Source organism: Lactuca virosa, chromosome 8 (genome assembly GCF_052849685.1).
Source record: "Lactuca virosa cultivar CGN04683 chromosome 8, Lactuca_virosa_CGN04683_v6, whole genome shotgun sequence".
Classification (NCBI taxonomy): Eukaryota; Viridiplantae; Streptophyta; class Magnoliopsida; order Asterales; family Asteraceae; genus Lactuca; species Lactuca virosa.
The window spans coordinates 119,166,661-119,238,749 of NC_136433.1; the positions used below are offsets into that span (position 1 = coordinate 119,166,661).

At 36.9% G+C, this 72,089-nt stretch overlaps 5 protein-coding genes across 9 annotated transcripts in view; 1 reads left to right on the forward strand and 4 right to left on the reverse strand.

Moving 5' to 3' along the window:
• Positions 1-12,567: 12,567 nt before the first annotated feature.
• LOC145133360 (endonuclease III homolog 1, chloroplastic-like) lies at positions 12,568-14,711 on the reverse strand. Of its 3 annotated transcripts, none has more exons than XM_079068308.1 (2): positions 14,584-14,711; positions 12,568-13,843 (listed from the first exon to the last, which is right to left on the reverse strand). In XM_079068308.1, exon 2 carries the CDS (start codon positions 13,809-13,811, stop codon positions 12,849-12,851), a length of 963 nt encoding a protein of 320 aa, XP_078924434.1. In that variant the 5' UTR covers positions 13,812-13,843; positions 14,584-14,711; the 3' UTR covers positions 12,568-12,848. The 3 variants fall into 3 exon arrangements, with proteins under 3 accessions (XP_078924434.1, XP_078924432.1, XP_078924433.1); XM_079068306.1 differs by having other exon boundaries at positions 12,568-13,866; positions 14,584-14,709; XM_079068307.1 differs by lacking the exon at positions 14,584-14,711 and adding an exon at positions 13,965-14,549 and having other exon boundaries at positions 12,568-13,866.
• A 25,068-nt stretch (positions 14,712-39,779) lies between these two features.
• LOC145133048 (uncharacterized) lies at positions 39,780-42,028 on the reverse strand. Its single transcript, XM_079067992.1, has 2 exons — positions 41,146-42,028; positions 39,780-41,011 (listed from the first exon to the last, which is right to left on the reverse strand). The coding sequence occupies exons 1-2, from the start codon at positions 42,014-42,016 to the stop codon at positions 39,858-39,860; spliced, it is 2,025 nt and encodes a 674-aa protein (XP_078924118.1). The 5' UTR covers positions 42,017-42,028; the 3' UTR covers positions 39,780-39,857.
• Positions 42,029-47,694: 5,666 nt separating this feature from the next.
• Positions 47,695-49,930, reverse strand: LOC145133122 (uncharacterized). Its single transcript, XM_079068058.1, has 2 exons — positions 49,078-49,930; positions 47,695-48,943 (listed from the first exon to the last, which is right to left on the reverse strand). The coding sequence occupies exons 1-2, from the start codon at positions 49,928-49,930 to the stop codon at positions 47,793-47,795; spliced, it is 2,004 nt and encodes a 667-aa protein (XP_078924184.1). The 3' UTR covers positions 47,695-47,792.
• A 13,627-nt stretch (positions 49,931-63,557) lies between these two features.
• LOC145132812 (DNA-directed RNA polymerase) lies at positions 63,558-65,352 on the reverse strand. The gene is made up of 6 exons (XM_079067727.1): positions 65,177-65,352; positions 64,726-64,877; positions 64,513-64,622; positions 64,302-64,387; positions 63,949-64,050; positions 63,558-63,861 (listed from the first exon to the last, which is right to left on the reverse strand). The coding sequence occupies exons 1-6, from the start codon at positions 65,284-65,286 to the stop codon at positions 63,741-63,743; spliced, it is 681 nt and encodes a 226-aa protein (XP_078923853.1). The 5' UTR covers positions 65,287-65,352; the 3' UTR covers positions 63,558-63,740.
• A 1,843-nt stretch (positions 65,353-67,195) lies between these two features.
• The window catches only part of LOC145133671 (WAT1-related protein At5g40230-like), a 6,504-nt gene continuing 1,610 nt past the window's right edge, over positions 67,196-72,089 (forward strand). For 2 of the 3 annotated variants that reach the window (XR_013718676.1, XR_013718675.1), the window contains exons 1-7: positions 67,196-67,616; positions 67,702-67,767; positions 68,285-68,398; positions 68,519-68,723; positions 68,807-68,965; positions 69,042-69,193; positions 69,284-69,497. Coding sequence is in view for 1 of the 3 variants with exons in the window: in XM_079068609.1 (XP_078924735.1) it covers positions 67,429-67,616; positions 67,702-67,767; positions 68,285-68,398; positions 68,519-68,723; positions 68,807-68,965; positions 69,042-69,193; positions 69,284-69,434 (1,035 nt within the window). In the remaining 2 variants the exon portion in view is untranslated. Of the gene's footprint in view, positions 67,617-67,701; positions 67,768-68,284; positions 68,399-68,518; positions 68,724-68,806; positions 68,966-69,041; positions 69,194-69,283; positions 69,661-72,089 lie in introns of those variants that run through there. The other variant, XM_079068609.1, reaches the window with a different exon arrangement.

The window sequence follows — 72,089 nt, forward strand, 5'->3', positions numbered from 1 at the left end:
TATGTGTTTCAGGTTTTATCAGTATCTCGGGACGACACCGGTTTGATTGTACACACCAGAGGAAGAATTATGTTTTCAAGGATCCTGGATTATTTAATTAACATGGAGTTATGTTTAGTAATTTAACAAATGGGATTTTACGAATTGTGTTACAAGAGTTAAGTGATTTTAAATGCATTTTTTTTTGTTTTGAAAAATTACGGTGTTACACGTCGAGTCCTTCCTGAACTTCGAGAAGTCGTGAAATCCTTGGTTGACTCGTCGAGTTTCCCTATAACTCGCAGAGTTCATGCGTGTCCAAAAGTTGGGAAAAACCCTAGCTGACTCGCCGAACCCAAGATAATCTTCATCGGACTCGCCGAGTTGTTCATCAACTCGTCAAGTTCATGACCATCTTCATATGACTCGCCGAGTCGACCTTGCGACTCGCCGGGTTTCTTCAATCCTTCATCCATACATATGCTTTTTAAGCCATGCTAAGGCCCCATATTGTAGATCCAGCTTCCCAAGGCATGTTTATCACGTAAAGTTGCAAAGTTTACGTGCATGCAAGGTGATAATGACCTAAAACAAGCTAAAGAAGGGGTTCCAGGAAAGAGCTTCACCAACATGCTAAAGACTGAGACTTTATGATGATAAGGGCCAAGATGAGCCTAGATCTGAAGTTGCAACTTCAGATCTTGGTTCATCACTCGAAATGCAACACCAAATGCCCAAAATGGTCCCAAAACTCAATATAGAAAGGGGGTTTAACTAGAAGAAGCTCAAGGTGATGACTTGATACCTCCAAATGGTGATAAACTGAGGTAGACTTCAGATCCCCAGCTGATCCTTGTTCAAAGCTTCTTGGTCTTCAAACCTTTCCTCACCAAAGTCCCTCTTCCAAGCTAAGAAGCACACCAATATAGAGAACAACAAGAACTAGGGTTTCTGAATTCGAGGGGAGCAGTAAGAGAGGCTAAGGGGGGATAAGTGATCCTTAAATAGGGTGCAAAACCCCGAAATTTAGGGTTTCATTTGCCAGCTCCTACTCGTCGAGTCCCTTATTGGACTCGGCGAGTAGGTCACTAAAACACACGGACCAACCCGCTGCTACTCGACGAGTAGGGCAACCAACTCGTCGAGTAGACGTTGAAAACAAGAAAATTCTTATATTAATTTAATACCTGAGAATCGGGGCGTTACATAGGATTTGTTTGGAAATTTTTTTTTGTGCCACCACTACTCAAACATTCTACGTTTGTTACTGTTACTAGGGGATATCCTAATGGAAAGTGATTCATACACAACAGTTTTTTTGTCATATACAACAATTTATGCATTATATAGTTATACAATACAATATTTTAAAGCACCATGGTGTAACATGTATCCTCCCGTGTTTCGGTCATGGAATAGATGAAATAAATCAAAAAATGGATTTTTGTTCAAAAATGAATCTTGTTGCAACTGTCCATACCCGGTTCATCCTTCGGAACCATGGGAGAAAATTGAGTTATTTGGGCCCGAAAAGATTGACTACGCGAACTGCTACTTTTCCAATACGATATTTATTCTAGTCACTATGGGCGTATTTGCCCAATTGACACATCTAAAGGAATAAAACATCCTGTGGATAAGCTTCATGCCCAAGCGGTCTTCGTAATAGAAGAGACATTTGGCGATAAGCTTGGGCTTGTTTAGAGGGATTATCATAAATGATTGAAGTGTGTCGTTCACGGATAGGACATATATGAAAAATATGTGTAAGCAATAATTCTAAATTTTTGCAAAAGCACGAAGGCATTGTAATAATAATTGAGATAAGATAAAAAAGGAACAAGATCTTTTCTAATTAAACTAAGATTTTTAATTCACAAGCTATGATAATACGTTGAAAAAGTTCGTTGATATGGTGGCCCCAAAGGTTTGTCACGTGCACGACGGGCCTTTTGGGTCTAAAAAGGAAAAGAGAAAATGATGTTTCCGATAACTTACAGATTAATCAAAAGTCAAGGAATAATGTGCAAGTGCTTTTACTTCTTGGAGGATAAATACGTCAAGTTTATCAAATTTATTACTATTAAACACCACAGTATAAAAAAATATAAATAAAACTCATCATCGTATTATATTTAATGTGAAATTACTTTAAATGAGTATTTTGACAGATAAGTTGAACCCTTCACGTTTAATTTGTAAAATAAAATAAAGAGATAAACGAAAAAGTCCCAACTACATAGATTCCATTCCAAGGGGCAGGTGGGGAATGTCGGGGGATGCAGATCAATTTCTTTTAATAACCCTATAATTATTATTTATTACAACATTACCTTGCCCTTCCTTGAGTGTAACAACTATGACTTTTAACTTAAATGACCGTTTAAATTAAATAAATATACTAAGGGGCTGTTTTGTTTCGCCTCTTAATGATCCCATTAAGAGGCTGACGCTGGATCATTCAGATTTAAAGTGTTTGGTTGAAACATTTTTATTAGGGGTGACAATTGATGACACGACACAATAAAAATACACGACACGAAACGAAATTGGGACGAAACTGAAATTCGAATTCGTGTTCGTGTCGTGTTCGTGTCAAGTATAAAAAACACGACGTTGTGTCATGTCGTGTTCGTGTTCAAAATATGACACGAAATTGACACGATTTAGCATTTGTCTTTCGTGTTTGTCGTATTTTTCGTGTTTGTCGTGTTATGTATGATTAAGTATTAATTAAACTAATTAATTTTTATATTATGTCATCTTTGCCGTGTCGTGTTTGTTGTTTTTTAATCGGTTCGTTTTCGTGTTAGTTGAAAAAAACATGACATAGTGTCGTGTCGTGTTCGTGTTACAAAAAACTTTGTCGTGTCGTGTCGTGTCAAACAGAAACACGACACGATGACCCGATTTGCCACCCCTAATTTTTATCCTCTTAATCAGGGCTAAAACTGATCTGATTCCGTAAGATATGAGGAGAAGTCTGAATAAAAAAATTTCTATCTTCTACCCTTTCTCCAACAACAAACAGCGCCCGACTCCTTTTTTCTTCTCCTTCTTTCTAGAGATCGAACTTTCATCCCTCATTCTCCATCTTCTTCAATCGTTGACAACTTCCAATTTTTGGTTTCGTCGCCACCTCCCCTTGCCTGCCTTCGACAACGCTCCTCCTTCTCCGCCTCCCCGTTGCCGGTAAGTTTTCAGGTTTGTTTTTTTGCTCGAATCTGGTGCTTCAATCGTGTTATTGTTGCTCGATTTTGTATGAAATTGGTGTCAATCGTGTCTTGCTTCTCGATTTTGTGTGAAATTGATTTTTGTGCTTTGTTCTTCTTGCTCTATCTATGTGTTCTGTTGATGTTGTTTTTATAAGAAAATAAGAGTTTGATATGAATTTCTCAATTTTTGTGTATCATTGAAAGTTACATAGAGAATATTTATACAGAGAATTTTACACCTGAACTCCTAATTACATGGCGTGATACTTGCACAACACAGAGACTGTGACTACTTCTATTTCACACGTGTGCTGACTTGACTTTTATATCGTTATTACCCCCCTGCAAGCTGATGTGCTGGTTGTACTCGAAGCTTGTGACATAACTGATGAAATCTGTCCTTGTGCAATGGTTTTGTGAATATATCCGCCAACTGGTCAACTGATGAAACGTGTGTAATGTGAAGCTGTTGAGAGTCAACCTGTTCACGAATGAAGTGAAAATCCAATGCAATATGTTTAGACCTGGTGCGGATGACTGGATTTTTAGTCATGAAGATGGAACCAACATTGTCACAGAGAAGTAGAGGAGGGCCGGTAATGGGAAAATGCAGCTCATGTAGTAGTTGTTTGATCCAGATCAATTCTGCAGCAGTGTATGCTAATGCTCGATATTCGGACTCGGTGCTTGATCTTGCAACTACCTTCTATTTGCGAGAGGTCCAACTAATGAGATTGGATCCATGATAAATGGCAAAACCATATTGAGAGCGACTGTCGTCTTTGTCTGAAACCCAACTGGCATCAGAGTAAGCTAAGAGAGAGGTTTTGGTGGTTGGTGAGAAGTGTAAGCAATGATCAACCGTCCCATTTAGATACCGGAGTATCCGTTTGACTGCTTGCCAATGAAGATTAGTAGGATAATGCATATATTGACAAACACGGTTTACCGCAAATGTAATATCGGGACGGGTTATGGTTGCATACTGAAGGGACCCAACAACTTGCCGGTACAATTTTGGATCATGAAATGGCTCACCATCAAGAACAAGAGTGGAGGAAGGATCTGCTGGAGTGGAAACAGGAGTAGCAGCAGACATGTTGGTGCGATCCAGTAATTCACGAATGTATCCTTCTTGTCGAAGGGCGATGCCAGCAGCATGTCGTGTAATTTGAATGCCAAGGAAGTAATGCAACTTGCCTAAATCTTTCAGTGCAAACACGTGATTCAACCGGTTTATGAACCGTTGAATGAGATCTTCATTAGTGCCTGTGATGATTAAGTCGTCGACATAGACAAGAATATAAATCACAGCAGATGAAGAAGCATGAACAAACAGCGATGTGTCAGAGTGGCATGCTGAAAAACCCTGTGTAACCAAGTAGGATTTTAGTCGATTAAACCAAGCTCTTGGAGCTTGCTTTAAACCATATAAGGCTTTATGCAATTTGCAGACATGAGAAGGTTTGGTGGCATCTTCAAAACCACGGGGTTGACGCATGTATACGGCTTCCTTTAATTCGCCATTGAGGAAGGCGTTGTTGATATCTAATTGACGGATACACCAACCCTTTGAGATTGCAATAGAGAATACAAGGCGAATTGTGGTAGGCTTAATAACTGGGCTGAAGGTCTCGAAGTAGTCGACACCTTCTTCTTGACTGTATCCTTGAGCAACTAATCTCGCCTTATACCGTTCAACAGTGCCGTCGGAGTTGCGTTTGACCCTGTAAATCCACTTACAACCCACAAGATTGACATTAGTAGGACAAGGGACAAAGGACCAGGTTCTATTTTTCATAAGGGCATCATGTTCACTTTGCATAGCCTCTTGCCAAACTGTGTGTTTAACTGCTTGTTTGTATGTGCGTGGTTCAGGAACCAAAGCAGTGGAAACAGTGGAGAGAAAGGTTTTTGGTTTCAATGAGTTGGTATGTGCACGAGTTAGCATAGGGTGTCTAGTGTTGGAGGCTGGTCTGTAATAAGAGGGGACAGAGGTTGCACGAGCTCTAGAGCTAAAGGTGGAGTTCTGATAATGAGGACTAGATGATGGAGATGGTGGGGTTGGTTGAGGTGTAGGCTGAGGGAATCGATGAGTGGGGGAGGAGGGTGTACCAGGAGAAGTATGGGGGGGCGATGGTGTAGGTGGAGGTGCACATGCAGCTACCTGTTCTAAAAATATGGGGGATGATATATCCACTAGTGGAGAAGGATTAGTTAGGGAGGGAGAAACGGGGTAGATAGCATAGGGGAATTCTTCCTCATTAAAGACAACATGTCTTGAGATGTATATACGTTCAGAAGGAGTGTGGTAACATAAATAGCCTTTGTGGGAGGCACTATATCCAATAAAAACACACGGAAGTGACCGATAATCAATTTTGTGTGGATTATAAGGTCGAAGGAATGGGTAGCATAAGCATCCAAAAGTTTTAAGGAATTGATAATTTGGAGTTTTGGAGTATAGTTTTTGATATGGTGATGAGTAATTTAGAACAGGGGTGATGGTACGATTGTGAAGGTAGGTGGCGGTTTTGAAGGCGTGTTCCCAGAAGATATGAGGGAGAGAGGATTGAGCGAGTAATGTAAGCCCTTTTTTGATAATAACACGATTACGACGTTCCACCGCCCCATTTTGTTCGTGGGTATGAGGGCATGAGATGCGGTGGTGGATTCCATGTTTGTGAAGATAGGTGGACACAGGGCGGTATTCTCCTCCCCAATCGGTTTGGAGAGTCTTGATTTCACAGTTAAATTGAGTGTGAACCATTTGTTTAAAGTGTACAAAGGTATCAAACACTTGGGATTTGTGGGATAAAAAATAAATCCAAACAAATTTTGTGCAATCATCAACGAATAACAGAAAATAACGACTTCCATTTATTGAGAATAAAGGGGATGGTCCCCAAACATCAGAGTAAATTAAATCAAAAGGTTTAGAGGAACTAGTGTGTGTGAGAGTGAATGGTAGGCGGTGGCTTTTGCCCAATTGACATGCATCACAGACAGCTGGGAAGTAGGTTGAAGATGTAGGCAACTTGAACATAGAGAGGAGTCGCCGAAGAAGTGGAGGATTGGGATGAGCCAGGCGTTTGTGCCATCCATGGAGGGTGGTGTGAACACTGGAGAAGGCTTGCTTATTGTGGAAAGAGGAAACTTTATTGTTCTGGCTTGGAAGTCGATACAGACCTTGCTTAATGTCCCCGCTGAGAAGCGGTTTGCCCTGAAAAGATTTGACATGACAACGAGAAGGCCAAAATTCCACGAATACATTATTGTCAGTAGTGAGTTTAGAAACACTTAAAAGATTTTTGGTTATGTCAGGGACAACAAGAACTGAGGGTAACTTGAGATTTTGCAAAGTTGATGAGCCAATATGAGAAATAGAGAGGTTCTTACCATTGCCGACTTGAAGTCGATCAGGGCCTTTGTACTCCTCAGCATGGTGAAGGTTAGTAGAATCGGAGGTAACATGGTCAGTAGCCCCTATATCAAAGTACCACGATGGATCATAGGTAGTAGAAGGGCTGTGATGATTTGCGAGATTGACTTGTCGTTGAGAATGACGTGGATTTGGTCGGCGTGGGGGATAGTCGGTGTGGTTGTCGCGTTGCCAGCAATCAACCGCCTCATGACATGGTTTATTACAGAGCTAGCATTGAGGTCGTCGTCTCCTGTTGTCATTTGATCGAGAGCCTGAGGTCTGAGTCATGGAGAAACCAGATCCAGACGAATTGGAATTGCGAGTGGAGGGCCGATGGACATGGAGGGCCATAGTGGTAGAAGCAGATGTAGGTGATGGAGCAGGGATGGACTGTCGAAGGTGGTCTTGCTTTAAGCGGGCTTCTTCCTGAAGTAACATGCCAATAAGGTCATCAACTGAACTTTGATCATCTTTGACCATATAGGCCGTGATAAATGGCCCATAGGAAGAGTCAAGGCCCATAAGGATATAGTGAATTAGGTCTTCAGTAGAAATAGGTTTGAGATTCTCAGCTAGTGAGTCGGCAATCACACGTTTCCGTTCAATGTACTCCAACATCGACAAAGACCCCGTGATCAGTGATTGAAGTTCCGCTTTCATAGCCATCCTTCTTGCCCTAGTCTGAGCCTGGTAGGTTTTCTCAATCGCAACCCATGCCTGGTGCGATGAAGTTGATCTAGCTACAACGGCTAGAGAGCTCTCCGATAGTGTAGACCTGATCCAAAGGAGCACAAATCTGTCGCGTTTCTTCCACAGAGTAAAATCAGGGTTTGTTGTAGTAGTGGTGACACCCGCTTCATTAGTTGTGGAAACAGTTTCAGTGGGGGAATCAGGCGAAAGAACAAAGGAATCAAGGTCAAAGGTTTCTAGAGCCGTTTTGATGGTGGTTCGCCACAGACAGTAATTGTTGCGATCTAATTTAATGCTAATCGGAGGAATCTGAAAGTTTAGAGCAGAGGAATTGGCAGCAAGGCCAAGGAGAGAGGGATTGGAAGCCATACAGGAAAAAAAAATCACTGTGGCTCTGATACCATATAAGTAAATAAGAGTTTGATATGAATTTCTCAATTTTTGTGTATCATTGAAAGTTACATAGAGAATATTTATACAGAGAATTTTACACCTGAACTCCTAATTACATGGCGTGATACTTGCACAACACAGAGACTGTGACTACTTCTATTTCACACGTGTGCTGACTTGACTTTTATATCGTTATTAGTTTTTGTCCTCTGGAAATCTGAAATAACAATTGTTTTGTGTTTACTTGAAAATATGTGTTTGTGATTGCTTGAAATTCTTGAAATGTTCTTTCTGAAAACATATGTGATCCAGGAGCTGAAGATGAAGTTGTTAGTGATGAAGAAACACATGAATCCGAATATCATAAGCCAATTTGTTTTAACTGATTTATTGGATATTGTATGATGTCTGTTTTGTATTCAGAATGTAATTTAGAGGGCTAAAATGGTCATTTTCCTCATTAAGAGGCACATATTCAGATGCCTAACCAAACATCATTTTATTGTTCAGATACATATTCCTAAAGAGCCTCTAGATCATCCAGGCATCTATATCATTCAAATATGATTCATCCAGATGCTACCAAACAGTCCCTAAGTCGTGAAACTTTTTTTTTCTCCCAGTTTTTCTGTCAATCTACTTACATAGAGCCTATGTGAGATTGATGTGTCATATTGATTGAAATTTAAAAACAACGAATCATTTAAGTAGACTAAAACTGTCATTTATTTCTTTGGAAACCAACATTTTTTGTCTAGTCGCAGTTACCTCCATTCTCAAGCATACCTACAATTACTTTTTGAAATGTTTGTACTTGAAATCAGAGGTATGCTAATGATCTTCTAAAACATAGCAAATCGGCAAATCCTAGTAACTGTAGACCGTTTTTCTGTTAATAAGACTAAGGTGTTGTTTGTTTTTTTTAAAACCACTTCTGACCACTTATTGCTGCGCCACACAGCACACACGCAAACACATGACCTTTCGCAACTGTTTGTTTTTCAGAAGACTTCTGACTTAAAAACTGTTGCGTGTGTGCTGCGTGACGCATCACTGGACCATTTGCTTCAAACCTCTTCACACCTTACTTTAACTTATTGCAGCAGTCTGCAGAGGTTAAAAAACAAACAAACTTTTTATTACATGCTACAGCCGTTTGGTCCCCCTCTTCTGCTACAGAGGGTTGTAGAGGTAGTCCGCAGACTTTAGGCATTTTCGCTTTGAAAAAACAAATAGCACCTAAATGACAGTGGAAATCAGATTTTTCCATTGATATCCATTATCATGGTGTGTTCGTACCCAATCCTATACGTTACAAAGAAGGCACGATATATACAATTCCAAATTCCGACTACAAAACTTTGTTATTTGAAGGATGGGCTCAAGAAGATGATTGAGGATCGACGTAATTCTTATATTATTGTGTTTCCGAGTCACTATCTCATGGGTTATGAAAGCTTCAAGATGAAGTTGACTACATCAAATTTGTTGATTACATGTATACAAGTGGTAATACGATATCTATTTACATTGATCAATTTAAAGAGCTTTTGTTTGAAGAAAGACGAGGTAAATCCTACTTTTAACAACACTATAAATGATAAGTTTTGGATGCGGACTACATCAAATTTCCATACAAGCATGTTTGGGAAGATGAGGCAAATCCCATTTTTAATAACACAATAAATGACAAGTTTTTAAGTAAACCGTGTGTAATTGGCGATGCAAAGAAATAGACAGATAAATCTCAAAATATAAGTCAATGTGATAATACCGTGAAGCCATATAATCCTATCATTGTCACTAAGGTGCTGTTTGTTTTTTCGAAGCGAAAATGTCTGAAGTTTGCGAACCACCTCTGCAACCATCTGTAGCAGAAAAGGGGACCAAACGGCTGTAGCATGTAATAAAAAGTCTGTTTGTTTTTTAACCTCTGTAGACTGCTACAATAAGTTAAAGTAAAGTGTGAAGAGGTTTGAAGCAGATGGTCAAGTGATGCGCCACGCAGCACACACGCAGTAGTTTTTAAGTCAGAAGTCTTCTGAAAAACAAACAGCTGTGAAGGGCCAAGTGTTGCACGTGTGCTGCGAGACGCAACAATAAGTGGTCAGAAATGGTTTTTTAGAAAACACAAACAATACCTAAGGCAACTTAAATGACATGACCTAGTTAATAGGTGGTGGCGATATGACATTCAGCCAACACAAGTTTTTAAATTGTGTTTTCTTTATCTTTTTATTTTGTATGACCGATGTATTTTAAATAGATGAATAGTTTTTACATAGAGGCCATTAGGTATTTAAGAGCATAGACAATCCATCAAAAAAAATAGTGAAACTTAACCCATCAAACAAAGAAGTGTAAGTTAATCCGTCATCCAAATTAGGCCAAAGTCTAAGAGGATAACAAATCCAAGATGAAGATAAGGAGAGGTGGATTAGGTTAATTAATTTCAAAACCAATTGTATTGAGTAGTTGATGCAAGGTGTCGGGATGGGGCCATATATTTTTTTTGCTTGACAAAACATAAATGTCAAAAGCTTAAGGGTAGTGGAAGATTTAAGATTTTTTTTTTGTCGGAGGCACTTGCGATCATCTATATAACTGGCCAGTAAAATGGTCAAAATAACTAGTCTGGTCTCATGTTTTTTAGACCCTTTATTCGGTTCGGATTCTAGTTCTTTTGGTTCAGTTTTGTTTTTTACGGTTCGTTTTCATAACTATAGTGCTAAAGTATTTTGGTTTAACATAGCACATACAAAGCATCCAAACTTGTGACTATATTGCTAAACTAGTTTGCATTATATATATATATATATATATATATATATATATATATATATATATATATATATATATATATATATATATATAATTAGCTAAGTACTTAAAAGTAAATAAATATTTTTATAGTTTGCTTTATATCGATTGGTAGTTAAGTAGTTAAAGTACTTGAGATAACTAATGTATAAAAATACCATTTGATGCGTATGGGGTTGATAATTGATTAATAATTTGATATAACAACATATAATACCTTATCAAATGAAAACGAGTAAACTGAATTTAAAATTGGAAAATATGTATAAGTTAGTTAAAAGTTAAAGTAGGAAAAAGAAATGACTTACCAAAGACAAAGAAGATATAAGAAATAAGTGTTTGTTTACCAAAGAACCATCCCACATCCAGTTGGGTGAAAAAATAGAGATGTGATCAATTATAAAAAAAGGGGAATATGGATACTGCCAAAGAGATATTCTACTGACTTTTAAGTTTAATTTCTTTTTCCCAAATTGGGTCGGGGGCATCCATAATAATAATGTTTTTAAGGCCATCTTTTCTAGTACAAAATATGAGGTAATTGAATTGGCATGGGGGCATGTGCACCCATATCTTAAAGGGTGCATCCGCCCCTACTGAAGGGTTGTATTTTTGCAAATTTGGGTTGTATTTAGGGGTATGTTTAGCCATAAACACTTAAATTTGCAGTGTTTAATCTTAAACAATGCATTTTGAATGCAATGATAAATTCTTGCCTTTTGGATGTTTATGATATGCAAGTTTCCAATTTCGTAAACCTAATATAATAATATAGTATGCAACTGTCCAGGTTTTAAACATGTCATAACAACTAATATAACAATATAGTATGCAACTTTCCAGGTTTTTAAACATGTCATAACAACATCCTCAGATAACAAGTTGACCATTTGCTCATGCACATTAATCATTAAAAATTGTCAACTGATTTACATAGAAATGTTAGTGATCATATTGCAATGTCAAACCTAATAAACTTAGTACAACACTCACGAACACCATACAATATAACAGAGAAACGTCATTTCCAAAAAAACAGAGCTAGATTACAATGATCACTACAAAAAGTACATTCAAAAGCTTGTTATGATTTAACATTTTAACTTGTCTTTTAGTGCATCCATTTCCTTATGTTTCTCTTTTAAACGTTGGAACGTCTCTGCAATTACTGATAACTTCTCCTCAAGAGTCAATATATGCTTCCATCTCCTCATAATTAAAACTCATTGTGGGGACTAATAATGAGGGTAGGTGGTTGCATTATCTTGAACAAGGTAACAGTGGTAATATTAAGGGTAATTCAGTTTCTATTGTTAAGTGTTGTGTGTTAAGGAAACTTGACACAGTAGACTAGGACACCCATTTGAAGCAGTCTTGGCCATTTTAAAGAACTCTCTTCATTTAGGATAAAAAGTGTTGCCTCGTTGTGATATATGTAGAGATCCTTCTCCTCTTAGTGAACTCATTCATATTGATGTATATATGACCCCACAGGTGACAAGTTTAGGTTTATAAAAAAACCATTATTGATGACTTTACTAAGCTTGTTTGGATTATTTTGTTAAGAAATAAAAGTGAATATTTTGACAATGTTGGAACTTTTTTTTACTATTTTTGTAAATTAACTTTAATTAGAGAGTCAAAATACACAAAACTGTGAAAACATATAATGTTACTGAATGTCTGAATCTATCAATAAGAAGATGAATAAGTTTGTTAAGGATAAGGGCATTATTCGTCAACTATGTCTGTACTCCTCATCAAAATAGTGTTGTTGAATGAAAGCATATACATGACATCTTTTAAATATTGTTCGATCCTTTTTGTTTCGAAGTGCTATTCCACAAAAACAATGGGGTGATATCGTTCTTACTACTTTTTATCTTATTAATATTACCCATTCATCCGTTTTAAAGGGAAAGAATCCTTATGAAATGATTTATTACAACAAGGCACGATCTCCTAGTCCACCAAGGGTTTATGTTTGGCTATGTTGCGCACAAGATTAAATGCATGTGACAAGTTTAAGCCCATGACAGAAAAATGTGATTTTAATGGGTATTCATTCCATTTAAAAAAAAAAAAGTTACAAATTATATGGGCAACACAAAAAGGGTAGCCAGGTATGTGACCTTGGTTGCCAAACTTTGAGTTTAAATGGGCATAATCTGGTCAATAAAACCTACAATGCTGCTATTGCTACCTAACACTTAAGCAACCACACAAAAACACCCATATTGTTTTGGCCTTGGATTAAAACCAAGAGCCTATCACAAAAGCTTATAATTACATAACAAACTTCAAAAGTCTACTGACCCAATACTTACTTACAATTCCTCAGGCTTTGTTTTTCTGGGCAGCTTCTTCTTGGGCGTGGTGGCTGCCCGAAATGCAGACGGGCAGAGCTCATTAACGCTACACAAACTACAAGAAGGCCGAAGAGGAGTACAAACCGTCTGCCCGAATCCCACCAAAAGAGGATTTATCGGGACCCACTCCTCCTTCGGAAGCCACATCTGCAACGCCTCTCGTGTCTCCTCTGGTGTCTTTGTCCCCATAACCCAACCAAGCCGATTACAAATCCTATGCACATGTGTATCCACACATATCCCTTGCACATTATCCCACCCCACATTCATAACCAAATGACCCATTTTAGGACCAATACCCGGAAGTGACAACAATCCCTCGAGTGTATTCGGAATGTCCCCGTTATATTTCATCAAACATATTTTCGCTATTTTCTTCATGTTAGTGGCTTTTCTCGTGTAAAATCCAACGGGGTAAATCAAGTTTTTTAAGGTTGTTTCATCGGCTTTCTCGATTGTTTCTGGTTTTAGAAGGTTGCTGTCTTGGAGACGTTGTATGGCTCCATGGGTGACGTGGTCTTTTGTTTGGCTTGAGAGAAGTGAAGATATCAAAACTGCAAATCTTCTTTCTTTTGGAGGGAGAGAAGTACCCGCTTTTTCACATCCCATGGAGTCTACCGGGGCATCATTTAAAGATCTCATTTTGTGAATTTGTTCGAGAACTTTTTCCCAGTTTAAAGGTGGGTTGACTGATTTGACCTGGGTTTTGAGTCTGGATTTTGTTAGAGGTAGGTTAACATTTGGTTTTCCGTATGCGAATTCTTCGATGTCGGGTAGGATACTAGTGAATTTCTGGTCCTGAGGCTCTGTTTTTGTGACTAATTCGGGGTTTCTTGATCTCTTTCTTCTGACAAAAACACGGTGTTCTGATGCAGAAGTGGACTCAGGCTCTGATTTGATAGATGTTATTTTGGTATGCATTCTGTTGTAGGTGAAGTTGGTTTGTGCCAAAGCTGCAGGAAGAATCATGTGGGTTCTGTGAAGAATGATATGCAATCAAGATAGATGTAGGGGTAAAGAAATTTAAAAAGAAAAAAAGGGACAATGTGAAGAGTTATGGTGATAAGAAAATACTGTAGATGGATGAGCATAGGAAGCACTTGTTGATGCAGCAGACACATGATAAACTAGTAGACCACCATATTCAGATAGAAGTAACCTCTGACCTATACATACTGCTCAAGGGTTTTACAAATATCTTGTATGCTACAGAAGTTTATCCTCATTATTCAAGCAGCTGACATTGTCTTTCTAAAAGTCCATATAGGCATATGGATTATCCTTACAACCACAACAATTCAAGGCTTTACATAACCTACTCTATTTAAAACTTAACATAATACACAACTTCAGGTTTTAATAAGAACAGCTTCCTCACAAGATTATATGAAAAATTGGGAAGTTAATTATCTTAATACTCGATTATCCGGATATTAATGTGCATCCGATTTTGTAATCACTATGTCCATTTTTCCTTCACGACAACTCAAGCTAATCAATAGCTTATTATCAAGTTATAAGGGCGTAGCTTACACAAGTTAAATTGCATATTTAACACATTTATGTACTAAAGGATGAACATATTACATATATCTGTACAAAGTGTTCTTGTTTCGCACAGAGGGAAGATTATCCAATTCTATACGAGAGAGAGGAGGGGGGGGGGGGGGGGGGGGAAGTGACGTGTACTTACGATCGCTTGACCGATCGGAGAATATGTCGCCGGAAGATCGCTGCTTGTCTCTTCGGTAACCCTAACCTTTTTTTAAGTTTGGTTTTGTGATTAAGATTTCGAAATTTGAGGATCACATCCATTCTGTTAGGGTAGCCGTGCGTAGGGCCGTACATTATTGGGATAAAACGATATTTGGTTGGACTATTTGGTGAGGATATTTGAATTTTTGGATTGGTTTTCGTAAAAACCAGAATTATTATTTTGGATTTTTGTATTAGTTATGGTTTATAAAATAAAAATCGAATAGTCCAAAAAAACTGAATAATAGTTTATTATTTTTTTATTTTTAATATATATCTATAATTATTTATTAATTTTGTAATTTATTTTTTGAAATAGGTTCAAAAATTTTCACCTAATAAAAAATATTAATATGTATTTTCTCTTAAAAGATTTTTATCTATAAAATATTAAAATATAATATACCTTCTTAATAGTTGTTTATAAATTTCCAAATCGTAACTAAATAATTTGTTTTTGCTTTATGTGTAAAATTCAGTAATATTATAATTATATGTCGTTTTAAAATGTTTTAGTTTTTAAAAACCGAATTATAAAAACCGATCCAACCGAATTGTAATTGGATCGGATCAGATTGGATTTGAATTTAGTTTGGACTATTCGGATTCATGTTTTGAAAACCGAAATCAATTTGGATTCACTTGATTGGATTGGATGAAACCGATCCATCCAAACGAATAGCCCTAGCCGTGCTCATTTCATTTAGACAAAATTACATAAATGGTCCTCATGGTTGACAAAATTGACCAATTATGGTCCTTATGACGAATTCATAACATAGATGGTCATTGTGGTTTCAAAATCTTGTAAAGATAGTCCTTTTGACTAACGAGGTTAACTTTTTCAGTTAAGTCCTATATGAAATGACGTATTTATCCTTCCTGCATAGGGACCATTTATGTAATTTGTTCCTGCCAGGGACCATTTATGCAATTTTCTCTATTATTTATTATTGTTTCTATTTAATTTAATTATATATTTAAGGATTTAGATTTTTTTAAAGATTTGTTTAAATATATTGTTTAATGTTATATATATATATATATATATATATATATATATATATATATATATATATATATATATATATATATATTCGCTAACATATTTTGATGTTTTGCTCAAATATTTTTTTCTAATTTTTTTTTTTGACGAAATGTTCGAATATATTATTTTAACAATTAGTATGTTTATATTTGTTAAAGGATTCCATGACTACTGTAATTATAATTCGTGATTTAATTCACTTTCAATGACGTTTTCATTTTTCATTTTTCTTTTATCAGGTTATATAATAATTACTTTTTGATTCAAATATTTAACTATATAAGGTTATATAATTATTATTTTCGTAAACTTTTTTATAAACAATTTTTATAAAAAAGAAGTGTAAAAAGTTTGTTAAAGGTGAATACGATTAATATAGATTAGGTAGACATAGGCTAAGCTGAGACCGCCTCACAACCTTGCCGAAAGTGACCAGGTCATTTCACATTGAATTTAAATGTAATGTTTTCGAGTTATTTTTTTTGTTTTTAGACATTTTGTGTATTTTTAAGCTATACAAATTTCAATTAGCCTATGATTAACACGACATCCGTTTCGAATTCCAGTTATCATATATATTCCAATTAGCCTATCTATATTAATCCTATTCAAGTTTAACAAACATTTTTACACTTTTTTTTTACAAAAAATGTTTATAAAAAACTTTACAAAAATAATACTCATACAACATTATATGTTTTATATAGTTAAATCTATGAATTAAAAACTAATAATTATATAATCTTATTTATATTAAAATAAAAAAAGAAAGAAAGAAAAACATGATTGTAAGTGAATTATGTTACGAATTATGATTACGGTAACTATAAATTCTTAAAAAAAAAACTTAATAAAAACATTAAAAATGTATTAGAAAAAAACGTAAAAGAATTAGAAGAAGTTATTCCAATAGAAACATCAATAAATGTATTTAGAAAAGTATCAAAAAAATAAGAAAAAAATATTTGAACAAAACAATAAAAAAATATTAACAAAAAAATATAAAAGAAAAATATTAAACTAACATATTCAAACAAAACCTTAAAAACATCTAAATCCTAAAATATATAAATAAATTAAGTAAAAACAATAATAATTAATAGAGAAAATTACATAAATGGTCCCTGTGGCAGGAACAAATTACATAAATGGTCCCTATACAGGAAGGACAAATATGTCATTTCATAAAGAACTTAACTGAAAAGTTAACACCGTTAGCCCAAAGGACCGTCTCTGCAAGATTTTGAAACCATATGGACCATCTATGTAAAGAATTCGTAATAATTGGTCGATTTTGTTAACCATTAGGACCATTTATGTAATTTTGTCTTTCATTTAAGTTTAATGTTAATTATATAAATTCTGGATAACTTTTTTTATTTATTTAAATTTAAATTTCATTAATTTACTTTAAATAACAAAAAATAAAAAAAACCTAATTAGTTATATCCAAACTTTTAAATCATTAGTTTTATAGCACATATTTTTTCTTTGATAGTCTAATCTTAAATTATTTCTAATGCCAAACTTTAATCTCAAGAAATAAGCACAACACTTGATACTGTTAGGCCTAACCGGTAGTTTTAAAGAACATTCTAGCACATTTAAAGAGACTTTTATTAATATATGAGTATATGACTAACGATTCGAACCTAGGGAGTCTTAGAGGATGTATAAGGTGGACGACCACACACGGTCCATGACGGAGTCCAATTTTACATATGATTTAATCCACCGTCTAGCAAAAGTAATCCAAAAGATAAAAGCTCATGTTGTGTTCTAAATCCAAGAACTCAAGCTACACTGATAAATTGCAACAACTCACGTTTTAAAAAAAAATTGGCTTAAAATTAAAAACTGTATTTGTGTTAATAATATGCTAATGTAGATTTGCGGCAAACAAGATCTCACTTTTTATTCCAATTACAAAATTCCAAATTTGTGGAAATTGCAACAAAGTTGAAGCAACGTTTCTTGTTTTTTTGTTTTTTGATTAATTCAATGGACTCCGCTTCTCATTTTTTATTGTACTCCCGCTCTTCTTTTGTATTGTCGACTGAAATCAAACATGTAACTATTTTATTATTCATAATCAGTGGCGGACCTTAGTGGTGCCCGGGGGGTCCCGGGTCACTGTTCCGATTCCGGCACGTAGTGTAAATTTTTTTTATGTTTTTTCTATTAGGTGTACCGGCTTAAAATACGAGTACCACTACTAATTTAAATTTTTTCGAAATTTTTTTTAGTGCCACCCCTACTAAAACCTTCTACGTCCGCCACTATTCATAATTTCTAAATCGGATGGCCTCTTGGTTTTATATTTTAATTGGTGTTGCTGATTAACGAACATAACACACTAATACACATATTATGAATGACTGGATCAATGCATTACAAAATTTAATTTATGTTTTGAGTATTTTTCTAATTGCTAGTTCTCTCTGGTTTCTATAATTTTGATACTGTTTTATGTCATCCGGTTAGTTGATTAGAACAATGTTTATGACTTTCACATTGTTGTTAATGAGGGGAGTAAATTACACAGTTCGTCCTTGGTAGAAGTGGCAAATTACACATTTAGTCTTTATTTTAAAATTTTAATTCGAAATGTCCCTTATATCGTTAAAAACTGCACTGTCCCTTATATTGTTAAAAACTGCACACTTCGTCCCTAAAATCATTTACACATAAAATGTCTATTTTGCGCTTATGCATTTATTTTTTATTATTTATTTTTAGGCTGTTATTATTATAATTATAATTAAAAAAAATCATTAACTAATTGACCCACCCTTGTCTCTTTCCAATCACCCACCCACTCCCTCACAAGCTTCCAAGTATTATTATCACTCTCATTTTGCTATTCTCTATCTCAGATGAGATTAAGTCGTCGTCACCACTGATTAACGTCGCCATCCACCACCACGATATTGCCGGTGCTCTGCCGCTGCCGCTACCATCACCGATCGGACCTCCACAAATGCACTGGTCATTTGCCTTCTCCACCATCACCATCCTTGAACTTTTCAGTCTCCTTCTCCAACAATGCCTCTGGTCAAAAGGATTCTGGTGAACATAAACGCATCTGGTAAAACACTTGTCGGAAAACAGATCTTGTGAAACCCTTGTTGCCGGAAAAATGAATCTAGAACCCCGGTGAACATAAACCCTTGACATGATCGGTAGAATAACATTTGAGGAGGATCATCGAACTCCAAGTTCAAGAAACCGACCGAAGTTGCAGGTTTCGAAGTGGAAGAGTCACTGACGATTCGCCTGGGAATGTTTATCGGGGGTGCAACGATAGTGGTGGACAGCTATCGATGACATATCTGCAACAGTGGTCGGAGTTGACTGGATCGGTGGTGGTGTGTGGTTTGGGAAGGCAGAAGGAAAAAGGAAAGGGAACGAGAATGTGTGGTTTGGGTGCGTTGCGTAGGTGACTGAGATTTAGTAGTCGGAGGTGAGAGCAGTGGGTTGTGGTGTGCCGGAAAAGGTGGGTAATGGTGGAAAACGAGTAGAATGAACAAGGGGATGGAGGGGAGCCTATAGAGGTGGCCGGTGGCTGCTGACCGCAGGTGCATAGTTGAAGTGAAGTGATGCTCTTCTTTTTCTCTCTCCTAGCAGCTCCGGCGACGACGATGATATCCCCGCGACCCATCTTTCTCTAGCTCCGACAACTCAAATAGAAGATACACCGATGATGAAAGGATAGAGGGTTGCGGGTGGGGTTAGGGTAGAGATTGAGGGTTTGTGGTGGTGGGCATTATTTTTTATTTTTCTTTTTAATTGTTAATAATAAACAAATCAAAAAATATATCTAAAAAGAAATAAAAAAGGTAAAATACTCAATTTTTTTTTTTTGGAAAGGGAACTTCCCTAACGAGGGTTTCCGGGCCAGCTTTCACGCACCGACTAATCCCCCGCTGCAAACATGAGGCTTTGCCTCATGTCCTGGAGTCACTGCAGGCGAACCTCCATGGCCACAAGGGCTGAGTGGTGCCAGGATTTGAAGGATGGTCTGAGTGAGAAACAAATATTACAGGGACGGTCCGAGTTAATTTTTAAACGTGCAATTTGACACTTGAGCGATGGATGAATCGTATAATTTAGTCTAATATGGGGTTCTTGATAGGTTTATCTAAAAAAAATCTCAAGTTTCTTCTTAGAATCAAAACAATTATGATATTACTATTGATGATGTGTGTTGATAGAGATCAAAACTAAAGTTGTACAATTCTACTTGTGGTTTACAATATCACACGAAAAACTTAATGGATTGGAAATGATAAATATTGAAAACTGAAAACGGTATATTGGAAAATACCGATTATGAAGAGTTGATGACAAACTTTGCTTTCAAGAATGCGATAAGAGCATCACGATTCATGTAACTATGTAGTACTATATATCGTATCATTATTCTATTGTTTTGATTGTTTTTATAACGTTTATCGAGTTATCGTAGTATGTGGCCATAATATGCTTTCTTGTTTTTGTTCCATCAAAAGAATGAGTTCTAACATTAACATATTAGGAGCCAACCTGTTACCGGACACATATCTAGAATTGTTTAGGTAAGTTCCTATTACAATTGAGAGTCAATTTTATAAGGATGTCAAAACTAACCATCTATATCATCAGGAGAGAGTGAAGTTGTAAATATATTGACAACATTTTACTTCCTTTTTGCACTAGATGAAGTAGTTTTGTTTGTGTTTTAATTTTACCAATCCTTTCTTAATTCGTATTCTAGTCAAAGGTAGCATGGACATGTTAAATTAGTTACTTTATTGTATCATCATACACATGAAATAAAACAAAGGGGATATAATACAAGAAAGAGTAATGACAATTACAAGAAAGAGTTCTTACAACAACGGTAACCAATTGCAAACTTACAATCGAAACATTTAAATATCATTTTATATTGTAATTTCCCACTACACCTGCTACATTCACCATCCAACACGATACCTTGAGCAAATGAGAGAGGGTGTGAGTGACCAAGAGTGTTATGAATGCCTCCAAACTTTATATTCACGTAATAATAAATGCTTCTTTGCTCCCATGTATATGTATTTGTCTCGCACTGAAGTATTAATGGAGCACAAACGGTATGTATAGACAGAGCAGAATGTTGACAATGATAGAAAGATGCATTAGGGTTCAAATCCTCCTCACAAATTTCACAGAAGTATTCGCTCTTATGGTTCTCAATCGGGAGGTAACTTAGGTGCATGGGAAGCTTGTTGTACTTGTGCTTGATCGTCTCGGCTAATAACAAAGCACATCCAGGATGTATATAGATATCACACATGTTGCAATGGAATGAAACCTGACCTCGAGTAGAATCTCTAAGACACATACAACAAGTATACCAATCTTTAACTTTAACTAGTAAAAGAAGGTGATTCGGGTGAGCTTTGTGCATGTGTGATTTCTTTGGGTATAAACCCACAGGTAATATCAACATAGTATCCACATTTGACACAACCAAATGCAAATCCGTTGCAAGCCAAATCACAAACAACACAATCAAACACACCAAAACAATTATAATAATAAGGGATGTTTGAGTAAATGAGAACAAGGGTATGTTCTGGGTGGGCTGGATGGTTTTCTATTATTGGGGGGAGTCGAGTGCACCACTCATGGAGAGCAAAGTTATTGCAAAACCCCTGAATCTGAATCTCATCATCATTAGCATTAGCATTAGCACAAATGTAAAAAGGCATGGTGGACATGATTGGTCTGAGACATCCATTGCATAGCAATTGAGTCTTTTTCATTGGGTTATGACACTTTAATAACAAACAAGAAGAATTAATATATGAGGAGTTGCTTAGTGTCAAATCAACTAGAATTAGAGGGTGTGGATGACTGTCATGTGTTAGGTGATCATGTACTTTATGATGATGATGATCAGTCGTGGTTTGTTGGAAAAACAAGTAGTGTTTGGGTAGGCTGTATGTCTCATCAGGGAATGGGAGATGAAGAAGACCAGGATGGTCAACATCTTTATAGTTTTTGTTGGTTCTGCCAACACCTGATAAATTAATTGAAAATGGAATAAAAAGGGAGGTTGGTTAGTTGGTATATCTCAAATAACGCGTAATTAAATCGGTCATGAAATTTGTAATAACTATACTAGTGAATGATGATGAAAAGAAAAGATTAATAAATTACCAGGAGACAAGAAGATGGACATGAATGGCTCTCTTCTTGATGTTGCGCAATCCAAATGGGCATAATACATACATTTATCGCATTTGTAAATCCAAAGATCCACCGTACGATAAAAATCACCACCACATACTCTGCATCTAGGCCAATGTTTAGCTCGTTGATCTTCTCTGGGGAAGGAATATGAAATGGTGAGGGGATGAGTATAATGAAAAGCACCATCTATTTTCTCTTGGATTAACAATTTTTCTGGTAGGAAAGCACATTCAGTGTGTATGGTGAAGTTGGTACAAGTGGTACTACATTAATAGAAGATCCCTTCATGTCTTCTCCTACAAGCCTTGCAATTGCACAAAATGGGTTGGGAGATAACACAAATTAATGAGTGTGGGTGGCAGCGATGATGGATGATATTTTTTCCTACTTCAACAACACAATTTACATCAATGTAAAAATAACATTCATCACATCTATAACACATTTCACTTGTCAATGCATCATAAGCATGTTAGGAGGATGTGGGTGACATGCGCTCTCCAAATTTGTCAATGGGAGCTCACCACAGAATTTGTGATGTGAGAAATCATCAAAATGGTACATTTGTAGTAGTATGATGTAACCAGTTTAGAGGAGGTCAGCCTCCCAGGAAGTAAGAGAAAGAACACAGAACTTGGAGCAATTTTCTGAATGATCATTAAACAAAAATTACAACTATTAAATACTAACGAGAAAACATGAAATGTGCAACTAAACTCTAGGAACATGGAGAAGTGGGAAACTGATAATGTGTGCAAAATAACAGGAAAGAAGGAATCCAAAGATGGAGCTTGACTTGCTAAAAGTCACATGTTTTATTCTTGGAATCGAGCCAGTTTCTTAATAACTCTATTAGGCCGAGTTGCTGCTTCTGGTTCTGTCTGTTGGGATGTCATCTGGCTTGGGGAGTGTTGGGATGTATCAACTCCCTCCCTCTCGAAAAGTGACTCGTCCGCGAGTCCACTGTGGAAGTCAGGGAAGTGTATTTTTATTTCTTCAGCATCTTCACATGTGGCTGCAGAAGTATCTTGGTTGGCCCATTTGATTAGTAGTTTGGGAGTGTTGTCAGCTGTCAGCTTGTGTTTGAGAGCAAGTTCTAGGTAATAAGTTTGGTCTGCTGCATCTATGACCCAGTCTGTAACGCCCGCAAATTCGGGTTAGTCAATTTAGAGACAATGAGCATCAAAAATGAGCTTTTGATGGAAGATTATTTAGAAGGAGTAATCTTAACAAAGTTGTAGAATATGTCACAAGTGTTCCGTACATATAAAGAACGCCGAAATCCGAGTTATAACGAAGAAGTTATGGCCCGTCGAAATTTCGCGACAAAACCGACACGACACTACATGGCGTAAATAGTGAATTTACGATAGAGTGCTTTTTAGCCTTAGTAATCTAAACGAAAGTTGTATACGTTAAACCGAGAGCGTGCATAAAAAGAATGCCCAAATCTGACTTCGTATGAGGAAGTTATGATTTTTCTAAGATTTGGCCTAGCAGTGCACGACCCGAAACTCGAATTTTAGATCGAACGGTTTTTGGCCAACGCGACCTAAATAAGAATTGAAGATCTCATTAATAGGAGCTCAACAATAAAAAGACAGACAAAAACGGAGTCCTTATGTAGAAGTTACGAATTTTTCGCAGTCGTTTAACAGTATAATATCCTCATACTCTTAAATTTAAAACCGGTCGAGAATTAGCCGACGGAGTCAGAAGGAAAGTTGCTGATCTTATTTTTACCTACGCATGGATATAAAGAACGTCAAAAACGGAGCTCGTATGCGAAAGTTATGAATTTTTGAAAATCGGCTGTTTTACCCCTGTGTTCGGCGCCACGTGTCAGCACCAGGCGAAGCCTTGGAGCTTACGCAAGAACATGACGTGGAGAGAGGCACCACGACGTGGTGACGCTCTAGGCGGCCTATAAATAGAGGTGTCGGGGCTGCTTCCAAACTCACACCTTTACCCACTTCTTTCTATCTCTAAACACTCTCTAACACCCCCCAAACCCCCCCCCCCCCCAAAGCCTAGGGTAACTCCCTAGCACGAGAAGGAAGCCCCAGAGCTCCCGAAGGCTCCGAAAAGAAGAGCTTTCGGCTTGGAAACGCTGCTCTAGCGAAACTCGATTTTTAATAAAAATCCGCTGTAAGTGAGATACGCCTACCATACTTTAAATATAGCTTATATATAAATATAATATCATTATTATGAACCTATAAATAAGATTTATAAGTGATTCTAAGTTGTTATAATGATTGATCTACTTACGGAGATGATTTCTAGGCTGTGATTTAGTGAGGTGTTTAAAGTGGGATTTCCAAATAGTATACTTCGTATACCAAATGGACCCTACCTCCGATATGATCCTACCTGGTTGTTCCTTACTTGATAGATCATGAAGTAGACTTTGAGTTAATGATGAATCTAGACTAATAATTAGTCGCAATAAAGATTAGACTAAAACTTAGCAAAAATAATGCTAGGTTTCGTCGAAGGAAAATAAAATCGTTAGAAGCAAAGCGCTGCTCAAGTTTGGAATCATCACTTTAACAAGTGAGTGCATAGTCCCTTTCATGAACATGATTTTAATACAAGTATTGTTTGAAGTATTAAATATATGTTTATGTGCGAGTTATTTGATGCTGCCTGGAATACGTGTTAAAGAACATACCTGATTATATATGATGATTTAGGATAAATAGTAAACCTAAATTAATTATGAGGAATATTGGGTAGTATCTTCTTACGAGTACGAGTGAGTTATACTCAAAGAATAGAACTTTAATATATGTCATTGATCCGAGAGCATGGATTAGACATAGTCATTGTACCTAGTCCAAGAGTATGGATAACATAGTCAAATGTCATTAATCCGGGAGTATAGATCAAGACATAGTCAGTTGTCCTTAGTCCGAGAGTATGGACAAGACATAGTTATCCGTCATTAATCCGGGAGTATGGATTTAGACGTAGAAACTTGTCCCTAATCCGAGAGTATGAAACGGGAACAATTATTGATCCGAGAACATGGATTAGATCTGGGAGTAAGAGGTAAAATTTAAGGTCCGAGAGTATGGATAGTCTCGTTGTGAGGATTAACGGGGTGGGGTAAAAGTTGATTATAAATATGGGGAAATTGTATATTTTGTGAGTTCTAAATTATATATATGATATAACATTTTGGAATTGAAATCCCTATGTACTCACCAGGTTTCCCAACCTGACTCACTCAAGCTTATTTGTATCACAGGTGTCGATATGAAGTTACATTACAATGAAAGATTAAAGAGATGTAGATCACTAGTGTAAATAAATGTAAGTTCTGTTTATGCTTATGATTCTGTATTGACGATGACATCCCAAATGTTTTAAAACGAATAAAATACATTTCTTAGGAAATGCTTTGATAACGTATTTATCATGTTTTTCTTGGAACAAATTCCGCAACACTTTTATTAAAAGAGGTACTATGATTTTTATAAAGCATAAACAAAATCGGTTTTTTCTGGCCGTGAAAATGGGGATGTCACACAGTCGGTTGGAAAATCTTCTGAAACCGGTTGATCATGACTTTGTTTTAGTAATGAGACGTGAAATACTGGGTGAACACGGGATGTGGTTTTTAACTGTAATCGGTATGCGACGTGGCCAATGCATTCCAAGATCTTGTAAGGACCCAAGAATCGTTTGGAAATTTTTTGATTGTCGCAGGAAACCACTGAATGCTGACGGTAGTTGCGTAATCTTAGATAGACCAAATCACCTACTTCAAATTGCTTATATTGGCGTTTCTTATTGGCTTGCTTGAGCATCCGTTCTCGGGCTTGATTGAGTAATGATTTGAATAGTTCAATTAATCGTTGATGTTCCACTAGTGACTCATCAATGTGTAACAACTGTTCCAGGTATTATTTAATTTATCTAATTTTTAGGGTTTTGTGCATGGACTCAGCGAGTTGGGGTGCTCCAACTCGTCGAGTAGAGACTATTATGAGGATGCGAGATTTGGGTGCTACTCGATGAGTCGGAAGGCCCCGACTCGATGAGTAGGCGCTGTAGAGAGAAACCCTAATTTTTAGGGGTTTGCACCCTATTTAAAGAACTTATGGCTCATTTGTAGCCTTCCTCATCGTCCTTGCAACTCAGAAAGAAACCCTAGCCGCATAGTTGAGCTTCCTTGACTGTGTGTGAGCCTTAGAGAGTGAAACTTGTGCCTTTTTGAAGGATTTTAGAGCTTGAAGAGGAAGGAGCACGGAAAGAAAAAGTAGATCCGACATCTACTCTGTATTGGCCATCATCTTGAGGTATAAAGTCGTTACCTTGATCTCTAGTTACTTAGACCCCTTTTCTTGGAAGTAAATGACCATTTTTGGTGCAAAATGGAGTCAAACTCGGATATGGACTTATCACAAGGATATGGTTCCAGATCTGGACCTCTCTAGGTCCCCAATGACATAAAGTTGCTCACTTTATATAGCTTAGCCCCTTTCCATGCACTAAAACCTTGTAGGAAGCTTAGTTTGGATGTTATAGCCTTGGAGGGCCTTGCATGCACGTAAAGTTTGCAACTTTACGTGGTATCTGCACTAGGGGAGGTTGGATATGAAGTTTGGGACCTTAGATCCCACTGAAAAGGGCTGAACATGAAAGGGACTGAAGGAACTCGTCGAGTCCCTTAGCTGACTCGACGAGTCGGGGTAGGGTTTGCCCATTTCTGAGTTTCAGAATGAGTACAGAGAAGGATTATGGTTTTGGTCTAAACTGAATTCCATTTTATGGACATTTGATGAACTCGACGAGTCACTAGGGTGACTCTGCGAGTTGATGCGGGATTCAGAGAAATGGACCCGGGAGGAACTTGATGAGTTGTTGGATGCACTCGACGAGTTGAGGTCAACATGGACTGTTGACCTTGACTTTGAACAGGGTTGACCAGGGTTGACTTTGAGGGTATTTATGGTATTCCGGGATCGTGACAAGTTAATTACATGATGATTATAGGCAGTTGAGTTGGAGCAGCAGGTGGGATATATTTAATCTTAGCTTGTCAGTTCAGCATCCGAGAGGTGAGTCTTCTCACCATACCAATGGGTCTACGGCACCAAGGCCGACCCATTTTATGATATGTGGTACACTAGCTGTAGTAGAGATATGTGGTATGATAGTTAGCTATATCCTAAGTGGTATGCTAGTGATTATATGATATTTGCATGGAATACCCCGGGGGTAGCCCGTGGCAGTCGGATATAAGACCATGTGGGGGAGCCAATGACACATTTGAGTAAGACCCTAGAGGGAGTCCACATCATCCTTATATGTTTATGTATGAGTTATGTAGTATGATAGATACTTCTGTGATATATGATATGCTATTTGATTATTATGTTATTGCATGGAAGACCCCGGGGGGAGCCCGTGGCAGTTGGATATTGTTGGATTAATGTCTAAGTCCATAACTATATTTGGTATGTACTTGACCCGACCCGGCATGGTCCATTTGGGTTGCACTTCACCGACACAATTTATATGGATAGTCTTTTGAGAATAGTATATTTATGATTTATATTAATATATTATAAGTTCTAGTATATTAATATGGAATCATATTATTTAATTAGTATTGATCAAGAATTAATTTAGAATTAATTAAGTGATCAAAAAGAACTAATTAAATATGGACTCTTATATATATGGAATGGGCCAAGTTCATTTAGGTTGGGCTAAGCTTTCATGGATGGTCCATGGAGATTTTAACCCATGGATCCTATGTAAATGAAAGGTCATGGGTATTAGGGTTTACATGGATGTAACCCTAATCCTCCATAATATATAAAGGGGTCCTTGGCTCACAAAATAGGCACAAGTGTGTGAAAATAAGAGTGGGCCGATTTTAGTGTGCATACATATTCTCTCAAGTTCTTCCAAGGTGTTTTGGTGATTTGTGATTCCATTTGAGGCTTCCACACTATTGGGGCTAAGCTCTTAAAGCTTGAAGACATCAAGCTACATAAAAGGTATGTCATCTAACTAGAACTTTGTAGTATATGTGCTTCATAATATGCTAGTTAGGATGAAACCTTGGAATAGTTAATATTTGCATGTATAATAGAGAAAACATAGATCCAAGGTTTATAGGGTTACATGTACACCATAGGAGTGTTAGAATGCTCAAATCCCAACAGTGGTATCAGAGCCATAGGTTGTTTTCTGTTATATTGATGCAAATGTTTTATTTTCAAGTTGGAAAAAAAAGGAAAAAAAAAACATGACGTTTGTCAAATTTTAAGATAATTACTTGTTTTTGTGAAAAACTAATTATTTGTAAAATTTGAATCATTTGCTATATGAGTTGAATTAGGTCAAATTTAGTAAAAGATAAAATGATATGATTATTTTATTAGTTTTAAAAGTTTGATCTAAAGAGTTTTTTGAAACCTCCATAAGTTATGGATATGAAAAGGTTTTTAAAAAAAATTTGATTCAAAGTTTTTTATGGAGTTACAAAACTTAGTCTTAATGTTTTAAAGAATTCCATAACTTGTTCTTAAGTTATGGAACATGAAAAGTTTCATCATAAAACAAGTATTTAACTCCATAAGCTATGGAATCCAAAAGTTTTCAAGAGTTACAAAACTTGTCCAAAGTTTTGGAATTTGGAAAAAGTTTTTTTTATGATAAAAAAAAAGAATTGAATTCTAAAACTCTTGGGTTCATAACTTAAACAATTAATTAAATGGTTTTAATTTTGAATTTAATAATTGGAATTATGATGTTTTTATTGAATAATTCAATTAACTCTTATGGACTTTATTAATAGATAATTAAAGTGTTTAATTAAAAGAGAATTAATAATTCCATAATGACATGGTTTAAATTTAATTAAATTAAGAGTATAGTTTAATTAATAGATTAAACCACCAAGTATTTTAAATGTCTAAAATACACCCTTATACTATTATAATATTAAAAGTTTAATATATTATATGTATAAGAGCAAGTCGTCTTACCATTAGTAGGCCTCATTCACGAAGCCGGTCTATAAGGGGGGTATAAGGTTGTTGCCTATAAAATGACAGCTTAATGGGTGTCCACTCTCACCCACCGCTTCCTTGACTGGTGGAGGGTCGTTAGCCGAACAGGTAGGACAAGGACTATAATTCTCCCTTCATTAAAAGTATTAATGATAAATACTAAGTAACTAAACCTTTTATTAATTCCCAATCTTAGTTACTTAGGAAAATGTGAATAAGGTGCTAATCCATGAAATTACACTTTGCACTTTGTTTAAGCTGTTAGTGGAGCGTGTGTGGTTAACCGGCACACTAACCTGGACTTAACAAGGTAGGTAAAGAGTAACTTAATGTTTATCATAGTATCGTTGGAGCGTGTGTGGTTAACCGGCACATCGATTGAGGGGTAAATATTAAGGGTACTAAGTATATTTGCATGGTTACTTCACACCTTGTTTTGTGATCCTCGGCATCCCAGTCACAAAACCTGAAGGGCACACTCGAGATTGAAACATGCCATTAAAAAGTTCAATGAATCTCAAAAGAATCTAAGAGTTTCAAAACCAATTAAAACCTAATAATACATTTCGTTTATCTTGGTGGAAATTGGTGAATCGTCATTCACCTACCTTCAAATATTTTGTAGCTTGGATTACGGCATCCCTCTTCCAAGTTATAAAATAGTTTGTTGAGTCCTAGCCTTAATATATCATATTGGGTGTTATATTAAGGACTTAAATCAACTTTACGTGAATTTCTCCCATTGTTGATGTCTGGTTTAGACAACAATGATCTTCCCAAACCAAGCTTTCCTAATGAATATGACTTCCCGAGTTTGGCTCATGGAAGTCATACTTCTCTTCCTCCACCTCCTCCAATTATTCTCCCTAACCCACAAGATCAAGGTCACTCAAGCCCTAATGGCAAGCAAGGTCTATGTGTGATCACATCTTAGAGATGAAGTCACATATTGACAAGCCGGGAGAGTTGGGTGTCAAAGTCTTGAGAAAGTTGGATGTTCAATCACTTTCTAAGTCACATAGTGAGTTCCTTTGGGACTACTATGAAACAGACTATGACATGAACCTTAATGATCATATCTATTTGCTTGGTGCTGCTGAATCAGCAATGATTTGGAACGATAGTAAAGCAAATTTGATTAGAAGATCAACTTCCCAAAAACTTTATGGACAGTGACAATGGTGACACTGGAAATCCAGAAAAAGCATTCTCTTCCCAATGGAAAGGGATTGGCCATAGTCAACCCGGTTGACCAAATGGTAAAGAGAAAGGCTAAGTCTGAGATAGTCCCATTACCAAAGGGTCCATATGTTTATTTTGCCAAAGGAAGGGTCGTTGATTGCAAAGCTGCCAAATTTACCTAAGGATGTTAAAGTCAATAAGTTTGACTCTACATCAGGTAGAGCCCATTATCTAACTCTGTTAAGTTCTATTCTGAGATCCTCATTACATGATGTGACTGGGTCACATGTTGATGTTTTAAGAATCAAAGAATAGAGAGAAATCTTAAAGGAAGTATATGCTGATTCTGATCGCGAAGGTGGATTTCGATCGCATCAGAATTTTGAGCAGTTGCTTAAGAAGTTATGATATATTGCTAAGGAATAGATAACAACAATTTTCCATGTGGATTGTAAGGATAAGTTTTTCCGCAAAGTTTTAAAATAAAAGAAAATTGTTTAATTTTATTTATTTGAAGTATCCTTACAATGGCATTTGTGGAAAATTGTTGCTTATATGATTCCACTGACAGCAATATTGGAAAATGGATTTGATTCTTTCATTTGTGGTAGTGTCTAAATTTACCAAATCAGGAAAGTTCCTCATCACCCAAGTTTCAATTGGACCGAAACTTGGAATCATGCAAGTTGAATAGTATGATGAATGAGAACTTTCAAGCATTGGAAAATCAAGACTAATTACTTGTTCACATGGATGTGTGAGTCAAGTGAAGGACTAAAGGGATCGAGTTCACATTCTTGTGCACTGGTCATGTCCACCACAAAGCTCGTTAAGACTATTTAATTTACTAAAGTTTAGTAAATATGGTTATACTTACAAGTTTAAGTATAATTCTGAAACATTGGAAAAGTCTCAATGTATGGCAGAACGAATGGGAAGAATCAAATTAGGCAGAAAGATAAAAGTTTCTCAAATCTGAAAAGATGGGAGAGTACTTTAGTATCATGTTTGTGATCATCTTAATGATTTAGAAATCATATCACAATTAGTCCTCTAAAGGTCATCTTAGTGCATTCTTATGACTAAGAAGAGGAGTCATGAATTGTTGAAATGGTTAGATCAGGAAGATGAGTCATACTTCGTTCCAAAACAATTCTTAGAGTCATACTCCAAGATTGTAACTTGAGTGACATATCTTAAAGAAAGGTTTAAAACACTTTTCAAATGTAAGAGTAAAAGTGTCCTACTCTTGTACATTTAAAATTGGTAAGTTGTGATGTTTTGGATAAAACAAAGACCAACTAAGGCCAATTGTGTGAAGTGTTTGTCCTGATAAAGAATCCGCACTATCTCTTGAATATTTGGCAAGATAGTCTTATATGTCAAGAGGATAGTGGGAGTCTTAAAGATCCTAAAAAGAATTTCAAGAACTAATCAAGAATAAAACCTGAGGTTCTTCACTAGCACACGACTTGAGGTTTATAACCTATCGTGTTGACATATTCTATGCCCATTCCAGTTAAAGTTGGCTTTGCATAGGAGTTCTGAAAGTTCTCAATTGGTTGCATAACAACTTGGAAGCAATGACAGGCCCTGTACTGCCAGGTGGCAAGAAGTTAAGATTGCATAAGTTTAGTCCATATGAGTTTGGGTTTGTCATTATCCTTGTCTTGTGACTATGGTTTTGACGATTCACATGGATAAGAACACATACACCATAAAATCTAAGGGTCATAAGGTTTCTCTCCGATTCATGAAAATGATGGTGAGGAAACACTTCCACCAAGTAGATTTGAAGCAGATGGCAAAAGGTCTAACCAATTGAGACTATGATTACGGCATCCCTTTTCATAGTTCTGAAATTGTTTAGACACACATGCATGCTATCTAAGGAAAGGTGTATGATTTTGATAAAGTTTTATCAAAGCATCTCGTATCAGAAATCTGAACTTTGGTAAGAAAGTCAATAAAGTATTGATTTCTAGAAGTCCAGCTGATTTCTGAGTACATGTCAAAGCTAGTGGGAGCATAAGTGTTATGCTAATAATCATCATGTTAGTGGGAGCATGATAATTATTTTTAGTGTTGCAAGTTAGCAATGTTAATTATAGAAAACAAAAGTTTCAATTCGTGAGGCTGCAGGGATTGAAAAAGTTATTTTGCTATAATTAAGGGAGAGGATATACTTCATTTCAGTTCTAAAGGCTTAGATTGAGACCTTAATCATCTTAGTCAAGAATATATATATGAATTTCATGTTGGATTGGTTCAACTTAAGGAAATTCTATATATTGCGTTCTCAAAATTCGATTATGATTACGACATCCCTCTTCATAGTCAAATTTTGAAAACATGGCAAATAAAAATATTGTAGCACAAGACTGGTCTAGAACCATGTCTTTATGTGAGACATCATGAATCGTGTCCCATTTACTTTGGGTACAAGATCGATTACATATGCTATAATATTTACCCTTTCTGAATTCTACAAATGCCTTGGGGAATTAAGGGGAACAATGTCTAGAATTAGATATGACTAAAGTGATTAAGCAATTGTCGAGGACAATCTAAGGTTTACCAAAGATTGGTTGCTCAAGGACAGTTGGAAGTATACTGTTTAATATTGGAAGGACCATATTGACATAGTCTGAAAAGAGGCAACTCTTGTTCAGAAGCGGTAGTCAAAATAGGAATATTGAGTTGTCTTCATAGGTGGAAGCAATCTGTGTAAGGTTAAAGAAACTTAATGCAAGAAGCATGTTCAAAGCAATGCGCTTTGAGTTTGAGACATCGTTTCCATGGAATTGATCTCCATTGGGATACTTTGTAATGATTGTTGCCAAGCCTTTGTGGCTTTGTGCATAATCATTACAAGAGGAACATTGCATATAAGTTTAAAATCTAAACAGATTTCGATAAATGATAGGAATTTGGAATTCTTACATTTAAGACAAGGATTTGGGAGTGTGAAAAGGAATCATTGAAATTATGTTCAATTGATCTAGTTCACAAAGAAAAGGATCATAGACAAACATAGAGTTCATACTTGGTGTATGGCAAAGCTATTGTTTGAGAAAAACATAGTGTACATGTTTGGTGCATGGGACAACTAGTGTTTTTAATTCAAGTATAAAGTTGATAAAACCGAAACAATGAATAATGAGTAATCAGTATGGTGATAAATAAAAGTGTTTATTTATATTCATAGGGTTTGATACCATATTTGATTCATTTATTCTTGTGTTTCACTTTGCATGTTTTTGACTTCCAGAATAACTAAGTCGCTCTTCCTGAATGATTAAGTTATTCAAACCATCCACAGTCGGTCATATGTTGGAAGTAGATATGAATCAAGACTGTCATGGGTTGGTTTGTAGAGGTCCAAGTTGGTGGACAAAGTGGTGCTACAACACTCATGAGTGCTCATAAGTTCTGAGTATTGGATTCAACCCACGCTCATTTGAATCACTTCATGGATTTTATCACGAGTGATCATGAGACGATAATATCTTATATTCTTCAAACCTAGAGATATGAGTTGTTACTATGAGTTGGTTATACATTGATTGCACGAAAACGCATTTGGTAACTCGATGTTATAAAATGTGCCTTTGTGTATGATTGAACAAGTAGTAGAACAAGCCATATGAGTCGGAGTTTATCCATTCCTTTTACCTTCGGGATAAAAGCGATATCTGTGGGCCCCTCGATGATTTAGCGATGACACATGAGAGTGCTTGGCCAAGCCAGGACTGATTTGATTTGTTCAATCAGTCAGTCATCATAAATCGAAAATCGGGAAACAACAAATGGACAGAGAGAATGATTATAATCCATGTCTCAGTCCATATGATATCTAGAATGGAGGAATATATGATCCCTTATCTAATGGACAAGTCATTGACAAGGTCAGAGTTCGACAGCGGCTTTAAGAGCTACGACTGCCAGTTAGGTTTTGAAGTCATACTCAATAATAGTTTTAGACTTATCCAAGTGGGAGACTGTTGGATTAATGTCTAAGTCCATAACTATATTTGGTATGTACTTGACCCGACCCGGCATGGTCCATTTGGGTTGCACTTCACCGACACAATTTATATGGATAGTCTTTTGAGAATAGTATATTTATGATTTATATTAACATATTATAAGTTCTAATATATTAATATGGAATCATATTATTTAATTAGTATTGATCAAGAATTAATTTAGAATTAATTAAGTGATCAAAAAGAACTAATTAAATATGGACTCTTATATATATGGAATGGGCCAAGTTCATTTAGGTTGGGCTAAGCTTTCATGGATGGTCCATGGAGATTTTAACCCATGGATCCTATGTAAATGAAAGGTCATGGGTATTAGGGTTTACATGGATGTAACCCTAATCCTCCATAATATATAAAGGGGTCCTTGGCTCACAAAATAGGCACAAGTGTGTGAAAATAAGAGTGGGCCGATTTTAGTGTGCATACATATTCTCTCAAGTTCTTCCAAGGTGTTTTGGTGATTTGTGATTCCATTTGAGGCTTCCACACTATTGGGGCTAAGCTCTTAAAGCTTGAAGACATCAAGCTACATCAAAAGGTATGTCATCTAACTAGAACTTTGTAGTATAGGTGCTTCATAATATGCTAGTTAGGATGAAACCTTGGAATAGTTAATATTTGCATGTATAATAGAGAAAACATAGATCCAAGGTTTATAGGGTTGCATGTACACCATAGGAGTGTTAGAATGCTCAAATCCCAACAGATATAAGACCATGTGGGGGAGCACATGGCATTCTTAGGTAAAGACCATGGGGGGAGCCCATGGCATGAAGGTATAAGACCGTGGGAGGAGCCCATGGAATCCTTATATGTTAGTATGCATGGCTTATGTGATTTATGTAGCTTTTATAGCTAATATGATGTGTTATGTGGATTGTGTGTGTGGTATGCTCTGGGGGACTCACTAAGCATTAGCTTACAGTTTTTGGATTTGTTTCAGGTACGTCTGAGCCCAAGGGCAAGGGCAAGGCTTGATGACGCGTCGTGCACTCTCTCAGACATTTTTATGGGACACTCTAATGTTTGGAAATAATATTGTTATGGATAGGAATTTGAAAACAGTTGTATAGAGATTTCATGGTTTATGGAAAAGTGTTTTGACTATTTAAAAGTGAAAAAAAATTTCTTTTGAAAAATTGGGTTGTTAGAAGTTGGTATCAGAGCCTTGGTTTGAGGGATTCAGGCACACCCTCGGGTGTATCGGGACTCAAACTAAGAAAATTGTAAAATTGTTTTCAAAAATAAAAATGAAAGTTAAAACTTTTAAAGAATTGAAAAGAGGAGAGTGCAACGTGCGTGATCGGCCGAGCCAAGTAAGTAGTTCCCTAATGTGTTAGCCATGTTATACTGATACTTGAGTTATGATAATCGTATGGATCTTGCTACGTGTATGCTTTTAAAATTGTATACGGTTAGAATCTTATAGCCTTAGAATGATTGATTTGGCCTTATTTCTTGTTCCTCGTCTGGTTGTGGTCCTAGGGTAGAATCTATTATTCGAAAGTCTATTTGATCATTTTCTGTGTATAATTTGCATGCATAAAGACAACCATTTATGATTAGTATGATTGATGTGAGTAGAGCAAATCTTAGGGTCGCCTAGGGTTTGAGATATGTGATAGTTTGTGGAAGATGATTTATTTTGGAACGAATTGGAGTTATCAGGTAGAGCCTTGGAGAAGGTACAGACAGTGACGGAGCTTGAAGTGTTGATTGGGGGGGGGGGGGGGGGGCGAAAATAAAATATGTATAAAAATTGAAGAATAAGGGGGCCAAAGTCAAAATTTATAGTTTTAGGCTTAATATGTAAAAAAATTAATAGTTAAGGGTTAGTTATGAAAAAAAAAAACAGAGGGGGGGGGGTGGCACAGCCCCTCCTGGCCCTACATAAGCTTCGTCCCTAGGTACAGGTAAGTGTGGAAGGTAGTATTGGGCTCGTACTACTGAAAGCACATGACCTGTACTCGAACCAATGTTAGACCTGGAAGCTCTAAGGATGACCGGTGTGGGATGATCCCCTCTACAGACATCCTGATCATTATGTTTTATGGTATTACAGTACAGTATGGTGATGACACGACATGGAGCTGGGGGATCAGGATCGGGATCTGGATCCGGGTTGGGCGATGGTACCGAGCCCATCGACGAGAGGTTGCGCGAGCTCATCGCAACCGAGGTTACGAGGGGCATCCTTGACGCTACCCCAGTGATCTTCGGGACGGTCAAGGAGGGTATGATGGAGATTATGGATGAGAGGCTCAGGTCATTCAGAGCCGAGATTGCTGCGGGCCAGGTCGGGGCCCGCACTCCCTCGTTCCGAGAGTTCAAGACGTGCGGAGTGCCGAAGTTTTTCGGGGTCAGGGACCCCATTGTTAGTCGATGCAGGGTGGCGGATATCGAGAATGCCCAACACACGAGTTCTTGCCCGGATGCGACAAATGTGGGTTTTGCTTCATGTATGCTGAGAGATAGAGCCCGAGACTGGTGGGGCGAGGTGACTAGTCAGGTGGGAGCAGCCGGTGTGGTTGAGATGACATGGGCCGAGTTTGTTCGGCGACATCGGAGATGAGAGGAGACGGTGTAGGTTGTTTGTCTTCTGACATAACTGATTTTGGGTCTCGGCTGTGTGGTTCAGCGATGGTGCAAAAACAACAACCATTCTTCCCCTTTTTTTATTTGCAGGTTCGAGATTATGAATGATGACAATGACGATCTCGGGTACGATGAAGGTTGTTGATGGAGATTGGTCGAAGTGGTGAGGCGTTGGTGTAAATCGATGCAGATGAATGGAAGGGTTATTTGCAGTGTTTTAAATTGATTTCCCTGATTTAAAGGGATATTAAATATCTTAAATATTTTCTAAAATTAAATATACTCAAGATTACTTTTATACCCTAAATATTTAATTAATTATTTAGTATTTTCTAAACTTTGATTGGTCCATTCATCCACACAATAATTTGATAGAATACCTGAACATATATATATATATATATATATATATATATATATATATATATATATATAAACTTTTTTTTCTATGAAAATGATATTCGAACATTCCTACCACAAATAAACTAAAACAACATTTTTTTAAACTAAAAACTTAGGATTCTTTTATTTCGAATGAAATTTTGAAGGTTAAACCTCAAATTATCAAAGATTATTTTTTGTTTTTTTTCATTCTCAAATATTATTTTCTAGAATATAGTTCCATTAAAACCAGGAAAATAAGAATAAGTGTGTGTGCGTGTGTTTATGAGTATTTTGGCTGGAAATTTGGTAGTTTTCGTCAAAAAATTCATAAAGTCGTCGGAAAAGCCAAGTTTGGTTCGAAAACCTACAATAGATGGTTATAATGGTATTATGCGAACAATTCAAACAAGTTTAATAATCATATGTATAAAAAAAATTACCAAATATGTATAAAAACAAAACTTTCGTACTCTTATAAATTATTATTCCCGTTAATAAAATTTCATTGTTATGTTTGATTATTCATTGGAATTAAATAAGCTACTTGTTAAGACCATCTCCAACCCATCTCCATTTTTCCCCTCATAAATGGAGTAAAAAATGGAGTAAATAGTGTTTCATCTCTAACCCTACCCCATTTTTTACCCCAAAAAGTATATTACTAGATTATTCCATTTTTATAACTTATATATATTGTCAAATACACCACTCTACTAATTAAACTCTATATTTATGATTAATTAATATAAATTAGTATATAACATGATATTATAAATATTAAATATTGCATTTAAATTATAATTAGTAGATAAAATAAACTAGAAATGTATAAAATAAAAATGAGAGAGACTAAAATTGGCAACCAAACTTCACCTCCATTTTTGGAGATATGAATAGTATTCCCCCATATATATGGGGGAATACTATTCATATCTCCAAACATGGAGGTGAAAATGGGATAGGGTTGGAGAAGAATAGATGATGGGGGGAAGAAATAGAGTTTAGGGGTGGGTTAGAGATGCCCTAATGTTGTTAGGTAGGACACAAATATGCTCATGAATGGAATACCTTCAAAACAATATATATATTAAAGCGCATAGATAAAAAGAACAGTATTCTTTTCTATTTCTGACTTTTGCCACATCTTTTTTCTACATTTTAGGACTTTTGCCACATTTTTTCTACATTTTAGTGTTGAAACTTCTCATCTTCATAATTTGACAACTTTATTTTATTTTTTTATAATTTTGCCACTAAAGTTTCAACAAACTTTTCATTTTTATAATTTTGTCATTTTATTTTTATTTATTTATATTTTTGCCACTAAACTTTCACTTTTACTTCTTTACAACAATTTTTCTTTATTCTTTATCATTTTCGTCTACCGTATTTTTTTATCATTTTTTTTTTATTCTTTGGAATTTCCGTCAAACATATTCTTCTACCTTTCATTTTTTTCTAAAAAGAATAACCCGTGCAAAGCACGGACATTTTCCTAGTTATTTTAAAAGTTTGACAAAACAAATAATCTTTTGTTGTTATTTGTTTTGAATATATATGAAAATTAAAATTAAAAAGAAAAAGGTAAAAAAACCTATTTTGTAACTTATAGTATTTCTTACTACAAATCATAAACAAAATTCCTTCAAAAGTAAATAAACAAATTATTTCAAATGCATTTGATATTCACAGATCATTTTTTTAAACGAACTCATTGTTATTTTCATTCAAATTCAATTCGTCTATTTATCCATTAAACAAATAAAAAATAAAAATGATATAATTTAAGCACCATCACAATTCACCAAGAACCTTTTCTTTGTCTACATCGTTCTTCTCGCCGACATTTGAGAGAAAACTGATAATTTTGCAGCACCACAAGCGTCTTCAAAAAAAAAAAAAAAAAACTGGATCCTGCTACAGCAAATGATAATATCGATCCTATCGAACACCAATTGAAGATGAAAAAAAAAAAAAATCCTTATATCTTCTTGTGATTAATCTCAGTCTTCTACTTTAAAAACCACCTCTGCTCTCTTTTTTAAGATTCACATCAACACCAAACTCAGTGCCATCAGATCTCTCGCAGTCTTTAAAAAACAGTTATTGTGGGAGCTGCTGAGAAAAAAACGGGACAGATTATTGTGATTGGTAAACAGAGTAGCAGTGGAATTCGTCCGCCATTATCAAACGCCATGGAGAACTGGAGATGCTGTTTTAGGTCTTTGAAGGCTCGCTTAGTTTGATATGAATCTGTAATGGGAAAATTGGATCTAACAGAGATGAAGAGGAGATCGATAGAATCATAGAAAGGAGGAATATATTTGAATATTTGATTAATCGACTAAGGACATATAAAAAAAATAAAAAGTAAAAAACGGGGCATAATGGCGGGAATGAAAAACGAGAAATTAGAAGAAATGACATTCCTCCCTTTAACCAAACAAGTTTTTTGGATGGGAATGGAATCACTCATGTCATTCCTCCTTTCATTACCGCCTACCAAATGGACACCAGATCTTTGAATTACTAAGAATGAACAAAATTATTGCAAGAGATAGCATGGACACGTGAAATTCAATTATGTAATTGTATCATCATACACATGAAATTATGGAGATATAATACAAGAAAGAAAGAGTAATGACAATTACAAATCATATTTGGTTTCAAACATGTGGAAGGGAAACCTAAAACTTTAAACGTAGTATTTCTCACAACAGTCGTAATCAATTGCAAACTTACACTCAAGACATTTAAAGATCATGTTGTACTGTAACATGCAACTACAACTTTTGCAATCTCCATCTGACGCAATACCTCGAGCAAATGAAAGAGGATGTGGGTGACTCTGAGTGTTATGAATGCCTCCGAACTTTACCTTGATGAAATAATGGATGTTTTTCCAATAATAGTCATTGGTATGTGTCTCGCTCTGAAGTATTAGCGAAGCACAAACAGCATGTACAGACTGAACACAATCTTGACAATGATAGAAAGATTCATGAGGATTCAAATCCTCCTCACAAATGTCACAAAAGTATTCGCTCTTATGGTTCTCAATAGGGAGGTAACTTAGGTGCATAGGATGCTTGTCATACTTGTGCCTGATTGTCTCGACTAATAACAAAGCACATTCAGGATGTATATCAATATTGCACATGTTGCAACGGAATGAAAAATCAAGTTCAAGATATCCGATACAAATATGACAAGTGAAATCCCCCTCTTTTCCATGAACTCGTGAAAGAAGATGATTCGGGTGAGATTTATGTGTGATTTCTTTTGGTATAAACCCACATGTAACATCAACATAGAATCCACATTCGACACAACAATATGCAAATCCATTGCAAGGCAGATGACAAACATCACAATAGAACACATCGAAAAAGCAATTAGGGATGTTTGAGCAGATAAGAAGAAGAGTATGTGGATGGGCCGGGTGGTTTTCTATTTTTTGGGGGAGTCGAGTGCACCATTCATGCAGAGCAAAGTTATTGCAATGCCCCTGAATTTGATCATCATTATCAATATCATTAACACACCTATAAAAAGGCATTGTGGACATGATTGGTCTGAGACATCCATTGCATAACAGTTGTGTCTTTTTCAGTGGGTCATGACACTTTAATAACAACCGAGAAGAATTATTGGTTTGCCCATTGCTTATAAGTTCCTGATCCACTAGAATTAGAGGGTGTTGATGACTCGTGTGTTTTAAGTTTACCTTGTGATCAATTTGTTGGAAGAACAAGTGTTTAGGTAGGCTGTATGTTTCATCAGGGAACGGGAGATGAAGAAGATGAGGATAGTCAAGATCTTTATAATTTTTGTTGGTTCTGCCAAGGCCTGATAAATTTAAAATGGAAAAAAGAGGTTGGTCAGTTAGTATATCTCAAATAATGCTAAACGTAATGAACTCATCCATGAAATTTTTAATAGTGAATAATAATGAAAAGAAACGATAGTTATTACTTAATTACCGGGAGACAAGAAGATGGACATGAATGGCTCTCTTCTTGATGTTGCGCAATCCAGATGGGCATAGTACAAACATTTATCGCATTTGTAAATCCAAAGATTCCGCGTACCTTGGAAATCAAGACCACATACTCTGCATCTAGGATTATGTTTAGCTTTTTGATCTTGTCTGGGAAAGGAATATGAAATGGTGAGTGGATGGGTATGATGAAAAGCAACATCTGTTCTCTCTTGGATGAACAATTTTTGTGGTAGGAAAGCACAATCGCTGTGAATGGTGAAGCCACAACAAGTGGTGCATTGATAGAAGACCCCTTTATGTTCCTTCCCACAGGCTTGGCAGTAGCACAAAATGGGTTGGGGGATGGCACAGATTAGCGAGTGTGGGTGGCACGGATGATGGATGATCCATTTTCCTACTTCCACAGCACAATTTACATCAATCCAAAATTGACATTCATTACAAAAGTAAAAAAATTCACCAAGCTTGTGTTGTCTCGTACAAATATGGCATGACCATGACCAATCAAAAGAAGACTTAGCCATGTTAAGAGGATGTGGGTGAAATGCTCTCTCCACAGTTGTCGATGGGAGCTCAACACAAAATTTGTGAAGTGTAAAATCACACGATGAATCTGCCATACATTTGTAGTAGCACTTGTGGTACATGCTGATTTCTTGATGACACCTCCCACATGTGACACTTTGAAACCCATCTTTTATAATCCGATCACCACCCTCTTCTTCTTTTTCTTCATCATCATCACCATCTTCTTCTTCTTCTTCTTCTTCTTCTTCTTCTTCTTCATAATGTAGCTGAAAATTAACGAGCGTTAGTGGATGCTCGTGTTCATATACTTTAAGCACATCCATGATAATTATATCTTTTTTTTTTCCAATAAAGATGTTAGACTCTAGACTCCTATCTTATTTATAACAAAGAAAGAGAATATTATGTGTTCCAAATTCACGAAACCAAGCAGGATTCTTTTTTTTTTCTTCTTATTTACACTTGATTGTCTTTTGCTTTTTGGTTATTTCTTTTCCTTTTTGCCAAATAAGAAGCAGTCAGCGAAGTTTGTTAAAAGAGGTTCCTCGTAGAAATTTAATTTGCTTTTAGTAATCTACCAACCTAGCATTCCTATTTGTCCCTTATAATGTGGAACTTGTAGTAATGAACTTATATCATGAAATTACATAACTTATGATGCATTTTATGAATGTTTTAAACAATGGAAAATAAATGATATTGTAATGTATACATCGTTTTCTCAAGGTCTTGATAATTCTATAAACGGTTTCACATTTTGTTCCTTTTTTCAGTTTCAGACACAATCAATGCTTGCCCTTCCATAAGTATTTCGGATGGCTGGATACATGTTACACTCTGCCATGCTTGCCTGACCACGAGAAGCCATAGCTAGGGTAAAATAATATTAAACTACAATTTGAGAGCATCTTTGGAATTTAAAGAAGGGGCTAACCTGACTTTCAATTTCATAAAAAGGATACCTGGACTTGCACTTTAAGAAATGGAATTGTGATGAGCAAGAAGTTAGAATCTCGCCTAACCACCTCTCTCCATCTCCTGTAGTTCTCCTAGAAACATCTATTTTCCTACTTCTACTCTAGCTGGGGTAAAAGTATTTTTGAGAAGCAAGTGACCCTTGAGGAAGACCTTCAGAAAACAACCAAGTAACCCTTCAGGAAGACCTTCAGCCCCCTCTAACTCGAGGAAAGGAATTCAAGCATTTGTTAAAAGTGGTTCCTTATGGGAATTTAATTTGCTTTCAGTAATTTACCAACCAAGCTGTCCTATTTGTCCCTTATGATGTATTTTATGAATTTTAAACATCATTAAAGAAAAGATATTGTTTTCAAAAGGTCTTCATAATTCTGAAAATGGTTTCACAATTTCTTGTTCTTTTTCAGTTTAATACGTAAAGAATAAACACATAAAAGCATGATTCTTTTCTTCTTCTTCTTCTTCTTCTTCTTCTTCTTCATTAATACAACCTCTTCAATAAGTAAGGAACAAATCCCATAACAAGAAATGATATTGACATTCCATGCGTTAAAATAGAATTGGATTGTGTGTGTGTGTATATATATATATATATATATATATATATATATATATATATATATATATATATATATATAGGAACTCAAAAAATGGCAGGATTCCCGAGGACAATTTTTGGCTTTAAGATTGAAAAAATAAATGGCCAAGATTTGATTTTATTTATCGTCAAATCTCACGAGATAATATGGCATTTCGGTTATTCATTGCGAAATTTTGATAATTTTCGGGGAATGTTAATTCTTTGGAGGGTACAAATGACAAAATCAAAAAGATTAAAAGAAAAATGAAAAAAGGAAAAGAAAACTCGGCCTATGTGGTCTCTCCAGACGATGACACGTGCCCCCACCCAACATGACAAGTGTCTAACCCTTATTGGTTGGTGAGTTTTTATTCAATCCGCTTAGTTTTTCAGCCATAATTTTTTTCTTTGAAAAAAAAAACTTCTGAAAAAAATAAAGTTCTTAAAATTTAATTCTCTACAAAATGAACACAATCATGAAAATTTGAAAAAAAAAATTATTTATTATATTTATAGAAAAACCCAGAAAAAAGAATTCTCCAAAAATTATAAAAATTTAAGGAATATTTCTACTCACTATTCTAATGACTTTGTAAAAATAATTTTTAAAAAATAAGGTGTGTTAGATACCAAAATTGATTTTAAAAGATTAAAAGTTTTTTTAAAACAAATGTTGAACATAATATTATCCAGATAAAGATGATTTAAAATATTCGTGGTTCAAAAATATTATGATTCAATATGTTTATGATTCTTAACTTGTTATGATCTAAAAATATTTTGATTCATATATTTAATGATCCTTAATTATTAGTATATTTTTCATAATTCAAAATTAAATGATTCAAAAAATATAATGATCCAAATGTTGTATTGAACAAAAACTTTATATAATTCAATATATTATTATCCAAATTAATATGATCAAAATTAACATGATCCAAAGATGTATGATGCATCATATCGTTATGATTCAAAATAATTCCAAAAATAATATGATTCAAAAAAAGTATGAACGGAAAATATTATGATCCTTAATATTCTTCTTGTTTAAAATTTTATAATTGTTAAACATTAAAAATTCAAACCGATATTTAGTTTAAAAAAATAAAAAAAATAATAAGAAAAAATAAAAAAAATTAAAAACAAAAATAAAGAAAAAACTGTAGTATCTTCAAGTATGTTGTAAAGATATTAAAAAAATGAAAAAAAAATATTTTTTTGATACGTGTTACCTTATTAGGCCTCCTAATTAATACATATTTTATTTTTCTTTTGTCATGTGTCACCCTATTATTACTCCTAATTAATGCATGCCACTTGTCAACCTATTGATTCTCCATTTAAAATTTAAAATTTTAAATTTCTCACTCTAATTACATTAAATTAATATTATTAGAATAAAAATTAAAATAAAATTAATACAAATTAAAAAGTGATATGATTTCATATATTTATTTAAATCAATGATTATAATTTTATATAACTAAAAAATCTCTTAATTATTAATTTATTTAAAATAACTGATTAATAATTTTGAGTTTGTATTATAAAAGTTTAATTAATTTTGTAACCGTGGTTTCCACGGGTTATAAACTAGTATATATATATATATATACATATATATATATATATATATATATATATATATATATATATATATATATATATATATATATATATATATAGGTTCTATGGAAAACAAAAAACCCTAAAAAAACCCTAAAAATCATAAAAATGCATTGATATATATATATATATATATATATATATATATATATATATATATATATATATATATATATATATATATATATATATATATAAAGAGTTAGGTTCAAATGTAAAAGCTTAATTATTGTGTGAATGTATGGTTAATTTTAGACCAATCATTTTGATAGCGCTATAATAGTAATTTTGTTATAATTAATTATGTAAAAAATTAAATCAATTTATTACCTTTAAAATAGACATATCGGTTTCATCCTAATATAAACATAAGACAATCGTCTTAAACTCGAAGAACAGTTAACTGACCCCATTACCACGTTCAGCACCATCGAGGAAACTCTAAGCCGTTGGTGGAACCTTAAGTTGTCGGACCATCGCAGTCGGCATCCCTATCAGTCTTTATAGCCGTTATCAGATCGTTGTCGTCAATGTTCATCTTCAATTATTTTCTAAGGTATTTAATTTAATTTTTTTTTCAAGTTTGAGAAGTTATTTGTCGGGTTTTTTTTTCAAGTATGAACCGACCTTTCTTCAAGAATTATTATATTAGAATAAAGAATTTACTACTTGTTTTAGAAGTTTACAATTCTAGTTACACATTCTTGAAGAACAATGTATGTTCACCCTTTTCGTGTGGTTGTACTGTCCTTTTATATAATACTCATTCTACAAAGATTTATTCATTTTACTTAATTTTGTTTGAATTCTCAGAAGATATGAAAAATGCAAGGTAATGTGTATTCAACTTCTTTTGTCAAGAACCAATAATATAATGAAAAGTTTGTTTTTTGCTAGTTGTAGTTTTTGGTAAATCATTCTTACTGAATATTAGATGCTATTCTATTTCATTTTAGTAATCTGACTTTTATATATATTTTGTATTTCAGTTTTCCCTTTTGACAAACAAATTCTTAAAGAATGCAGTCTATACATAAAGAGGGTTGTTTGAAGCACTTCATGGGAAACAAAAATATCGCTAGTGTTGGTTGTTTGAAAATACTCATAGGTGATGAAACTCGATGAACAATGGAGAAAATTTTGTATTTTTGTTTTCCCTTTTGACAAACAAATTCTTAAAGAATGTAGTCTATATCATATATTTTAGACAAAATTACAAAAATGGTCGCTATGGTTTACTACAAGTCACAAACTTAGTCCCTATAATTTTTTTTTTGATGCAAATGGTCCTTGTGGTTTGCAAAACTTGCAAGGATGGCCTTTTTTACTAACTCCGTTAAAATACTGCCGTTAGTGCATCCCATGTGGGGGTATTTTAGTCTTTTCAAGTATAGGAGGGACTGAATTCGTTACATTTAGCAAACCAAAGGGACCATTTTTGTTATTTGCCTTAAAAAAGTCAAGAAACTAAGGGGGTAGGGTTCGACCCGAGTCATCTCGCAAACAGACAGCACCCTTTTCCACCAAGATAACAAGCAACGTGTGCTTTTATGTCTAAAACAGTAAATATAAAGTGTCGTTCTTTTTTTTTTATTAACAATTTTGTTTTTAATTGAATTTTAATTATAATTATTATTATTATTATTATTATTATTATTATTTTTATTATAATATAAATTCATTTTTATGAAAGTATAAATACAGTTTTATGTATAAATATTTAAAAAACATATTTATATCTCCATAAAAACGTTATTTTTATATATTATTATTATTATTTTTATTTAAAAACATTATTTTTGTTTATAAATTAATATTTATATATTTAAAGTTATATTAAAACGCTTCAAAATATATAAATAAGTTACTAAGGGCATACAAATGTGTGTATATATAATTATTAATTTTAAAAAATTTATATACATATTGATACGTATTTATATGTATTTATACATTTTAAAGGCGTGTAAATACATATAAACATGTTTTTAAAATGTGTGAACACATATAAATACGTTTTAAAAACATATAAACATACTAATAATTTTCTAAATTATATAAATTCATATAAAAACGTTTTTAATATGCATAAATTTGTTTCAAATGTTTAAATACATAAAAATATGTATATATGCATACATGTATTTTTTTTAATGAATAAATATGTATGCATACGTTTTTATATCTTTACGAACTAATTTATAAATCATGAAGCGTCTTTATATAATATTAAATATATAAATACAGTTTTAAAGATAGAAATATATTTTTAAAAATAAAAAGAAATCATGTTTTTAAATATATTTTTAAAAATAAAAAGAAACTCTGTTAGTAAAATGCCGTTAGGGACTGAATCTGTAAGGGCATTTTCGTCTTTTCAAGTATAAAGGGACTGGATTCATGACATTTGATAAACCACAGGGACCATTTTTGAAGTTTGTTTGAAAAACATAATTAATTGGGTTAATGCCCGGTTCTGGCGAGTACCCAGCGGGTAGCGGTTCCGAAAAAATGAGAACCGGAACCGGAACCGCTTAAGGCGGTTCCGTAACTTTAGAAACTAGAACCGGAACTGCTCAAGGCGATTCCGATTCTGGAACCGGCAGTTCCGATGCGGTTCCAGTTTCGAAAGCGGGTACCCAGTTCTGATGCTCATCCGTACATAGAACTACTAATTTTCTAATATTTTCTCACAAATACAAGGCTATTCGTAAAATATCATCCGTGATCGGCATAACGTCTTGTTACCACAAGTAGCATGGACACGTTAAATTCAATTATTTTATTGTATCATCACACACATGAAATTAAGGGGGATATAATACATCAAAGAGTAATGACAATTACAAACCATATTAATTTGGTTTCAAACATGAGGAAGAGAAACCAAAAACTTTCTTAGTAGTAGTACTTAATTACTTATAACAGACGTAATGAATTGCAAATTTATAGTCGAACCTTTTAAAGACCATGTCATACTGTACTCCCCAACCACACTTGCTACATTCACCATCTGACATAAGACCTTGAGCAAATGTGAGAGGGCCTTGTTGGCGACGATTGGTATTGAGAATGCCTCCAAACTTTATATTCACGAATTCATAAGCGCTTCTCCAATACTTGATATAGGTATGTGTCTCGCTCTGAAGTATCAACGGAGCACAAGCAGTATGTATCGACTGAACACAATCTTTACAATGATAGAAAGATTGATGAGGATTCAGATCCTCCTCACAAATTTCACAAAAGTATTCACTCTTGTGGTTCTCAATCGGGAGGTAACTTAGTTGCATGGGATGCTCGTCATACTTGTGCCTGACTCTCTCGGCTAATAACAAAGCACATTCGGGATGTATATAAATATCGCACGTGCCACAACGGAATGAAAGTTGACATGGAGTATGATGTCGGCGACACATATAACAAGAAGTATGATCATCCCTATCTTCTAAGTTAACTATTGAAAGAAGGTGATTCATGTGAGCTTTGTGTGTGATTTCTTTAGGTAAAAGCCCACATGTAACATCAACATAGTATTTGCATTGGACGCAACCATAGGCAAACCCATTGCAATGTAGATAACAAACATTGCATTTGAACACATCGAACATGCAACCAGGGATGTTTAAGTAAATGAGATGGAGGGTATGTTGTGGGTGGCCCGGGTGGTTTTCTATTATTGGGGGGAGTCGAGTGCACCACTCATGGAGAGCAAAGTTATTGCAAACCCCCTGAGTCTGAATCTCATCATCATTTTCAGTAGCACACCTGTAAAATGGCATGGTTGCCGTGATGGGTCTGATGCATCCATTGCATAGCAGTTGGGTCTTTTTCATTGGGTTATGGCACTTTAATAACCAAGAAGAGGAGGAGGTTTGCCCATTGCTCAGTGTGTGATCAACTAGAATTAGAGGGTGTTTATGACTAATGTGTGTTAGGTTTACCTTATGATGATGATCAGTTTGTTGGAAAAACAAGTGTTTTGGTAGGCTGTATGTTTCATCAGGGAATGGGAGATGAAGAAGATGAGGATGTTCAACAACTTTATAGTTTTTGCTGGTTCTGCCTGATAAATTGAAAATGAAATCACGAGTATATCTCAAATTAATAAAGCTAAATACACGTAATTAACTAATTAATTTATTCATGAAATTTGTAACATGAGTGAATGATAATGAAAAGAAAGGATTCATTAGTTACCAGAACGCAAGAAGATGGACATGAATGGCTCTCTTCTTGATGTTGCGCAATCCACATGGGTATAGTACATGCATTCATGACATTTGTAAATCCAAAGATTCTCCATAGCTCGAAAATCATGACCACATACTCTGCATCTGGGATCATGTTTAGCTTTTTGATCTTCTCTGGGGAATGCATATGAAATGGTGAGCGGATGGGTATGATAAAAAGCACCATGTGTTGTCTCTTGGATTAGCAAAGATTTTGATAGGAAAGCACAATCACTGTGTATGGTGAAGTTGGTACAAGTGGTACTACATTGATAGAACATCCCTTCATGTCTTCTCCCACAAGCACTACAGTCGCATAAAACAGGCTTTGTGATAGCACATATTAGCAAGTGTGGGTGGCATGGATGATGGATGATCCTTTTTCTTATATCCACTGCACAATTTACATCAATCCAAAATTCACATTCAAAACAAATGTAACGCAGTTCACCTAGCTTGTGCTTACTCCCACAAATACCGCATGACCAGTTATAACGAAGCATAAACATGGTAAGAGGATGTGGGTGAAATGCGCTCTCCAAACGTGATGGGAGCTCACCACAAAATTTGTGAAGTGAGAAATCACACGATGAATCTGCCATACATTTGTAGTAGTGCCTGTGGTACACATTGATTTCTTCACCACACCTGTCACATGCACCTCTAAAGCCCTCTTTTGTAATCAGATCATCACCATCATCATCTTCATCAACATCAGCATCACCATCACCATCTTCTTCTTCTTCTTCATTTTGTAATTGTAGCTTTAAATCAACGAGCTTTAATGGATGCTTGTGTTCAAGTACTTGAAGTGCCTCCATGATCAGTATATCTTTCTTTATGAATAAAGATGTTATCATATTTATATAACAAAGAAAAAGAATATATGTGGCAAATTCACGAAACGGTGTGGGCTTTTTTTTGTTCTTTTCTATGTACAATTGGTTATCTTTTGCTTTTTTGTTAATCCTTTTTCTTTTATCCAAAGAAGCAATCAGTGAAATTTGTTAAAAGTGGTTACAGTTGGAATTTAATTTTGTTTTTAGTAGTTTACACACCAAGCTTTTCTATTTGTTCCTTATAATTAATATGGAATTTCTGATTATTATAATTTTTATATCACAAAATTACATAATTTATGATGTATTTTATGAATGTTTTAAACATCAACAAAATAAAAAAATATGATATTGTATTGTGTACATTGTTTTCTCAAGATCATAATTGTAAAACAGTTTCACATTTTGTTCTTTTTTTTTTTCAGTTTCATACTCAAAGAATAAACACAATTGAAACACACAAAAATATGATTCTTTTCTTCTTTCTTTTTCTTTTCCTTTATCATTAATACCACCTCTTCAATAAATAAGGAATAAATCACATAGGAAGAGAGATATTTGATACTTCATGTGTCAAAATATAGAAATGAAGGAGTATATATATAAAAAAGTGGGTAAATCTTAAGTGCTTTATCCCATCCATCCATCTTTTTGGTTAATTCTACTTTTTTTGCTTCCTTGAAAATATTTGCAAACAATGAGCGAATTAGCAACATATAAACTGCATTACGTTGCCGTACTATATTTTAAACATTGGTAAATACAAAATATCATATTGTAATGTGTACTTTGTTTTCTATAACTCTTCACTATTCCAGATTCTATTTTATATTTTGATACCTTTTTTTAGTTTAATGCTTAAGGAATAAACCAAATCTTTTTGACCTCAAATTAAGAGAAGAACAAGCTACGAAAAGCTTCAACAACAAACTCAAAATTAAAGTCTACAAATCCGATACTTACGACCCACCACACTTTGTGATGAAGTCTTATAGTTATATTGAAACCAAGTGCCAAGTATAAGTGTTTTTTTTCTTCCAAACGCAATGTTTCTTTGGGGTTTTGCAAGTATAATAATAATGGTTCTAAAACAGAGTCAACATGGGTGCCTAGCCCTCAAAAGAAAAACGGCTCAAAAGTCAGAAGTTCATACTTCATAGTTCGTAGTATAGTTGACCAAAACACATACGTGCGTGTGTGTCTGATGTTAATCAACAACTACTACTAGCAGAATGCATTGTCCAAAAACCTAACTACACAGCTCAGTGGAATCTGAAATCTTTTTTTTTGGGGTAAATGTAGCTTTAGTTAATGTTCATATCTAGGCATCAATTTAATCTTCTTTACGTATGGATATACATACACAACAAGAAAAAGGCACCTTTAGGGACGACAAAATGCGTCAAAAAATAGTCAAGCAAGTCGCCCCTAAAGGTATTAGGGACGACATGTCGTCCCAAATGGGTCGCTGCAAATACCTCGTAGCCAATACTCAAAAGTCGTCCCCAAAGGCGTCGTCCCTAATACATGTCGTCCCTAAAGGTGGCGTCCCTAATAATATTCTGGCAACCGGCCAGACTAACAAGCTACCAAACTATCAAACAACAAAATTCACAACAAAATAAGTACCTGTGTTGGTTGCGGTGTTTGTGACTGTGACTGCCACTGGGTGGGAGCACCTGTACCCGCTACGGAAGGCTTAGGCCCGATGCCTCTCACATGTCCCCTTCTAGCACCTAACACCTTCTCAAATAAGGCTATCCAATCAATGGAGTTCGGATCACCACCGGAGTCGGCTATGTGCCGAGTTTGTAAAGCAACCTCAGCAACTAAAGCATTCTGCATTTCACGAAGATTGTCAATATACTTCAAAACAAACAAAAAAATAAAAATAAATAAATAAATAAATAAAATAAAAAAATAAAATAAAATAACAATATTCTACTTCATTTTTAAGTAATAATAACTTACATATTGTTCTTCAACTAACGAGTCAACGAATTCCCCTTGTTTATTGACATGTGCACGGTGTAATACTTCAAGTTTATTCAAATTCTGTTTAACATTAAAAAAATATGTTATACTAAAATAAACATTACAAAATATGTTATAACTAAATAAACATTTGTAACTTACATTTTTGAAAGAAGCACTATTGTAGCTGCACGTCCCTCCACGATTCTTAACTACTTGCTTCTTCCGGCATTCTTTGTTTACACTGGATCGTTTACAATGTGTATTAGTTAAGAAGTGGTCAATAGTAGCACTCCAACGCGCTGAATCCATACCCACGGGGGGTCGAGCCCTTGCTGCCTCCGCACCCTCTAGCATATCTATAAATTTACCTTTTGCAATATTTTTGCGGCCTCTATACCGCTGACATATTTGATGGTTCAGTGATGCCCATAAAACTCTAGCATCGGGATAATTTGAAATGGCTTGAAAATCAAAATATGTCTACAAAAAATAGAGAAGTTGAAAATAAATCAAAATTAAACATGTTAAATATAACTTTATAAATAATTTACCAAAAGATATGTAAACATGCCATTTCGATCGGCTTCAGGAACTTCTTTCCAGGTGTTCTTATCCAAAGCTATGTCGCGCCAGATATAACTTCCAACCTCCCGAATGAAGCATTCATATACATCCCCAATCGGCACAAAAGTATTCCTGTCAAATATTATTTTTAGAGGTTGTCTGTCGTTTGCTTCATATAGCCGATGCATTTTCTTGTTTACTGCCATGCCTCTTCGTTTGGGAGGTACAGCTGTAAAAAAATATTAATAAATTTAAAGATAGTTATTTATATACATACAATATGAAATACAATGAATTAGAATAAATCTTAAGTATCATCAATCTAGTGAACACCAAAATCTCCACCGAACGGATGTGGTGACTCGTCACCACCATCACCTCCATGGCCCATCACAGCAGCCATGAGATGAACCAATGCAACCCTAAAAAATGAAATCCTAAAAAATTATAACACAATATATATATATATATATATATATATATATATATATATATATATATATATATATATAACGCCCCGATTCTCAAGTATTAACATTTTGGCTTTATTTTTTTTTAAGTTTCAAGGTCTAGTCGACGAGTTGGATGCCCTGCCTCGTCGAGTAGTAGCGGGTTTGGGACGCGGGTTTAAGTGACCAACTCGCCGAGTCGGATGAGTGACTCGACGAGTTGGAGATGGAGGGTGAAACCCTAATTTTGTGGGGTTTGCACCCTATTTAAAGAATCATAAGCCTCCTTCAGCCTCTTTACAGTCCCTTGAGAGCTCAACAAAACCCTAATTCGTGTGAGTGTACTCCATTTGTATTCTTAAGCTTGGGAAGAGGATTTTTGGTGGGAAGAAGCTTGGAGATCAAGTGACTAGGAGCAAGGAACGTGTGGAACCAGAAATCTACCTCAGTTGGCATCCTTTTTGGAAGGTATTAAGCCGTTATCCTAACCCCTTTTCATTCTAGATCTATTTTGGGTGGATTTTAGGGCTTTTCTAGCTTATTAGGAAGCCTTTCTTGTGTTTGAGCTCAGATCTGTGGTTACAACCTCAGATCTGAACTCTCTTGGGTCTCTAAGTCCATAAAGTTTCCAGCTCTTGCAAGAATGAGACTCTCCTAAGGTGTAAAGCTCAATTAGAAGCTTAGATTGGCCATTTAGAGTCTCTAGGGCCTTACATGCACGTAAAGTTTGGAACTTTACGTGATAAACATGCCTTAGAACCTTGGATCTGCAATATGGAGCCGTTACATGGCTTAAAAAGTACATCTATGGATGAAGGTCTAAAGGGACTCGGCGAGTAGCATAGTCAACTCGGCGAGCCACATGAAGATGGTCCTGTACTCGACGAGTTGGATGAACAACTCGGCGAGTCCGATGAAGATTGCCTAGGGCTTGGCGAGTCAGTCGAATGATTCGGCGAGTCGTCTAGGGTTTCTCCCAACCTTTGGACACGCATGAACTCGATGAGTTATAGGGGAACTCGACGAGTCAACCAAGGATTTCACGACTTCTCGAGTTCAGGAAGGACTCGACGAGTCGGTGAACTACACTCGACGAGTCGGGTCAACATGGACTGTTGACTTTGACTGTGGACTTCGACTTTGACCAAAGGTTGACCAGTTGACCTCTGGGGGCATTTTGGTAATTTGGAAATTTATGGAAAAGGGTTTTATGGTCACTATAGGTGGTGGAGTTCGTGTTGGTGATTCGAGAGTTGAGCCTATCACTTCGGTGCGACATTTGGGAGGTGAGTTATCCTCACTATATCAACAGGGTCTACAGCACCAAGGCCGACCGTTTATGATTTACATCTTGGATTAGGATGGTCGCTATGTTACTGCTATGTTAGATTTTATCCTGGTTTAGTATGGTTGCTATGTTAGATTACATCCTGGTTTAGGATGGTTGCTATGTTATTGCTATGTTAGATTTCATCCTGGTTTAGGATGGTTGCTATGTTAGATTACATCCTGGTTTAGGATGGTTGCTATGTTAGATTTCATCCTGGTTTAGGATGGTTGCTATGCTAGAGATCGGTTAGATCGGTATCCTGGTTATAAGATGTTTGCCATGTTAGTGATCTGTTAGATCTGCATGTTTACTTGTTTATATGTATGTGCACATGTTTGTTGGTTTGGGGAAAGGGTTGAGGCATGTCCTGCTGTATGCAGTAGGCCAAGATACCCTGGGCGGACCGGGTAGACTGCAGGCCCGTGCCGGACAAATCTAGTCAGGCCGAAGGCCCAACGAGCGGTCCGGATAGGCTGAAGGCCCCGAGGAGGGCGGTCCAGACGTGCCGAGGGCTCGGAGAGTGGTCCAAATAGACTGAGGACCGGGATTTGGTCTAGTCATACTGATGGCTCATTATGCATGTTGTTTGCTATTATGTTATATGATATGATTATGACTGTATGACGTTGGTATTTTTGGGGTAACTCACTAAGCCTCCGAGCTTACATTTATCGATTATTGTTTCAGGTACTTCTGATAATCGCGGGAAGGCAAAGGCGTGATCGTACCGCTCCTCACATTTTATGATTTTATGATTTGATTATGGGATACTCTGACAATATACTATTTTGAAAACAAGTTTGTAATAATCATGTGTTTTGAAATGTTTTAAAAAGTTTTAAATTGACTCGAATTTTATGGATGTTACAAGTTGGTATCAGAGCCTTGGTTTGAGTGAATTAGAGGAAACACTCAGGTGTCTCCAATCTCAAACTGAGGACAAGGTTATAAAACGATTTTCTTAAAATGTTTTCAAAATAATAAAAGGGAGGATGCAAGTGTACGATCACCCGGAGCTCGTGGATAGACCCCAAAATACCTTACGGGTTATTTGAGTTATGAGATATGAGTAGAAGAGCATGCTAGTACTAGGCTAGGGATCTTTAGGAATTGCATGATAGAATTGCCTGATTATATGATGCCTGATAGCCTAGGGTTTTCCTTATATGAAATTGACATCATTACTGTAGTTGCTTAGTGTATGCATCACGACTGTACATAATTAAGATCTTATAGCCTGGGAATGTTTGGTTTGGCTTTATTTCTTGTTCCTTGTCTGGTTGTGGGCTTAGAGTAGGACCGAGTATTCGAAAGTCTATAGGGTTCAGCGTTATGTATGGTTAGCATACACGAGTGCTACAGGGTTGGTGGAAGTTTCATGGATGGGTAGGTTGTTTGGGATGAGTCCGCCGATTACGAGGTATTTAGCCCTCCTCTAGGAGTGAGGCTTGAGTGCTCGCTATAATTATGTATATTTTTGGGGAGTTGTGATGATACTTGAGACAAACATGGGTAGGTGTGGAAGGTAGTATGGGCCCGTACTACTGAAAGCACAAGACCCATACGCGTAGCAAGGAAGTCACAACCCCTAGGGTTTTGTTAGGAGTTGGTTCCCAGTTCTTTGTATGGATTATCTGATACCTTGTGTTATGTTTCAGAATGGTGATGACCAGGCGCTTTGTGACTGGATCCGGTTCGGGATCAGGAGAGGGCGGACAGGGGGCGCCGACAGCGCCCGAGACTATCGGCCAAATGAGATGGATGACAGGATCCGGGAGATCCTGCATGATGAGGTTGCTGCTTTGTTCCGGGCCGAGTTGCCGGAGATGTTCGGATCTATTAAGACCGCTATGGTGGAGTATTTCAATGATCGCTATGCAGCCCTCACTGAGGCGGCTGCCGTAACAGCTACATCGGTTGTATCGGCGGCAGGGTTGGGAGCCGGACAGGCTTTCCAGTATCGGGACTTTGACAACAAGAAGCCCCCTACTTTTGATGGGACTCAGGACCCCATTAAAGCCATGAGGTGGATGTCTGACGTGGAGGGATGTTTCTTCACATGCTTATGTCTTGGGTCATATTCAGACGAGCAGAGAGCTGTTGTTATTTGGGAGCAGTTCAGGGATATGTTCCGTGCTCGCTACATTCCTCGAGTCGAGCGGGAACGGTTAGCTCAGGAGTTTTTGGAGTTGACACAGGATTGGGAGACGGTGACGAAGATCACCCGTATGTTCACTAAGAGGGCGATGTTCTGCCCGGAGTTTGCTTCTGAGCAAGCTCAGATGACTCGTTATCTGAGCATGCTCAAGAGGGATATTCGACAGTTTGTGGCGACTCGGCGTTGTCATACGCTTCTGGAGTTACAGGAGGCCGCCAGGCGGCGGGAGCTTGAGATTGAGTTACAGCTGAGAGAGCAGGGTCGGGCCCCGACACAGACGCAGCCGACGCCAAAGCGGTCTAAGACCGCTGATTCCAGGACAGGGGGACATCAGGGCCGCACTTGTGGCAAGTGCGGAAAGGGCCACACGGGGGTTTGTAGGTCTGGTAGCGGATGCCGCAAATGCGGCCAGGAGGGGCATTTTGTGAGGGATTGTCGTCAGACGGCCCCGGTTCAGGGTATGAGGATCTGCTACCACTGTCATCAGGTTGGTCACGTGAAGACCAACTGTCCACAGCTCGCAGCCAGACCGGCACAGGCTCCAGCGCCAGCTACATTGAGGATTACTGACGGGAGTCAGGGTCGAGCAGTGCCCCCGAGGGCCCAAGGGCGTGCCTTCCATCTTACAGCGGAGGAGGCCAGGGCAGCACCAGATGTGGTTGCTGGTATGTTTCTATCCTCTATCTCATTTATTATATATGTTTTATGCTTATCAGTTGTACCTGTGATTAGGTACGTTTTTAGTGAACTCCTTGCCTGCTTTGGTTCTATTTGACTCGGGGGCGAGTCGGTCTTTCATATCTCAGACTTTTAGTAGGGAGTTTGGTGCGCCAGCGGGCGAGCTAGAGTGTCCGTTGCGAGTCTCTATCGCCAACGAACACGAAGTTTCTGCTTCTTCGGTCTATCGAGGGTGCGAGTTGGAGATCTTCGGAGTAACCTTTCCGATAGATTTGATACCGATTCCCATGGGGGAGGTGTGCGTGATCGTAGGGATGGATTGGCTTAGTTGCTTTGGTGTCATGATAGATTGCGAGGGCCAGAGAGTAGTGGTTTGAACCCCAAGTGGGGGAGAACTGATTGTTTATGGCGAGGGCACCAGAGTGGGTTCAGGGTTTTGTTCAGATGCCAGGGCTCGGCAGTACATTCAGAACGGGTGTGCGGGTTATCTAGCGTACGTGGTTGATACGTTGTCCAGGGAGCAGGTTTCATTTTCAGAGGTTCCGGTGGTCAGAGAGTTTACCGATGTGTTTCCGGAGGAGTTACCCGGAGTACCGCTGAAGAGGCAGTTCGAGTTCAAGATTGACCTAGTGCCAGGCGCGACCCCTATCGCCAAGGCGCCGTACCAGTTGGCACTACCAGAGATGCAGGAGCTGTCATCACAGCTGCAGGAACTGCTGGGCAAGCAGTTCATTCGACCTAGCAGTTCCCCATGGGGAGCACCAATACTCTTCGTCAGGAAGAAGGATGGTTCGCACCGGATGTGCATTGATTACCGGGAGTTGAATAAGTTAACGGTGAAAAACCGTTATCCACTCCCGAGGATAGATGATCTTTTCGATCAATTGCAGGGTGCGTCTTGGTTTTCCAAGATAGACTTGAGGTCTGGGTATCATCAGGTCAGGGTCAGAGAGGATGACGTGGAGAAGACCGCGTTCCGAACTCGTTATGGACATTACAAGTTCGTGGTGATGCCGTTTGGGGTCACCAACGCGCCAGCAGTATTCATGGACCTGATGAATCGGGTCTGCAGATCGATGCTCGATCGCTCGGTCATAGTGTTTATCGACGATATCTTGGTGTATTCCAAGACCCGAGAGCAGCATGAGGAGCATCTACGGGAGTTATTGGGAGTGCTGAGGCGAGAACGGCTTTATGCCAAGTTCTCGAAATGCGAGTTTTGGTTACGAGAGGTCTAGTTCCTGGGACACCTCGTTAACCAGGAGGGGATTTTGGTCGACCCGGCCAAAATCGAAGCAGTTATGCAGTAGGAGGTTCCGAAATCTCCCTCAGACATCAGGAGCTTTTTGGGATTGGCAGGGTACTACCGGAGATTCATACATGATTTCTCCAAGATTGCAGTACCCCTCACTCGTCTGACGAGGAAGGGGTGGATTTCCGGTGAGGCCCTTAGCAGCAGAGGGCGTTTGAGACCCTCAGACAGTGTCTATGCGAGGCTCCAGTCTTGACTCTTCCGGAGGGAGTTGAGGATTTTGTGGTGTTCTGTGATGCGTCCATCACGGGACTAGGAGCAGTCCTCATGCAGAGGGGACGGGTGATAGCTTATGCATCGCGGCAGTTGAAGCCGCATGAGACGAGATACCCTACGCATGATTTAGAGCTGGGAGCGGTGGTGTTCGCTCTCAATATATGGAGACATTACCTATATGGTGTCCGTTGTACCATTTACACGGATCACAAGAGTTTGAGGCATATTATGGATTAGCCAAACTTGAACATGAGACAACGCAAATGACTGGATGTAGTTAGGGACTACGATTGCGAGATCCTTTACCACCCCGGTAAAGCGAATATGGTGGCGGACGCTCTGAGCCGCAAGTCGGCTGGGTCTTCCACCCCAGCGATATGTATGAGGATAGCAGTGGATTCTCCGCTTGTGAGTTTGATCAGAGATGCTCAGGTCGAGGGCATGCGGCCAGAGAACTGGAAGCTGGAGAGGATTAGGGGTGAGAACGCCCGGTTTGTGCAGGATAGCCGGAGATTATTAACCCGATGCGTTCGGGTGTGGGTTCCGATGTCTGGTGGGGTCAGATAGACAATCATGGAGGAGGCTTATAAGTCTCACTTCTCTATTCACCCGGGGGCCACCAAGATGTACCAGGATTTGAGTTTGAGCTACTGGTGGCCGTGCATGAAGCGAGAAATCGCTTGGTACGTCGAGAGGTGCTTGACCTGTAGGATGGTCAAGGCCGAACATCAGAGGCCGCATGGCAAGCTGCAGCCCCTGGAGATTCCCATGTGGAAATGGGAGCAGGTCACGATGGATTTTATTACCAAGTTGTCGAGAACGGCGAAGGGGTTTGATGTTATATGGGTCATCGTGGATCGATTGACCAATAGTGCCCATTTCTTGGCCATACGGGAGAGTTCATCGGCCGAGAAGTTGGCCGACGTGTACGTCTGTGAGATCGTGGCTCGCCATGGGGTTCCGATCTCTATCGTCTCCGACCGGGACGTTAGGTTTACCTCCCGTTTCTGGCAGAAGTTCCACGAGGAACTGGGCACGCGGCTGCACTTTAGCACTGCATTCCATCCGCAGACCAACGGTCAGAGCGAGCGGACCATTCAAACCCTCAAGGATATGTTGAGGGCTTGTGTTATTGATTTCGATGGGAGCTGGGATTCCCACCTACCCCTTGCAGAGTTCACCTACAACAACAGCTACCATTCCAGCATTGGCGCTCCGCCTTTCGAGCTATTGTACGGGTGGAGATGTCTTACCCCGGTTTCTTGGGGTGAGGTCGGGCACAGGGTGATGGGACGGACGGAGGTAGTCTTCCAGACTACCGAGAAGATTCAACAGATTAGGCAGCGACTGCAGACCGCTTAGAGTCGACAAAAGAGTTACGCCGACAGACGCTGATCGGAGCTAGAGTTTAAGGTGGGTGATATGGTTCTCCTGAAGGTCTCACCCTGGAAGGGTGTGATCCGCTTCAAGAAGAGGGGGAAATTGGGTCCCCGTTACATTGGGCCGTTCAGGATCATTGCCAGGGTTGGCAAGGTGGCCTACAGGCTAGAGCTACTAGAGGAGCTTAGTCGGATCCACAACACTTTCAACGTTTCGCAGTTGCGAAAGTGCATTATGGATCAGGAGGCGGTGGTGTCGCTGGATGATATTCAGGTCAATGAACGCCTGAATTACGTGGAGAGGCCTGTGGCCATACTAGAGAGGAAGATGAAAGTTTTGCGGAACAAGGAGATACCTTTGGTAAAGGTACAATGGGAGCATCGTAGGGGGTCCAAGTGGACGTGGGAGCCAGAGGCAGAGATGCGGGAGCATTATCCGGAGTTGTTCATCACAGCGGACTTCGAAGACGAAGTCTAGTTCAAGTGGGGGAGAATTGTAACGCCCCGATTCTCAGGTATTAACATTTTGGCTTTATTTTTTTTAAGTTTCAATGTCTACTCGGCGAGTTGGATGCCCTCACTAGTCGAGTAGTAGCGGGTTTGGGACGCGGGTTTAAGTGACCAACTCGCCGAGTCGGATGAGTGACTCGACGAGTTGGAGCTGGAGGGTGAAACCCTAATTTCCGGGGTTTTGCACCCTATTTAAAGAATCATAAGCCTCCTTCAGCCTCTTTACAGTCCCTTGAGAGCTCAGCAAAACCCTAATTCGTGTGAGTGTACTCCATCTGTATTCTTAAGCTTGGGAAGAGGATTTTTGGTGGGAAGAAGCTTGGAGATCAAGTGACTAGGAGCAAGGAACGTGTGGAACCAGAAATCTACCTCAGTTGGCATCCTTTTTGGAAGGTATTAAGTCGTTATCCTAACCCCTTTTCATTCTAGATCTATTTTGGGTGGATTTTAGGGCTTTTCTAGCTTATTAGGAAGCCTTTCTTGTGTTTGAGCTCAGATTTGAGGTTGCAACCTCAGATCTGAACTCTCTTGGGTCTCTAAGTCCATAAAGTTTCCAGCTCTTGCAAGAATGAGACTCTCCTAAGGTGTAAAGCTCAATTAGAAGCTTAGATTGGCCATTTAGAGTCTCTAGGGCCTTGCATGCACGTAAAGTTTGCAACTTTACATGATTAACATGCCTTAGAAGCTTGGATCTGCAATATGGAGCCGTTGCATGGATTAAAAAGTACCTGTATGGATGAAGTTCTGAAGGGACTCGGCGAGTTGCATAGTCAACTCGGCGAGCCACATGAAGATGGTCCTGTACTCGACGAGTTGGATGAACAACTCGGCGAGTCCGATGAAGATTGCTTAGGGCTCGGCGAGTCAGTCGAATGACTCGACGAGTCGTCTAGGGTTTCTCCCAACCTTTGGACACGCATGAACTCGACGAGTTATAGGGGAACTCGACGAGTCAACCAAAGATTTCACGACTTCTCGAGTTCAGGAAGGACTCGACGAGTTGGTGAACTACACTCGACTATTCGGGTCAACATGGACTGTTGACTTTGACTGTGGACTTTAACTTTGACCAAAGGTTGACCAGTCGACCTCTGGGGGCATTTTGGTAATTTGGAAATTTATGGAAAAGGGTTTTATGGTTACTATAGGTGGTGGAGTTCGTGTTGGTGATTCGAGAGTTGAGCCTATCACTTCGGTGCGACATTTGGGAGGTGAGTTATCCTCACTATATCAACAGGGTCTACAGCATCAAGGCCGACCGTTTATGATTTACATCCTGAATTAGGATGGTCGCTATGTTACTACTATGTTAGATTTTATCCTGGTTTAGTATGGTTGCTATGTTAGATTACATCCTGGTTTGGGATGGTTGCTATGTTATTGTTATGCTAGATTTCATCCTGGTTTAGGATGGTTGCTATGTTAGATTACATCCTGGTTTCGGATGGTTGCTATGTTAGATTTCATCCTGGTTTAGGATGGTTGCTATGCTAGAGATCGGTTAGATCGGTATACTGGTTATAGGATGGTTGCCATGTTAGTGATCTGTTAGATATGCATGTTTACTTGTTTATATGTATGTACACATGTTTGTTGGTTTGGGGAAAGGGTTGAGGCAGGTCCTGCTGTATGCAGTAGGCCAAGACACCCTGGGCGGACCGGGTAGACTGCAGGCCCGGGCCGGGCAAATCTAGTTAGGCCGAAGGCCCAGCGAGCGGTTCAGATAGGCTGAAGGCCCCGAGGAGGGCGGTCCAGACGTGCCGAGGGCTCGGAGAGTGGTCCAGATAGACTGAGGACCGGGATTTGGTCTAGTCATACTGATGGCTCATTATGCATGCTGTTTGCTATTATGTTATATGATACGATTATGACTGTATGACGTTGGTATTTTGGGGGTAACTCACTAAGCCTTCGAGCTTACATTTATCGATTATTGTTTCAGGTACTTCTGATGATCGCGGGAAGACGAATGCGTGATCGTACCGCTCCTCACATTTTATGATTTTATGATTTGATTATGGGATACTCTGACAATATACTATTTTGAAAACAAGTTTGTAATAATCATGTGTTTTGAAATGTTTTAAAAAGTTTTAAATTGGCTCGAATTTTATAGATGTTACAAGTTGGTATCAGAGCCTTGGTTTGAGTGAATTAGAGGAAACACTCAGGTGTCTCCTTAAGACCACCAAAAGCAGTAAAATTAGAAAAAAAAAAGAAAGAAAAAAAAGAAATTGAAACAAAAACAAAAAACGGTGGAAATCAGAAAGGAAAACAAACCTTTGTCGGTGGAGAAGTACGTCGGGAACTCAGAACGTCGTCGGTGGAGCAGGTACACCAGTGAGGAGCTGGAAATCACTCTGGTTGAAGAAGTGGGGTGCACCGGTGGTTAATAGTCGATGGAAGATGCAAAACGAGTCTACAGTCGCCGGAAAAGCGTTGAAATTGCCGGAAGAACGAGAGACAAATGGAGTGGATGTGGCAACTGATCTCGATCTGCTACCTGGAGGGGAACAAAAAGGTGACCCTTTAGGGGCGCGCCTTTAGCGACGCCGATTTAACCATTAGCGGCGCCACGTTGGAGAGAAAACACGCGCCAATTTTTTCGTTAACCCCATCCGTCGGATCAAGATGTAATCTTAGGGCCAGGACTTGATCCGGAGGCATTCAGACGGATCGCCGGTACCACCCTTTAGAGACGATGCTATTAGCGGCGGCAGGGACCTTTAGCGACGACAAAAACGCGAATTATCAGATGTCGTCCCTAAAGGTACATGTCGTCGCTAATGGTGGCGCCCCTAAAAGTTATATTTCTTGTTGTGATATTCGATACTATTTTCCTCCAATGGTGTAGAAATTCACTAAAGATGGCTTGAGAGACATTTCTTTGCCTTTGATGAATGTTAATACACCATTACCATTTACGATGCACTTTGTTTTACTTGTGTTCAAAAGAAACAGATATCTTAAACAGAATTCCACAAAACAACATTATTTTCTTTGGGAGCCGACATTACATTCGTATTGATTGAAGAGTTTAGTGGCAATTTTAAAATTAGCAACTTTGCTGGAGACTACCATCAACTACAACAATACAAAAATTGGCATACATGGCATTGAATTTTATCCAACTCATCATTTAACTACTGCTGTACCAACATATACCCCCTCAAGAATTACCTACTTGCTTACAAATCACAACAATTCAATGAAAATATTTCACATGCCATTTCTACTGTGTTGTTTCTTCTTTGACTTCTTCACCCGATGCTTATCAGCAAATGAATCCTCTGACACTTTGTCATTCTGCATTTCAACTTCTCTCCTCTTCTTGGTATTACTGGAGCCAAATAATTAATAATAATGTCAAAAAAACTTGATGCTTATTCAAATCAAAAATCATTTTATAACATGTTAATAAAATAACCTCTCAGTATGTGCCTCTTCTGCAGGTTTATCCAACCAGCTAACACTTCCTGTGTGATTTGGAAGCAATGATCCGGATATATGAAGTATTTCCTCATCAAAACTAGAATCAACTTTCAAGGTCAGGTCATTTATAAATTTGACTGAATTTGCATAAGTTGGATGAAAAACATAAATTTCTGTAGCAATCAAAATGTAAATGCCCAAAAATCACATACAATCCAAACTAGTACAAGAATAAGAAAAGTCTCAGAAAGGTCTACCAAAGCTTCAAGGCAACAAAAAATGTTGCTGTGCATAAACTTGATTATGAAGAAAAAACATAACTTGAAAAAAAAAAGAAGAATTTATCACCTCTTGACAACAAAACGTAGAATGGTTCCAATCTCTATCTTATGGCGCTTATTAACTGTGCTACCATATACTTCCTTCCCATGTTTCTGAAACAAGAAAATTTCAAAAAGTATTGTTGGCATTAGTTTTGCAATTTCACCACAACTTATTCCTGAGTGGATGGAAAAAAAAGAGGGGATCTTTTCAAACACAATAATAGCCTTTCACTTACAACTTTGTAACTAAATTCTTCACGAATATCTTCTTCTATAATGGTTGCTGATGAGAAACCAAGAACAACAATGTGTATAGACTGTTCTGCAAGTTTCACCACCTTTCCTTCTGTAAAAATGATTATTGGGATATTTAAGAAACAAAACAAGAATCTAGCATCAGGTAAATATAAGCAATGTTACATATCATGAGAGCTATCAGTGGATTGTACCTAAAAGCATATCTGGTTTTGGATAGAAAAGTAAGAGTTGTGCTTGTAGTCTCACACCAAAGTAAGGATTCAAGCCTGGAAGAATCTTTGCCAACTCTTTTTGAGTAGAAGCACTGTAAGCCAACAGAACACCATCGAATGTTTCATTGAACCTACAAAAACAAGTCCATATAATAACACTGATGATATGAACCTATCTTCCTTAAACGGACTTGTGTTATATAATAACAACATCTAAAATCATTGATCCATTCAGATCATCATTTAAAACATGGCTTTCTGTGACAAACAGAGCTGCCTAAAAGTTCAGTTTATATGCATGTACATGCATCGGTTTAATCTTCTTTAAGTATAGATATAAATCGATATTATTTCCCCCCAATTGTGTACAATGACATGAAAAACAAAGTACTCGAGTTCGATAAGATGCATCAAAAGGAAGAAGAATTACTTGAAAAGCATTGAACTTAGTTCACCGAAGATGGCTTGAGACACATTTTTGGACTTTGAGGGATGTAAATACAGCACCAATTCGGCATCAGATACCTTCAATCCCTCCATTGATGTTGTTATAGCTGAAACATCAAATCCCTAAACTATAAACCCTAGTTTCCAGGGTTTTAACATCGTACATCGACGCCTGTCTATTTGGTAATTCGGAAGGATGCGGGCCTGCTTAAATGGGCCATATTAATATGGGCTATAATCTCTGAATCTATTCGGAAAACTTTTATAATTTTACTCATAAAATTAAAAGATGTAAAACTGTAAATACTAAATACTTATTTTCTTTGTTTGGCTACCGGAATTGAAAGTTTTGATCAAATTGGAATTGGGACTCCAAATCTCCAATATGTAAACCAAGCAATAGAATGAAATTAATTCGTTTTAATTTTTTTTGTTAATTAAAGGTATTATTTATTTTTATTATTTTTATTTTTTTAGAACGACGGTAATTAAAGGTATTATTAATTATAATTCATATATATTTTATTTTTTTAAATTCAATTTTCCAAATATAATTCTTTTCAAACTATCATGCAAACTAAAATGCCCTTTTGCTGACTTGAATATCTTTTTCTTTTGAATCTTAACAAATTCTTCCATGTTATAAAAAAATTAGTTACTTAAACTTTTTTATTTAAGAAAAAAAAACCCAAAATCCAATCTAGTAAACACCAAATAAAGTCTTTGTTATACATCCATTTGAAACTAATAAAATAACTGATGGTTTATTTTTTACTGCTATTTGGATAAGATATTATACAAATAAGTGCTATTTGTTAGGAAGAAATATTATATAAATAGATTTTATTTCTTTTTTGGCCTCAAATTAACATAGATAAAAAAAGTAGGTGTTTGTTTAGTAACTGCTTGAACATAGATATCGATTGCATAGCCTATATAGAACTAAAAAGATATTACATGATATTATTAAATTCTAGAAACATTAATTGATATTCCAAAAAACCACTACCAACATAGATATAATATTTGACATAAGATTTTTAATTTAAGTTATTGGATAGAGTTTTTTTAACTTTTAGTTTTTTAAGAAAAACTCGAAAAGAAAAAGTTTTGTTTCACGACATGAGTTTTTAGATTTTATTTTAAACAAAAAGTTGTGAATTCAAAAGCTATTTCAAATAGCCTTTATTTTTTCAGACCTTTTAGAAACTGCTTCATAAGCTACATCTACTTTTTTTCAAACATTTCTGTATAAAAGTTACAACTTCAAGTCTACAACTACGAGACGTTTATTAGATAGTGAGTGGGTAAGAGAGGTGTTTGGTCTGTCTCCGAATGTGGGCCTAGAAGCATTAGCTGAGTCTCAGAATATTCCCGAGGGTTCTCAGGATAAAGACAACCTTAAGGTGCTAACGGAGCTTCCAGTCCATGAAGGTGCTTGCTTTATTGGTTGGCAGCTTGGTTATAGTCGTTATGAAGAATGAAGGAGCTCACTTCCACGACATGGGAAAGGATCATGGGATGAGGAATACGCCATCGCCGACGTCCGGGTATGGATTACTGGAGTGAAGGGATTGGCGCGAACCAGAGTGTGCTTCGAGACCATCTTTCTCTCAGGAAAAACAATGAACATGGGACGATTTCTGCTAGCATATCATCCGCAAAGACATTCCTCAAGCATAGAATATCAGGATTTGAGCCCTTGAACTGACTTTTCGAACCCTTACATTCTAGAAAGCCTGATTCAGCCATCATCGAACAGCTTTTAACCAGCCTGACATTCGAGATTCCGGTTAATCCTGAAAAACATCTCTTATGTTTATCCGATAATGAAACACTAATTTTAACCACATAAAAAGATATAACTGTTTTAACAGATATAAAAGTAATATAATTATCTCATAAAGATAGTTTAATTATTTTCTAAAGATAAAAAATAATATGTTTGGTTTTTATTTCAGGCTTCTCTATTCAAATTAAAAAATATTTAGCAGCCCCATGAGTCAATGAATTACTCCGCATGATAATACAGAAGAAACGAGTCGTATGGTCTAGCCGTTGTAACCCGCATCTTCCCGGATAATTCAATTTCACCGGTAACACTTCAGTCAACTCTGGATCATCGGATAGGTCATAGAAGGAGTTTGGTGAAGTTTTTCTCTTAACATTTAGATAATCCTTCCAGATCTCCCTTTTCCAGTCGCAGAGATCAAGGGGGAAACACAGAGATCAGAGATGAGTAGAACTTGTTACAATGATGTATTGCCATTTTCAGCAATGATGCTGATCGAATGCATTATTGTAGGCGGAAACACATTATTTAAATCGGCAACTTCTCAAGAGATAAATTCATACGTTTTCACCACTTATGTCTTCCTTGTCGGCTTCCTTTTCCTCTTGCCTTGTCCATTCATCGTCCGCAGGCAATTTTAATTATTATAGCTCGTTAATTCCCTATTATGCAGGAACCTCTAGTTCGAATTGAATTTCTTGTTTCAATTTGTGCAGAAAATCAAGCATCCCGCCACTGAAGTTCGCCATTGTTGCCAAGCTTTTCCTTCTTAGCTTGATTGGGTAAACCAACTTGATCTGAGTCTTACCATCTTTAGAATTTGTTGAATTTGCTATTTTGACTCTTTCAAATTAATTGGGACTTGGGAGGAGGAATATTCTAGTCTACTAGTATCAAGGGTTGGTGGAACCCTAATCTTTTATAAGCATTGACCTGAATTTCCAGGAATTGCAATGCGCGGATTTGGTAAAAGAATTCAATTTTTGCAATTAAACAATGTACCATTTCCAATTCAAGTAGGATATAAGACAACTAAAAAGAAACACAGAAATTCACACTTATGTTAGCTATGATTCTTAAACTCAGGAACCTCAGCTGTACAGGTAAATTGGATCTATATTTCTGCTGTACTTCATGTCAAAATGTACTTCTGCTGTCTTATATCTCTTTATTTCCCTTTCATACATCCCTGTGATTACAGGTTTCTTCTGTAGGTTACTCATATTAGCATGTCTTGATTGTTGTTCTCTATTTTCGATTCAATCATCAATATAATGATTGAAATGCTGTAAATTGCAGATACATGTCTCAGATATTTGGATATGTTGGTATCAAGTACAGTTCTCCAACACTTTCTTCAGTTATGAGCAATCTGGCACCTGCTTTCACCTTCATTCTTGCATTCTTCTTCAGGCACTCTTCCAAAATCATTAATTCTGCACATTATGACCAGAAAACATGAAAGAATTTTGTCATCAAGTCTTTCTCTTTTACTTCCGTTTCAAAAGCAATTATTTTTTTTTTGGTCTGTAGGGTGGAACAACTGAATTTGCGAAGCTATAGCAGCCAAGCAAAAATTGTGGGAACTGTAGTGTCAATATCTGGTGCACTGGTAGCAACACTGTATAATGGCCCATCAGTTACCATGTTATCTGATTCATCAAGCTTATATTGGATTATTGGTGGAATTTTACTTGCAAGTCAAAATTTCCTACTTTCATTTGTTTTGGTTTCTCAGGTACCAAAATTGTAATTTCTAATGTTAGCATAATACTTATTATTTATAGCAAACTTGAGTGTTTTCAGCAACCCTGTACGTAGGCACAAATCATGATCCTGTATCCAGTGGAACTAATGGTTGTTTTCATCTTTGGGTTAAGTGGAATGATTGTAGCAGCCTTTGCAGGGTTGATTATGGTGAGAGATTTGGATGCATGGAAACTAAAACCTGATAAGATGCTGGCTTCTATAATTTACATGGTAAGAAACTAACTTTCTTTTTGTTGTTACATTAAACATTCTGTCCTTGTGAAAGTCTTGGTTTTGTTGTTTATAGGGGATCTCTACTGGATTTTTAAGTGGTTTGATTCAAGTATGGGCTTTGAGATTGAAAGGACCTGTGTATGTAGCCATGTTCAAGCCATTGTCGATTGTGATTGCAGTTGCTATGGGTGTCATATTCCTTGGTGATTCACTCCATCTCGGAAGGTCATTCCAACTTCTTCTTCTTCTTCTTCTTCTTCTTTTTATTGAAATATCATTCCTCAGTGTCAAAATTGAACTCAAATTTTGGTGCAGTGTTGTTGGGGGCCTAATTATATCATTAGGGTTCTATGCTGTTCTATGGGGAAAAGCAAAAGAAGATGGTGGTGTTCATTACAATGAAGCATCATCATCTCCCCAAACCAGCCCTCTGCTGCAAGAACATGCTCTCGAAGAGGGGAAATAATGAGAACACCCCCCCTGCTGGAATCAAACAGAGGTTCTACTTGTACACACTAAAGTAACAAAGGTTAGAAATTGTTCTTAACTTATGCTTCAGTTGTATAGCCAAGTTTTTTTTTTCTGCTCTTGGTCCTTTGTGTGTGTAAAATATATATGACATGATAAATGCTTAAGCTTTATCAAAGATGGCCATTTATTCTTAAGGCTTGTAATATAATGTAATTCCACAACTTATTTGTCACTACTTTTGTTAGGGTTCATGAATTGGAGTTTTAGATTAGAGCTGAATACATAGAATCTATTAAAGAAGACGATTGATTACAATATGATTGATAATTAGGAAAAATAGTTAAATACAAAAAAAATATACATACATAGTCCATATACAATAAGTACGTAACATATGTGCTAATCCACCCCCAACGGAAACAGAACAAATGGCACCACATATTTGCTTTGGTTAAGATATCAACCAGTTGATATGTGGTAGAGATCGGGACAATATGAACAGTCTTTCCAATCACATATAGAAGGGTGGTACATGCCTCAATGGTACGAGTAAACAACCCATAATCATGGTGACAAGATGAGAACACAATGATCTGTTGGTGGTGTTGAACTTCTTAAAACAGGCATGTGGTGCTTATTTGTGACCATATAGAGCTTTCAGAATCATGCAGACATGGCATGGTGGATAATAGACTCCATTTGGAGGTAGCGTGTAACACCCTTAGCTAGATCTCCATTGGGGAAGGTCTCTTTGACATCCATATGGTATAGAGTCTAACGACGGATAACTGCAATAGCAATCACCATGCAAACAAAGGTATCTCATGTAAAAAGATCATGTCTCATTGTAGTCGATCTTATACTCTTGATGGAAGTTGTTTGCAACGAGGCATGCTTTATATCAATCAACTATACCATCTAAATTGCAACCTAGTTTTTGTAGACCTGCTTAAAACAAATGATAGACTATTATGGTGGAAGTGGAACAATGTCCTATGTTTGGTTGTTTCCTAAATCTTGTCCTTTGTAGCTTGTTGCCAAAGTGGGTGTTAGATTTTGGGTCTAATAATATCAATATAAACTTTGATAATTCATGATTCGTGATTGCAATCATTTTCTAAAATCTGTAATTTCGACCCTTTTGTCTGGGGTGTCCTGAAATTTGATTTCGAATAATCCAAGAATGTCAATTTAGAAGTCATGCCACTTCCAAATTCGAAACACAAAAAGTACCTTGCTATTTTGCGTTTTGAGAGATAGAGAGAATCGGATGGTCAATTTCGAGTATGAGAAAATTCAACCCTTTTATGGAACATTCACTATGTTTTTATCAAGGGAAGAAAAGTAGTTAAAGGGTGGTTAAATATATTTTGGCGTAAAAAAGGTGGTTAGAAATATGGTTATTCCCGAGCTTACATTTATCATTCCGAGTATGCACTCTTTACCTCCAACATCAGTGAATAAATAGAACTCAACCTATCTCAAAATTAATATTAATTACGCTAAAATATGTTGATAACACCAAAATCATCAACGATGGGTTCATGAAGAGTAGTGCTAAGACCCTCAAATTCATGAGATGTCTCGGAAGTCAGTATTGAAAATGGTTCGATGTTTGATCAATGTTTAAGGAGGTGGTTGGTGCCATGTTATGTAAGTGTGCTGACTCAAAGAGAGAATTCATGGTGGATGATGTATTAGATTAATGCGAGTCCTGGGACATATATGCCTTAATAAAGAAAGGAGTAATCCATGGAGATGTTACGTGAAAATTTTGGGGATCAATAAGAACATCATCTATTCCTAGAATGTAATAGGTCAGGAGTTTCTAAGATGCTTGGATATCCGATTCAACATTGATATCCTTTTTGTGCAACTCCATACCCAAGAAAACAACACAACCAAAAATGAGGCCCCAATTTGGTTGCAGTGGCAAAGCAATGCTTGGATCCTTGTTTTCAAGAGATGACTAAAAAGCCGGTGATCATGGTCCTAAGGAGATGGTGGTAGGTGCCTTGGGGTGCATGAGTGATTCAGTGGGAAAATTCATGGTGGGTAGGGACTCATGTGAGTTAAAAGAATATATACATCGGTAAGAAAATTAACAGTAAGAAAAAGAGCAGATAGATGTTATTTATTCAGAAATTTGGAGATTGATAAGAACATCGTGTGTTCCAATAATATAACATGTTAGAAGTTTCTAAGACGTTTGAAAATCGGATCCCAATATCTATATCCTTTTTTGCTAACTCCATACCTAAAAAGCAACACAACCAAGAGCGAGAATCCATTTTGAAGCAGTTATGTGGTTACATCCTGGTGAAGCATGCAAAACCCATGCTTGACGAAGTTCATATGCGGGCAATGTTTCAAAAGTCGTTAGGCGCTAGTTGGTTGGTCCATCATGCACTCATGACTAGTCGAAAGTTCATATGCGGGCAATGTTTCAAAAGTTGTTGAGGCCAACAAACAAAGAACCTAAATAATCTAACTCATAAATTATGTATAGTAGTAAGAAGGAGGTTGAGTGAGTTTTTATCTACGCAATCCATTTGTAAAAATCAACTTTAAAGTAAAAATGGGGGTTTGTTTGTTTGAACTACTAACTAGTAATTAAAAGTATTTTGCAGGACAAGAAGTTAAATCAACA

Coding starts and splice junctions, on each gene's coding strand:
- LOC145133048 (XM_079067992.1), bottom strand. CDS start 42,016: ATGGATGTGCTTAAAGTATATGAACACGAGCATCCACTAACGCTCGTT. Junction 41,012..41,145: donor GTCCATCTTCTTGTCTCCCG/GTAATTAAGTAA, acceptor TAAATTTATCAG/GCCTTGGCAGAACCAACAAA.
- LOC145132812 (XM_079067727.1), bottom strand. CDS start 65,286: ATGGAGGGATTGAAGGTATCTGATGCCGAATTGGTGCTGTATTTACAT. Junction 64,878..65,176: donor CTAAGTTCAATGCTTTTCAA/GTAATTCTTCTT, acceptor TTGTTTTTGTAG/GTTCAATGAAACATTCGATG. Junction 64,388..64,512: donor AAGAATTTAGTTACAAAGTT/GTAAGTGAAAGG, acceptor TTCTTGTTTCAG/AAACATGGGAAGGAAGTATA.
- LOC145133360 (XM_079068306.1), bottom strand. CDS start 14,705: ATGGATGTGATCCTCAAATTTCGAAATCTTAATCACAAAACCAAACTT. Junction 13,867..14,583: donor CTCCGATCGGTCAAGCGATC/GTAAGTACACGT, acceptor CATTCTTCACAG/AACCCACATGATTCTTCCTG.
- LOC145133122 (XM_079068058.1), bottom strand. CDS start 49,930: ATGGAGGCACTTCAAGTACTTGAACACAAGCATCCATTAAAGCTCGTT. Junction 48,944..49,077: donor GTCCATCTTCTTGCGTTCTG/GTAACTAATGAA, acceptor TCAATTTATCAG/GCAGAACCAGCAAAAACTAT.